This window comes from Phoxinus phoxinus (genome assembly GCF_949152265.1).
Source record: "Phoxinus phoxinus genome assembly, chromosome: 17".
In the NCBI taxonomy this organism is placed as follows: Eukaryota; Metazoa; Chordata; class Actinopteri; order Cypriniformes; family Leuciscidae; genus Phoxinus; species Phoxinus phoxinus.
Window position 1 is genome coordinate 19,693,748 of NC_136892.1, and position 60,948 is coordinate 19,754,695.

A 60,948-nucleotide genomic window follows, 5' to 3' on the forward strand; every position below is an offset into this window, starting at 1 on the left:
ATTCTAAATGCAATACAGAAGATAAATATGTATGGCGTGAATTGTGTGGATTGACAGTCTTCGTAAGTCATAAATAACATTTTCTTTAGGTATTCTCTCTCCTCATCCTGTTTGCATAGGAAAATTCATACTATACGTATGTATCGAGTATTTCACATTCACATAAAAGGAAAGAGGAAAATAGTGTGCCTGAATCTAAATATTCATGGAAATCTTTTATTTTATTTTTTCAAAAACCTAAAAAGATCACTATAGCTGGATTCCTGTTGAAAATCAGAAGCATAGACAAAAAACATCAACTGGTCAATTTAAAATATATATATATTAAATGCACATTCACTTGTATGTATTAGTGCTTTGACACAATTCTGTGAATAACTAGGTAAGGAATAACATTGCAGACTTTGTGTGTGTGTGTGTGTGTGTGTGTGTGTGTGTGTGTGTGTGTGTGTGTGTGTGTGTGTGTGTGTGTGTGTGTGTGAGAGAGAGCGACTGTATGAGAGAGTGTCTGGTCTGGCTGAATTGGACAGGGTTGGCAAAATTGACTACACTGAGTAAATGATGGATGGAACAGAGAGAGGAGAACCTATGAGCTAGACATATGGAGTTGGACAAACAGTGAAGGAAAAGCCAATAAAGAGAAGTATCTATTGGCCACGGCAGGAAATATTATTGACCTGGATGACCTCTTTATAAAGTTCCCTGCACTTTTGCAACAAGAACAGAGAGATTAGTACAGAGCAATGGTATGGTAAAATGCTTATGGTACAGAAATTTAGATTTGATTGATCTTTCACAATATCTTTGATTAACACAGCTCTAAAACTTAAGCTATCTCTTGATAATATAAATCTTAAATCTGCTGACCTTAAAGCAGTGCACATTTCTCTGAGAATATGAAATGAGAATATTGTTTACTTTCTCTATGCTGATGTGCAAGCATGCAGGGAGGAGTTTCGCTGTTCCACAGAATCATTTATTAGGGATTTAATGGAGCCTGTTCTGCTTCGGGGATTTGCGTGAATAGTTTGGACTCTTATTAGGTTTTATTTTTCATTTTCTGGAATAAGTTTTATGAGAAAAATATGAAAACAGCTAGGGCACGGTTTGTCTAATTTAATTTCCATTGTATTTCCCGTTTCGGTTGCTGTACAGTGTCCAACACTGGTCTGAAAGTGCTTGAGACTGTTAGTGGACCTCTATTTATCGCATTGACAAACTTTTTACATACATTTTGTGGTTAATAAAATATTTCTACATCTACACCTAGTATACCGAGACCCACTTTGTTCAAGTAATGAACTTAAATTTCACACTTTTTTGAAAATAGAATAGGCCTATTTTCATTCTGACTTGCTGTACCAGCTGTACCAGACCTTTTACCAGGTCTTTTTAATTTGGCTGGAGGTAATTATGATTGTACAGTTAAGAAGCCTGGGAACCCTCTTAATTAATAAGACAAAGTATTAAAGTGGGAAAGCTAAATGTGCATTGTTTAATATTTCATCGTCACTTAAATTGCACTCTACCCATAAGATATTCCCCTCTTGCAACTATAATGCAAGACTTTACACCCCTTGTATCACATAATTATTTTTTTGCCTTAAAATGGATAAAACCCCTAAGCCATGTCCTTAGAGAGAATAACAACAGAGAGAGAGAGAGAGAGAGAGAGAGAGAGAGAGAGAGAGAGAGAGAGAGAGAGAGAGATACCTCAGCTCTTTCCATTGAACAAACAGGGCCCAGATCTGCTGAGGTGTTACATCTAAAGGTGCTACATCTTCCTATAAATAGGAAGAAAAAATCAAAATAATATAAAACTGTTGAAACCTAGAATGCGACATTCTCTTTCCCTGCCTTTTCTTGTATACTTCTGAAAGGGCCTTCAATCAAAAAGATTGTGGTTTAAGTTTTTCCTCTGTTGCTTTGGAAGAGGAACATGCATAAATCCGCAATGCACTGGGATTAGAGCTTGGCAAGAGTATAGTCGAATAATTGTCTGTTTCTTAAGAACTGAACAAACATGCAGAAGTGCATCATTACTCAAAATCGATGTGCTATTAGAGCGGCGATAACATGATTTATTTTTCTGTTTTTGTCTCTGCTTTGTTGTTGTAATTGTTCTGGAGATCTGCTTTATAAAATTCTCTGGAGAAGGTGAAATGATGAGAGCGATGCCTCATTAAATGAACAAAACTCTTTTCTGTTGTCCCAAACAGCGGTCCCCAAAGACCTTATTGATCGTAATAAGATTATAAAAACACTGCAGTAGTTTCATAAGCTGTGATATCTCACAAGTTATAAAGGCAAATCTTGTTTGGTGGAGAATATAGTTTTAGGTCTTTTGATATCTTATTGCCAAACCTTGTTAATCAGCTAAGAACAAAAAAAAAGGTCAATCTGCCCAAGCTGTACCAGACCTTTCAATATGACTATCAAAAACATAAAAACATACAAAAAAAAATCTTCCTGATCTCACACCTTTGAATTGTAGTCTATTTCATGAAAAACATAAGAAAGGACTATTGTACTGTGATAAAAGACTGAGTTTCCATTAGCACACATTCTCATTGTGAGAAAATCACATTGCAGTGTGCTGCGTACTACATTCAAATACATAAACCAAAACACAATACATGGTTATGCTGTGTTTCATAATGAAACACATTTTTTAGTCACAGCGCAAAAGGATATGTCTGTGTCCTTTGTTGAACTCCTTCAGTTTCACAATGACCGTCTGAACACGTGCCATAAAAGGAACAAAGACTGTTTATTGGTTACATCACACAATCTAGGACATAACACATAAACTGCAGATCCTTCTTCTCTCAAAGCTAAAAAAGGATAAGCACTTTTCCAGTGACCACAACTAAAGTCAATAACAGTTGTGCCATACCCTGCTTGAGGATAAGGTGTTGGAGAATGGCAGTGTAATGAAGAACACAGCTTTCTTCAGGTGCAGTTACACTATCTTCTAACAGAATCAAAAGCCTCTAATAACCTAAAGGCTCTGAGACCTGTGCCTGTCCATTCTGAGGGCCGATTTCAGCTTATCAGGGGACTTCGGTGTCTTCGCTGTTGCCTTCTCTTCTGTTTATCCTCCAAGTTTTTGTACACTCCACCGAGAGGAGGAAAAGGATTTAGACAGAGACATGTTGACAGCTATGAACAGTGCAGTTCCTCAAAAAGACAGGCAGAGACAACATCACATTTAAGAGTGTGTTTGTAACACTATAAGAGCCCTCTCTTCTTTTCGCTTATACATCATCCAGGTCTATCATCCCCCGAGACAGTAACCATTTCAGCCATTCATTTTTACAGTTTAAGCCACAAGAACAGATTCTTCTCACGGATCTTAAGAGCCGCCGAGCTATTCTATTCTAAGCTTAAAAAGATTGATTGTCACTGCCTCTGGATATTTTGGCGTGATGCAAGGCTATACAAAGCTGTCGTAACATAAAGAAATGCCACGTGGTAGAAAAGGAAACACTGAAATTGACCTTATTTCAACATCTTTTATGAGCAAAGGATCAAACTCAAACAGTGAGTTTCTTGAATACTGAGACGCACGCACGCACGCACGCACACACACGCGGTGCATGAAAAACATGGTGTTAGAATATGTGACTAAGTTTTAATGGCAGTCAATGGAATACGTTCCTTTTTTATGCTGTCAGACTTTGTAGTTACAATATTTACAAGCTGGGGCTTTCAGAGCCATGTTTAACCAATCAAACCCTGGCCACTTAAAGGGATAGTTCACCCAGAAATTAAATTTTTCAAGTTTCTTTTTCACAATTATTTTTTTCTTTTATGTTCAACACAAAAGAAGATATTTTGAAGACTGTTGATAACCAAACATTCTTCAAAATATCTTCTTTCACAAGTTCACACTTACATAATAATTAGAAGGAGTAAAGCTTTATGCGTATTTGGCGAAAAGTGTGGTGTGAACGCTCCTTTAGTTCCCCAAAAAGAAAATTCTGTCATTATTTACTCATGTCATGTCATTCCAAACAAATCAAACTTTCAAACATCTTCAAAACACAAATGAAGTTAATGAAACCTGAGAGAATACTGTCCCTCCATTGAAAGTAATTGCAACCAAAACTCATAAAGACATAGTAAACCTAATCCATGCGAATCAAGCAGTTTAATTGATTCCTTCTAAAGAGACACGAACACTTTACATCATGACCAGATTTTATTCACATTGTTCAACGTACATAGAGCATGTGAATGAAAGCTCAACCATTCTTGCTGCGAGAACAAACCCAATTGGTTCTTGCCTAACTTAAACATGTTCACGCATCAAGCAAGTACATTTGAGCTTCCGTTTACCATATTTGCTCTCTGTTGAACAATGTTTATATGTAAATAAAAGCCTAAGAATTAAGTCTGTTCATTACACAGAATGATCGCCTTGGGTGATTGAGGACAGAATTTTCAGTTTTGGGTTAACAATCCCTTTAAGCTTAGAAGGCTACAAATACAGCACAGAAATCTGCTTTTTGATGTTTTTGGAGCTTGACACAAGTTTAAATGACTCATGAAGGTTTTCGTTTTTGAGCGCTTTATAAGTCCTTTATTTGAAAGGAGCTGTTAATTTTGTGTTTAACCATTGTAATCTGATTTAGACAGTTATTCTTGATGATCCTCAACCTCGTTTTGTCACACAAGAGTATGCTATCTTTTTAGATTCCTTTTATTAAAATTGTACATTCACACGATGACTCATAACACTAATCCTGCTCACTTGTCACATGCAGTAATTCCTTGCGAGTGCACTGGTTTTCAAGGGCATAAATCAATAGTCACTGCCAGGGCACTGTGCCGCTCTTTAAATAGAGCTGTGACTGCAGTTGGCCCTGGGTAACGGTAACACAGCCGAGAAAGCCTTTCAAACCAGACTCTAGTGAATCAGATAACAGAGGTGCTGACTTAATGCTAATGCAAACTTTCTATGTAGCCCTAATTTAATGTCTCTGGATTCAGGGCTCACATTTGATTAATCTAAGCATGACTAAAAGGTTATTTAACTTTCATCTTCTAATAAATCTCACTTTCAAATGCTTTATCCAGAACATAACTGTGAGATTACAAAGAGATTAATTTAAATCGTTTAATCAAAAATAGCTAAAACTGCAGTCTCGGTCATGCAGTATTGAATAGAGGCAAATTCATCTAAAAATAAGAAATGCACTTGTTTGAGTAGCTCTACCGAAAGCCGACTTCAATATGACGTAGGAGATTTATTATGCCCGTAAAAACGCTTTGTAAAACAACTGTATAAAGAGCTAAATGAAACAAAAATGAAGTTGTTTTCCTTTTCCGCATACCGAGCCTTCATTCATTCCCAGCATGATTGGAACAACAGCAAGCAGATGTTTCAGTTTGATGAGCAGACACACAGCTCTTGTGGAGGGGGTCCGAGCCCTGTGTTTGTGTAATCAGCAATGAACAAGCGACTGACTGCTGGTATGATGCTCTCCCAGGCTCACATCTCAGGAAAAAAAACCTGAGCTTGGAACAGATGGATGCTTCAGAGAGGCAACTCAGATAGGAAAGTAACGAAGATGCAAGATACTGTAGTCTACATTCTTTTCATCTGAAATTTCATCTTCTGCACTAAATGAAGAGAGTGACATCAGTTATCAAAGTGTCATGTTGCTTTCAAACATCACAATGCCTGTGGAGAAAATGTGACATTGACAGCAACGATCTTTTATGAATGACAGTGTAACAAAACTGACAGCATTTTATGACGGTGCAGCAACAGAGACCTTGGGAAAAACAGAGAAGGCAAAATCGATCTGTCACCTGCGGGTTCTTTCACTGTGCTCTAGTCAGGGAAGGTTGATATTACCTATACAACACACACACACACACACACACACACACACACACACACACACACACACACACACACACACACACACACACGATTTACTATTATATGTGTTTGAGTAAAATTAACATTTTGTTTATTCTATAAACTGCTGACAACATTTCTTCCAAATTTCAAATGAAAATATTGTCAATATGAACATTTATTAGCAGAAAATTACAACGGTTTTCAGACCTTGAATAACGCAAAGAAAGAAAATAAGTTTCTATTAATTTAACGACACAATACTAATGTTTTAACTTCAGAAGAGTTCAGAAATCAATATTTGGTGGAATAACCCTGATTTCCAATCACAGCTTTCATGTGTCTTGACATGCTCTCTATATCAATCAATCAATCAATCAATCAATCAATCAATCAATCAATCAATCAATCAATCAATCAATCAATCAATCAATCAATCAATCAATCAATCAATCAATCAATCAATCAATCAATCAATCAATCAATCAATCAACCAACCAACCAACCAATCAACAAATCAATCAATCAACCAATCAATCAATCAATCAATCAACATTTATTTGTTAAGTTTGTGAAATTTGATGGAGGATTGGTGATGATCTGGGGGTTCTGAACCATTTTCTGCAAACCGCTTTCTAAATGACAATTTTTGTTATTTGAAATTTGGAAGAAATGCTGTCAGTAGTTTTAGTTTATATAATTAAAACTAAAATGTTAATTTTACTCAAACACATATAAATAGTAAATCCAGATAAACTGCTAATTTTGCAGTGGTCTCTTTTCCCAGAGCTCGACTGCTTGTAATTAGATTATACTACATTTTAAAATACTCGTAATCAGACTACAGTTACTTTTTTTGATTACATGATAATATGTTATTCTCACATTGACAGTAAATTATTCATAGGTCATTGATTCTCCCAACTACTTTTTTATCTTTAAAACTTTCCTTTCTAAAAATGCTTAGATACACGCAGAACTGTTCACTGTATTTAATCAAACAAATGCAGCCTTTCTGAGCATAAGAGGATGGATGGATGGATGGATGGATGGATGGATGGATGTTTTCCATATCTATACGATTAGGAACACAGATTCAAGTGCATAGAAATAAACAGATTTAAAGTGGTTATTTTCTACTACAATCTCTAAATATAGGTAACTTTCAAAAACTGTGTGATTACAGTCCTAAACTGTCCCAAAACGTTCCCATTACTGTCAGTCAAATAGGCCCAGCTGAGTGCGGGGAAAAACTAACTTTGAGTCTCCTGCCAGGTGAGGCAATACCTCAAACACACCGAGCAGATGGACCGATTACACGCCGACAGTGCTCACAAAGGGGGAACCGACAGATCAGGTGAGCCATCACAACTTACAGCCCAGAATTAAATCTCTACAGGGAGGTGCGAACTGTCCCGGCGAAAGATCAGTAATAGTTAAAAATGTCTATCGCTCTCTGGAGGAGGCACCAGACTCACCGTGTAAGTCAGACCTTGATTATTCTGAGCTTAGTTGCACTTGCTGCTCTGCTCATGTTGTTGAGATAAAACAGCTGTGCCTCGGTGTCTCCCGAGACAACAAAACTGTTGGAAAGGTTTATACTGCCTCAAGGGGATGTACACTTCTGAGAAAACGACAATCCCAACCTCGTTAAAACCGTGGCAGTATGGGTAATGATTGAGTAACTGTAGCCTGGAGAAATCATCACTTCCACGGTCTGCAGATGCACGCAGGTTGAGCTGAACTCGCTGCACAGCTGTGGAGTTCATTAGAAAATATGAACAACAATTTTAAGCAAAGTTGCTCTCTATGTTAATGCATGGGTGAAGGAAAAAGTGAATATTTTCTTAGTAGTCCTCTGTAGTGCTTCAATGATGGTTCAAGCTAAATAAATGTTGGATATTTAAAAGCAATATATTTAGTATGAACGGCAAGATCAGGATGAAAACCCCAGCTGTGAGTCAGACCACAAAGCGTTTTGCCTTTATTTCTGAAGACATGGTTTCTTGATAGACACGTTTTTATCTGCAAGTACCATAATCAATAATGTATAGGCTATTCTATACTGTAAAACCGGCAAATCAATTATTTATTGAAACGAAGCCTGTGCCTGAACCTGAATACCTTATTCAAAAAGACATGAATAATCACATCAAGACGGATAATGAATACCAAAAAATAAATGTCTGACAAAGAATAGGAGCGATTTCTTTCTAAAACAATTTGAAGTCAACCGGAAAGAAAAAACATATACTATTATGCCATTAAGAAACTTTCTTTGTCAGATTTTGTTTTCCAGATTTGTCATATTTGATGCAAATTATAAATGGAACAGAGTTAGGCTCTTCATTCCGTTTCAACACACTTTCCATGTATGCTATCTGAATACAGAAACAAATAATTTTGTCATTGCAACCAACACAAAAACAGATCTTCCTAATTGAAACCATTCTTTTTCATAACAAAAGACAATCTATTTCAGACCAGAGACTATAGTGGAGTTGTCAAAAATCTGCACTCACAATACATTAATCATAGTCAAATGTGTATATTTTAGACATGTATTTCATGATTAAATGCAAGAAAATTAATTTAGCACATTTCATTTCTCTATCACTGGCTTGTTTTCTACAATGCTGGTTGTGATGGCGGTGGGGTTTGCTGTTGGCACCTCTGACTCAGCTCAAATGGATTGATTCTGGGTCTAACAGCCAGATGTTATAATGCCAAGTCAGATCCCTCAATAAGCCAGTGGCTGGAAGGATTAACTCATAATAAGAGAGCATGCAAATGATTTAGAGGGAGCATATTGTGTGATTTGTTTAAATCAGTTACATCAATTTCAATGCACATTATACCTCCTGGATTTAGTCAAACCACCTGGAAGGTTCCATTGTCACATAATAATGTAGTGGGAATTGTTTCTTTTATAAGTGTGACCAAAGCATCCAATAATCTCTGAGTCATACGACCAGTGAGATTCATGAGAAATGTGCTATGTAATCTTTTGAAATGTTTTAAATTGTGAAATTGCAGTGGCATTTCATTCTAGCCAGCAACACTAGCTGATTACTCACTGATTCGCTTGAAATTATTATCAGCTTTTTCGTGACCTTATCAGTTTCTTGCACCAGGTTCCAGCTGCTGTGGAACACTATGGCTGGCAGGGCACACTTACTCTGGCTGGATTAATGCTGCTTTTCTAAGCTTGTTCACCACCGCAGCTGAACTGATTTCATGGTAGCACACATTTTAAATTAAACATGGCTACTTCTAATTTGCTGTAGGCTTGCTTCTTTATCTGTTCCTTTTCTACCCAGTCTCTTAGTACATTCGTGGATTCACTTAAACATTCATCATGCCTAAACTGAGGGGATTCTGGCTGTCACTTAATTTGCATGAGATAAGATCCATTATTCTGGAGCTGATTTAATAATCATCTAAAGGTAAAGAGGGGAACCGGGATTCGAGGAAAACAGTCCTCCTTTGTAGCCTGGTAATCCTGGCAGGTTATAAACTGTATTCCTAAAACAGTGGTTTCCAACCCTGGCCATGAGTACCCTCAATAGTACACATTTTAACTTTTAATATTGAAGTAGCCTACACTAAATAGTACTTTTACTAAAATTGAATAGTAGTAAGCCCTATTTAATACTTTTACTGGAGTATTATTTTATTAGGGTATGCAGTAGAAGTACAGATCCTTTGTCCGATGCAGATGGAAATAGTCTGAGAGAGTGCTTTGAACTACTCAGTCAGTTGCACTTGCACTGCACATTTTTGGCACCTTCTACATGAACTTACAGTGTGTACAGTACTGGTTCTTTTTAGAGAATCAACAGCACTACCATAGTGGTCCGTTTCTTATTAAACAAACAACTTGGTTCTTTTTTGATTCTTTGATTCGTTTTAATGAAAATTCATAAGCGTTATGGAATACCTTGGGCATATACCATGATGGTAGTTGTTGAACAAACTCAGGGGTACAGGATTAGCTTCAAGTTGACAAAAAAAAAAAACCAAAAAATTAAATCAGGCTTTTTTGGTGTAGTGTAGCTAATGCTTTGAGTTCAATGAAGATGGGAGAAGATCAAGTTAAAGCTTCGTTTTAAAGTAAAGGCAGGTAATCCATATGAGAGAAACACACCGTGACACACCGTTTGTGCTAGCACAAACAATACCGGACAGAGACTGTGTTGAGGAGGAACATAAATAAACATGGTAATAAACTCATTACAGACAGATGTGATCGTTACTGAATGCCCATGGTGACAAATGACTGGCAGGAAACTAGAACAAAGGAAACGTGACTGAAGACAAACAAACAAACAAAAAAACAAAAACAAATTAAAAGTCCATGAAAATGAAACTAGCTGATCATAAATGTACCAATTGGTAGTACCATTTGCTGATCATCAACTTTCTCTGCAGCGCTCATGAAAGTGTGATATCAGTGGCGAACAGCCAATCACGTGCTGTTAGAGAGAGAAACATAGAGAGACCGCGATTCAATTCTCACGAGAGAATCAGCAAGATTTTAGGCTTGTTTGAGATGCGCCTTGCCTCGCCTGAAATGTAGTCGAGAGTAGGCGGCTGCAGTGAGGGTAGGAGTGAAAAAAAGTGAAGGCAAGACGGACAGATCCATAGATATACCAGATAATGTCTAATAAGGGGAGAACTGCCACTCTCAGTAAACTTCCGGCTTCTGACTGGTTGCAGTTCCACTCTGATTCCATATATTCCGCTCACAGGACGAGTGCAGAATGAATGGAGGTCTATGGAGCTATACCCCTCAAAATACACTCAGGAAATTTTTTCTTTATAATTTTTTGTCTAGTAATTTGAATGTTGTATTCGAAAGGAGATGCAAAGAAATTACACATTGCTGGGTGTTAGATTTTTTAGAGTCACTTATTTGCTTTATAAAAGTCTTTTAAAATGTCAATGACGTCATACACATCGTACGGCATACTGCTTTACGGCAATCCTTCAGTCACTTTGGTGCTTTCGCGCTCTGCACTTTCTTTTCTCTCAAGGCATCGACAACACAGCTGACACAGGTAAATACACGTGCTAGAAGAGTTATTGCTAGAAGACATTCTGGTCCCGCTTCAGATACCACGAGGCCATCAAGTGGTATCTCTGGTCTTAAAGTCCGTGTGAACCGGAAGTTGCAAACGACTTTTCTCAAGTGTTGTGACGCATTTCCGAGTGAAAGGGAATATTGAACAGAGGGCAGGGTTTTACTTCAGCGCTCCTCCTCTCCATCTCTCGCCCAAAGCAGAGTAACGGTTTGAGGGGAGTGGTTAAGCGATTAACCAACCCAAGTCTTCAAGCCTACGTCATCAGAAAAGAACGCCATTCCAGACCCGGAAGTAACTTTTCAGACTTTGATTAAAGATAACTTCGGCAAACATTTTTTTTCCGTGTATTAACTTGCACAGATTAATTGTTCACCACAAGACTAGTAATATCCGCTAACAAAGTAAATAGGGTCTATTTTGATTTCATGCCGACTTTAATCAGTCCTTCACTGACCAATCAGCATTCATTAGCAGAATGCTAGCGTGTTATGGGCAACAACAACTCAACCTGCAAGAAATCGAAAGGACATAAGTACTTGTTCATTCAACTTTCGACCTAACCCACGTTGAACTTGCAAAATACAATCAAATCTGAGATTTCTCAACGGCAATCGGGTGAAAGAGACAAATTTAGCCGTCTAGCTCCATAGACTCCCATTCATTTTGCACTCATGGGCGATCACCCCAGTGGAACTCTGGTGGAACTACGACCAAAATTCGGTACAATAGGACATAATAGGGAGTGTCCAGGCTCTCCGTAGACGGGCTCTGGATATACATAATAAAGGCTAGATCTCTTGTCCGCGCTGCTGGCCAATGGAGGTCGACGTCCGCACAAGGCGGCCATCTTGACACAGTCAGCTCGCTCACTCGTAACATTGTGTTTTAATGGTGCATGTACTTTATAAATAACCATAACTTGCTCAAATTTTCTACTGATTTTCAAACGGTTTGGTTTGTTATAAACGTCAGAGATGTAGTTATGACACTGCATACTTATGAATAATTATAACCATGGACTTCCATATGAAAATAACATTGAACAGAACAGATAGGTGCAATGAATACACACACACACACACACACACACACACACGGTATTTATGTTATTTATGTTAAATCAATATATAGGCTACTAAAACTCAGTGTACAGAATGGCAACATGATATATATATATTTTGATATATATACACTTTGTATATGAAAATAAAATATTCATATGAAATATTCATATTATTATTATAATAAAATAATTAGAATTATTACATGTTTATTTTAACTTCTTCAGGGTTGGGCAATTTTCTAGGCTTTTCCCCTCGACATTGCACTGTGCCTACTTCCGAGATCACTGTTCCCACCTATTTTTGCCTACCATCAAATGCCTGACCTCTTTAGAAATCTGAGACCCTGTAGTTTCTTAGGAAACAATCAGAATAATTGTAGTACTAGCACAGAGTTATAGAGGCTAGAATATTGTTTCTTCTTTCTGCCGGATAACAAGCATCTCTGAACTGCCCAAATTTCAGCCCTATAGGTCACTTGATATGACTTTAGAAACACAAGCACCAGGTCTTGTGAAGCTGTGTGCAAAAGCAGATCAATATAGAATGAAATATGAGTAGCCTACTTTAGACCATTATTACCCAGCTAATAACTACAACCACATCCACAAAGATTGTAATTTAGACAAAAGATTAGTTGTCATAAAATCGTTATTGGTGTCAGTAAAACCTATATAATTGAACAGCTCGATTGTGGTCTCAGCCTTGATAACTTGCGCAAGTAGCCGTGATACACACCTATGCTGCCCGATTAAGTCATTTTTCGAAAAGAAAAGCTGCAATTTCAACATGTTCAAGCATCCAGAATTATAGCCAAGTTAATAACGTTTGTAAGAAACCAAACCGTTTGTAAATCCTTCAAGATTTCAGTGAGATAAGAGTATTTGTGTTCGTACAGATCTTAAATCAGGTAGCCTACCATAGAGCCCGCCAGAAAGCTTGCCTGTAACACAGATGGCCGCCGGTGATGACGTTAGAGACTCCGCCGTAAGAAGGCATTAGGCTTGTTTGAGATGCGCCTTGCCTCGCCTGAAATTTATGCGATCAAAGGCGGATATCGCGGTAAACTGGATGTAATTAAAGTTCTACCAGAAAGACTCGGGAGAATAGATACTCGATAATTATACATTTATTAACAGCCCAGCAAGCCACATGCAATAAGTTCTTTGGCGTAGGCCCCGTCCGTAACTCGCAATCCGAGGGTACGGATTCAGCATTTCCCGCCTGAAGATGGCGGGGGCGCAACCGACCCCCAATGCGGTATTGGAAGGGACCACCTGGTGGTGGTGGGGAGGTTGAAGGGGAAATCCTATGGTGCTAGGAAGGATGGACGGAGGAACCCATCTCTTGCTGGAGGGAAGAAATCATCTTGGTGGTGGAGGGGTGGATGGAGGTGAGTGAAGCGTCAGCATCTGCGAACTCAGACAAGTGTAAGTACGGGTCTTTTATACTTCTAGTATTAAAACGTGATTGGATAGATGAGAAGATAATCAATGACGCAACAATTGAGTCTTCCCAGCAGAACTTACGCTAAAGCTTCCATTTATTTTGCTTTTATAAGAAAATAAATATAATGAACAAGATTTATTTCGTCAGAGATGTGTCACTTTGCTCACAGGTGATTGGTCCAACAGACACTTGTCAGGTTTCATAAAATATATCTAAATTGTGTTTTGAAGATTAACCAAAGCCTTATGGGTTTGGGATGACATGAGTAAATGATGATGACAGAATATACATTTTTGGGTGAAATACCCCTTTATAAATCAGTTTTGTTGCTGACTCGTTGTGGTTGTATATCTCGTGTAGTAGCCTGTTAAATTAAGTATTTTATAAAAAAACAAATTTTATTCTCTATTAAATATTTCCTTCTCAAATCAAATCTTTAATATATTACAGCTCAAACCTGGCTGCAAGACTGTGTAATAGTCTTCGAGGGCAAACACGATGCCCTCTCATTCCTTTCAGTTCTACCCTCCTTTCTCTGCTTTGTTTCTGTGCTCTCCTCTCATAATGATCCCCCACGAGGCAGAGTTTAAAAAAGAATCAGAACTTGAAGGAAAGAAGAATCAGTATGCAAAAGAGCCTGGTATTCTTGTCAGTTTGTGATTCAGCGAAGAGCTTGTCAACAAAAGCTGGTTTGCTCCAGTAGAGGGAAATCAGAAGCCTGTGAGGAGGTGCAAATGCGTGCCAAAACAGGGGTTCAACATGACCGACATTTCTGTTCCTGTTCAACCTGAACCCCTTAAAGAAAATATTTCATTAGTCGAGGATAATAAATTACACATTAGGATCTTGGCAGTGCACATCAAGTGAGAATTTAACTCATTGTTTTTCTTGCATCCTGATACTTCTTGCTGCTTTTATTATGTGATGCTATGTCCAAAGTGGGGCTAGGTTGTGTGACACTATACGCTGTGCGCTTGTAAAAAAAAAATAAAAAAATGAATCAAATCTGCTGTTTATACTGTGATATCCATGGGACGATTTTAAAAAACGCTAAGCAAACCTACAGTAACGTATTCTCCAAGATTTTGCAAAGTGCGCAGACTACTTTGTTGATTATAATGGAGCAATTCAGTTGAGCTGTGCCATGCGTGATGCTTCCAGAGGTTACATTTAAAAGCTGAAAATGTGTCATTTGCAAGCAGTATATGGAGGTAAGGTATCAAGGCCCATCAAATGTGGCTCAGACAATTATAATTGATTATTGTTTTGAGTCTTTTTTTTAGCTCTGGTGTTACTTAAAGGTGACATATTTTGCCCCTTTTCACAAGATGTAATATAACTGTCCCAGAAGGTGTCTGTGAAATTTCAGCTCAAAATATCCCCCAGATCATTTATTATAGCTTGTCAAATTTGCCCATTTTTGGGTGTGAGCAAAAACGTTTTTGTGTGTATCCCTTTAAATGCAAATGAGCTGCTGCTGCTCCCCTCCTCCATTCAGAAGATGTCAGATCCTTTACATGAGCTTCGGATACAAAACACACAAAGAATCTCACTCATCCAAAAGCTCAGAAATAACCAGTAGCGGAGTGCAGCCTTACAGAGAGACTAAGGAAGAGGTTGCAACTTTTAGACTGCACCTGGACCTTTCTGAATGGTTAGTGTTATTTATGTAGGCCTATAGTTGTTGTGGAGTTACGTTGATTCATCTCATCAACTTGCATGTACCATCATGTTTAACTTTTACACTGACCCAGTTCCCTGAGGTCTTTATAAGACAGCTGTGACATTTTTTTTTTTGTCAAATAGTGTTCTGTGCTCATCTGTGCAGCCAACGATAGAACAGTTGGCATGCTTTGCTTGAACTTTTGCCATTAAGTTAGAACTGGTTAGGCCTACACTGTTGTCGCATGCGAAAACCAAATAGCGACGCCATGGGTGGAAACGTTCAGATTAAGGGGCAGTAATATTATAATAAGATCCCCTTATACGTTAGAAGGGGAGCGAAATCTGAGCAGCTTATTTTTGGACATGCTTGCAGAGAAAGGCTTAGCCTACCAAAACAAAGTTAATGGGTTTTCACTTTTCTGGGTTGGTAGATGCACTGGGAACCAGATCATAAATTCAGATTTTCACGATATGTCCCCTTTAACATAGCATTTAATGATGCTAGACTCGTTATGAAATTTGTTATGAATAATATTAATATTCTGCACAAAATAACTTTATACACACATATGTGACCCTAGACCACAAAACTTAAATTGTAATAAAAAAATAATAATAATTAAATTGATTAGGATTAGACAATATTTGGTCAAGATACAACTATTTGAAAATCGGGAATTTGAGGGTGGAAAAAAATCGAAATATTGAGAAAATCGCCTTTCGCCTATTCACTCACAAAAATAAAATGTTGATATATTTATGGTAGGAAATTTACAAAATCAGGATCTTTACTTAATTATTTTTGGCATAAAAGCTCCCCTGGAGCTGAAATTTTATTTATCATTACGACCATGTCACCACGCAAAAGTTATATGGCCTATAAGCAACCTCACAGGGTTCATGTCATTCATTTAAATCATCCCCACTTTCCTAAAGGAGGTGTGGTGAAAAGATAGCCCATTGATATTCAAATGAGGGACAAAGAGGCTTCTGTTAGATTTGATGGGCCATCAAACAGCATCAGTGTCTTACAGAAATGTCATGTAAGGCTTTGAAGGAGCAGGCCTGAGCGACGGTTTCACAGCATGGCCGGTGGAAATGCACAGTGTGCCCTTTTGAAGACGCTGACACAGTCCCTGAGCAGTCCGGAGATGTTTCCACCAACCTGTCATGCTTCTTCTGGATGTTCTCCTGATTAAAGGAGGGGAGTAAGTATAAAAGACAGGGCGTCAGCACATACAGTCATAAGCTGTTTTCTACAGCAGCCTAGATGAATCCCATAAGTCTCACATTCAGCTCCTTATTAATTTAATCAATGTACAACGTTTAGGTCCGTTTCTCACCGCATGTATACAGCCTGTAAGTGGCACTATGTAACTGCAACATGCTTTCTCTCTAAGCGTTTCTCCTTTTTCTGTCTCTTAAAGGATTCATGACCGATTTTTCAGGTTACCGGTATTTTAACTCTTTCCTCGCCATTGACGGAAATTTCTGGTTTTCACTGTTCTAGGGAGTAGGGAGAAAAGAAAAGAAAACACTCTGCTTTAAAAAAAAAACACACAACAAAAACGTTTTATTCTAGCTTCATGTCTGTTCTTTCTTTTGATACATTGCATATTCAGATATTCATACAACAAAATATTCTGGGGCCATACAATATTTGTGAAAAGGATCAAAAACATATTTTTAAAATATGCTGGTGGATCATATGAGTTTCATATCCAATACAGTTGGCTGCTTAATTTTTCTACAAAAGTTTCTTTGCAAACTCTACATTACACTGTGCCTCGTTTACAAAACAAAATTTTCAGAAACATATAATCCTCCGACGCGATCCGGGACGCCATTAAAATAAATCATCCACTTGTTTCCAACGCTGGGATTCTTTGAAGTCTGTACAGAGATAAGCTGTTTAAACTGGACACATCAAAGCAAATGTTCTTTGCTTTCCTTTCGACAGACTCAAGTGCTTGGAACATGTCAGAAACTGAACGCGCATCTGTATACAGTATTCAGTGTAGACAACAATGTCAATGATTGATTATAATGGGTTCTATTTGCTTTTGACATGACGCACACATCCAGTGTAGGCCAGTGTCAATTCAATTCAAGTTTATTTGTATAGCGCTTTTCACAATACATATTGTTTCAAAGCAGCTTTACAGAAAATGCATTTAAAAAATATACATACAAAAATACAGTTAGTTAATCATAAAATTTAGGGCATAACATATCATGTTATGTCAAAACATATGATAAGTGTCAGCCGTTAAGCAACAGTGGGCGGGGCCTATGGTACGATGATGTATAACTATTTGACGATGTCTTGCTCTGGAGGCAGTCATATGCAAATAAATTTGCTTGTGTGTCGTCATAGATCATGCAATATCAAAACTAGCTGTTTTTGTAGCTTGATTAAATAAATGCTTTGTTTATAATGAGGAGGATATTTTAAGCTATGCAACTTGCAGGATGCTTTAATGGTTCAAAGACCTCTTATGTTAAAAGACCCCTTTAAGTTTGTTGCTTGTCAGAAAATATCCATGATTGCAGATGAAAAATGCAAACTCTTTTACAATCCCTGAAGCAGTCTTTTGAATATTACAATATTAAATACTGGAGTGTAGGCTTTATTACTGAATATTATCAAACAACAATAATGTAGGTTTTACTTTGTCATGCAATGTTGCACCGCATGGTTAAACCCTTGGAGTCTTCATTTTCAAAGAAAACTGAAGAAGACTTTGCACAGCCAAAAGTGCAGACTTACCTCTCCGTTCGTCGAGAGTTTAACATCATCCCTCCACCACCCCATCTCCTCACTTCTAGTCATAACTACTCCTACAACAACCAGAGGGAGTACTCCGGACAGCACGTCAAATACGCATAAACTTTACTCCACTTATGTGAACTTGTCTTATTTTGTTGTTTCACATCTGTAGATTACGCTTGAATGAAGATGTTTTTGCTACCTTCTCATTTACACAGCTTTAACCAGCAGATGTCCTCAGTGGGCAAAGTTTCGAATGCTTCAAAAATGATTCAATTTGTGAATGACTTGCATGAAGAAAAATATGCAAATTAATGTAATGACCATGTGTAAAGGTAAATATGTGCCCCTTTGCAAACAAATAAGTGAAACGTCATAAAACAACATCATCCTTTAAGGAAGTTTCAATCACTTCGAAAATTAATCATTTTGCGAATCACTTGATTCAAATGACTTGCATGAAGACAAAATGCAAATGAACAGGCAACAATGAGTGAATATGTATGTTCTCCCTTGCAAATAAATAAATCCAAAGTCTGTCATAAAATTCTAGATGTCACAAGCTGATGATTCCTTAGTATGCCTTTTTACGAAGTCTTGATTTTGTTTTTGGGGTGTAGCCTATATAAGAATATGCTATCATGCTTGATTGTTCAAAAAACACATTATTTTCACATATTTTACATTATTACAGCATCTCTCTCCCCAGTATGTCCTGAACGTGACGTTTATTTCCCGTTTCAATGAATCTCCTCCTTCTGAGCCTTCTGTTAGCAGGTGTTCGGGAAATGTCACACCTCTTACCGCCCGTAACCACAAGCTCTACTCAGATGTAAATATTGAGGACGGTGTCAATTTCAAAACAATTCAAGCCTGATTCAGACTTAAGAATGTTAACAAACAAGAGGATCGTGCAGAAATGATTTCATGCATAGATTTCACAGGACGTTTCAGAGTGATATGTTTTTTTGGTCATTTTTCTTATACATTTTAGACAAAAAGTTATACCTAATTAATCGTGATAACTATGGAAAAATATGGTAACACAATGCAAACAGTAATCGATCACATAACCAAGGTTAATTTTCCTAATGGCCGGTGAACAGCCTTACAAAAATGAGAGCTTAAGCTACATGCTGGCGATTTGACTTCGCCCTTCAGCTCAGGCTGGAAACAGTGTTGCCAGATTGGGACGGTGATTTCCAGCCCAAAAGCTCACCAAAACCCGCCCACTACAAGTAAAAACCGCCCAAAATTTTACTACCAAAATAATGTGATATAATTGTATGGCCATGTCATTGAGAAGCACAATTAGTATATCCTTAAAACAAAATAACGATGATAAAAAAAAATAAATAAAAAAAAATTCCCAGGAAAACGGATAAAAAAAATAAAATAAAAAAAAATTCCCAGGAAAACGGATCAAAACGGATTTGACACTGTCAAAACGGCAATCAAGAAATTAACCGATGACTTTAACCCTCGGAAGTACACAGAACAAAACGCAGAATTTAGCAGTCAAAACTGATTAATCGTTGATTCAAACCTTTTTCAGCCGCTGTCAGGGACAAGTAGAGAGTGCATGCAGTCTGGACGGTGTAGAAGTTGCAGATGTCTGGTTAGGCTAGTGTGCAATGTGCATATGACCATGGAAAGGAGTCGTCCCATATTCAATTTCAATTCAAGTCATTCAACTGTGCTCTCATCTTTATATTCACCATCGAGTCATCAACATGTGTACGTTTTTAGAGTTGCTCACTATCTCACTCTTTACTGTAGATGCAACTTACTGTATGTCACTTTAGCATTAGCGATCACTTGAATACAGTCAGCTACAAGTTATCGCGCTAAATCACGTCTTCCTGCTGATCGCTCGTTGATTGGCTAAAAGTGCGTGCTCGTCGGTGACGTCAACACCAACGCCAGCTGACTCTGCACTGCATGGGCGTGTGTGTTGTAATGTCATGGTGACTGATTTTATGGACTACATGCACACTTTAGTTTAGTTTTTTAACCAATTAGATTTTAAAATGTAGATGTTTGAAAACCGCCGAACTGACCCCAAACCAGCCCAAATTTTGTCCACCCGCCCAAAGCCTTTTTTACCCGCACAATCAAATTCAAAACCGCCCAATTGGGCGGGAACCCGCCCAATCTGGCAACACTGGCTGGAAAGCTGTACATTTATCTATCCTGCTTCCTTTGCAAATTTGCGGGAACCAATCAAAAACTGGCTTATTCACCTGGCGCGCTATTGGCGGGTTCAACACGATGACGATAGAGAAGCAACGAATCCAATTCCTTTTAACCTCTCGACGATGCTCATATGGCTTCTTTAGTTTAGCAAACAAATCGCTCGAGTGGGTGTAAATATCACTCAACCTGCAAAAATCGCTCGATGCCATTGCTGCTTCTGCAAACCGCTGATCAATGCTTCAAACCAACACGTTTGTTTTGTACAAACTGGAGTTTTTGCATCTGATTGGTTGAAGGACTACCCAATTACGTACAGAGTCATTTGAACCATGCCGTACAGAGTCATTTGAACATCAGTGCAGTAAAAAGAGCAGTGCAGAGCAGACTCCCCAAACTAATGTTCAATCTTAAAAGATTGAGCTTGCCAGACTAGACCAGACCACCTCCTAATGTGGTTTGAGCGATAGGATTTAAATCCGTCTCAAATGCGTTTCGGAGGGCATTTACACCTGGTCTATTCACGATCGGATAGCTATCCGATCACAGAAAATGCATGAAGTGGCCAGGTGTAAACAGCCCTTTAGTGTGTTGTGTAAGTATTGGCAATAGCAAGTCCCGTACTTGCTCTGCAAGCGGCAATAATCAACAGCAGCAGCTCTACTCCACCAAGAACAAACATTGTCATATCCATGCCAAACACACTGAGAGTTGTCATGACAGAAATGCTGTCAATAAAACTGCATCATCCTTAAGCCTTCGAAAATGAATCATTTTGCGAATCAATTGGTTCATTTATTTCAAATGACTTGCATGAAAAATATGAAAAATATGCAAATTAACAGGTAACAACTAGTGAATATGCATGTGCGTGCTTGCAAATAAATAAACGCTATGTCAATAAAACTGCAGCACCTTTTAACCACAATCTGCCGCCTTTATTTTGCTGAGACTTCCAGGGGACACATGAGGATTTAGCACCTTACTGAAAGACTGGGATCCTGCTGAGAGCTCACCATTACAGCACATCAGTAAAAACTCATGTGCAACTGAACCGCTCTGATTACTGAATGGGGATTGCCCAGTGTGACTGGCAGCTCACATGGTGGTTTGTTAAATAGGCGAGAATTACTTGAATAAAAAAGCATAGTGGGGGGTGTGGGGAATGTGTGGTTTCAAAGAGTCAAAAGTAACACATGTGAGAGATAGAGATAGAGAGAGAGGAGAGGGAAGGAGCAAGGACAGTAATAACCATGCAGGAAGCATGCAGGACCCAAAGGATACAATTAGCAATCAGGACATAGTGCTGGAGACCTGATTACAAATGCAAACCATGTCTTCCTACAAATCCGGGGGTTATCAAACACCAGGCAGCCTTTGGTGAAGCCAGAGATGAGCTGTGCCCTCTGCATTGGACATGCTACTAACCACATTCCATTTTACAAACACAGCTCTTTATAGGGCCAGGGAGACAATGCACATTCTCATTGGTTTGTTGTTTAGAGCGGATTCACTTCAAAACAACAGTCAAAGATGCATTTTGTTAAATGGAATGATGCTCGCATTTTTATTTATGAAGGTTAAGAAGCAAGCATATGGGAGTAGTGTGAACATAATGCTTTATATACTGCAGATGTTTTATGTCGAAATAAACGCTGTCAATTGAATGTGTTATTCTTGTGATTAATTAAATAATTAATAATAAAAAGGATAAAATGTAATTTATTATGCCCCTGACGTAATCTTTAAAATCTGTATGAAATGGAAATTCACCTAATCTATTTACTAAATGCATCTTAATGATCTTATTGTGAACAAGTCATCCTTGCATTTGTTTAATTTAAAAACAAAAAATAGACTTTTCCAATCACAAAATTCCAATTCGAATTTCACTTTGACATGTCACAATATGGAATAAATCATCTGTTGCTACTTCAATTACATGTCACCTTTAAAATGTAAAATTAATAATGTTTAAAATTTCACCTATTGAAACTTTATAGTATACATTTATATATTATTTTTAGACCAATAACATTTAGTTTCCCAGAATGCATTACGTGTGTGCAATTTAATTCAATTTCCTGTAGCGTGTGGCCAATTCAATTCAAATTCACACTCATTAGGTTTCTCTGATTTTGAATTTTTTACAGGGTCCCCTTCATATTTTTATTTAAAGGGAACTTATTATGGCCCTGTTACGTTCCACGTGCGTTCCGCTGGCGTGGGAATGTTGTTGTTGTTTTGCTCGCTGATGCACTACACGTGTGTTGTGCGTTCATTGAGTTTTCTTTCTGTTTTCACAAGATGTAAAATAAGTCTCTGATATCCTCGAAGTGTGTATGTGAAGTCTTAGCTCAAAATACCCAACATAATTTTTTACAGCATGTTAAAGGTGAACTATGCAGGTTTTTTACCTTAACCGAACAGCTTCGGAGTCATTGGAATGGTTATATTACTTTTTTCGGGTTGTATGGTGGTCGTCTCGCACCCATCTATCGTCTGTGAGCGGAAAAAACACCCTTGCAACTTTGAGTCGTCGGGCCGCCGGCCACAGCGTCAGGAAGTATCGTGTGATATCAGGTCTCGCGATGTAACGAATTGCTTTACAGCAAAAAAATCTGCTAAAATTCTGTCAATATTGTGCTCGAAACCGAATGAAGGAGACGTTGTAAAAAATGTCCCATCTGCTTTGATGTCGTTGATCTACTAGCCTCTGGTATCTGAGAGTCGCCAACAAGTTTTTCGACAGTGTTGTCAAATATCTATTCCGAAGCTGTAAGGGGAGCCCTATAGAGAAACCTGCGAGCAAAAAGCGAGAATACAGCGAAGAAATTCCCGAAACCGCATAGCCCTGCTTTAAAATTGTCACTTTTTGGGGCTCAGAAAAACATAGCTGTTTTAGTGTGTATCCCTTTAAATGCAAATGAGCTGCTGCTGCCGGCCCAGGGGGCAGAGCCTCATGAGCTCACGCTCAGAATAACGGACCCGTCAGAATGATGGCCAAAAATATACTAATAAGTTCAATGAAGTTTATTGTACATCACACAAACGATGAAGCATTAGTTTTACTCCAGAAAATCACTGTAAGAGCTGAATAAACGCCGTATAAGAAGGGCGCATTAAAGTCTTATCCATAAACTCTCTCTCTCTCCCTTTCATCAACATCGAAATACACAAAACACTCGTTTCAACTAACAGTTAACAAATATGTACACACCTTTCAGAGGGGGCTTAATAAACTGGTAAACTTTATATCCGTAAAACGACTCGATGAGCTGTCATAAAGTGCAAGCTCTCACTTTCATTTCTGCCGTGATCACTGATCGATCAGTAATGTTAGGCCTATCGCTCCGGACACTTGATCAAGAACAGTACAGATCCATCCTTTAAAAAAAAAAAGCACTGGGTGGATTTTTATCATCAATTCTGTATTATTATTTGGCATTATGACAAACCATAATTTGACTTATACAGTAAAATCAAATCCTTAAATGACTCCAGTAGCCTACTCTGTTCTGACTTGCAATCTTTTTTCTTTTTTGCCTATGGCAGATTCTCATAAATACCTCTGAGCATATCTCTATTGGCCGAGTTTCTGAACCCAAGCACAGTTTAATTCAGTATCTCCCTCCCGAAGAGCCAGTATTCTGACTAATGTCCCTTGACACCTTGAACTCCATATTGTGTTTTACAAACTCCCTCTTTAATTTGTGAGAGGAAAAAGAACGACAGCTCACTAAGAAACATCAAAGCTCTCTTCTGCCCTCTGAGAACCCGAAACTAATTTCTCCATACTTAAATTGCTTAAAGCGTAAAATGGACTGAACGTTTATTTCAAATTAGCCATAAATTGAAGTTTGCTGAAAATGACTCAACTGCACTGACCTAGGCAGAGTAGTAGATTAGAAAGGTGAAAGTGATTTAATTTGTACTGGGTGTCATTTGTAGCTGACCTGCCACCAGGGTAGGGTAGAGTGGGGGAAAACGCCCCCCTTAAGGGCCGTGTAATATTTTCTGTGAAACAAAAGTTAAATGTGCCTAGAAGTCACGCTAGTTTTCAGTGACAATGACATAAATTATAAACTGCGTGTGGAAAATTTTTTTCCTACAACATGTTTCCTACAACATGTTTCATGTTATTCGATTTTCAACAAAAATTTTAAGAATAACTCTTGCCAAAATTTAACCTATAGGCTATTTTTGTTAATCTACCCGAGTCAAATAGTTGTGTAAAAACATAATTAGAATGGAAATTCCACCTTTAAGTTTGACCGTATTTTCGTTTTCGGTCAAAATACTTTTTCAATGTGAGTGACTGGGGCACTACTAGGGTCGCCACCTTTGATTTGTGAAAATCCGGGACACTCAGATTAATTTTGTATTAAATTTTTTTTTCATCCTGGATGTGTGTGGATGTGTGCGACCGACCGACAGCACAGGCAGTTGCTAGGCGATAGACGATAAGTTAAGCTTCCAATCAAATAAAAGTAAATGCCTGGCAACGTTTTTACCCGTTTACGGACACAGAATTGGATGTACACAACCATGAAGAAAACACAGTAACAGTAGAAGGAAACGGATTAATTTGAAACCAAGAAATTCTACTTTAGAAGTACATTTTCACAAAAAAAAAAAACGGGAATTTTAATTTATATGTAAAATATAAATTTTTCGGGACTGTCCCGGAAAAAAGAGAACAATCCCTGGAAAACCGGGACGGGTGGCAACGCTAGGCACTACAATGAGAGCATCAAAATCACTATTTTTAAAACACTCAGGAGGCTCGAAACAACATGAAACTGTGCATGAAGTATCACCAGGGGCTCTACACATGAACTCGAGCATTGACAACATTGTTTGTGTACACAAAGTTTGCTAAAAAGAAAGGTTTTGTACAACTCACTTGATCAGTTAGTGTTTCCGGTGGCTGGAATTTCAAAAGTAGTCGATCTCCGAATGCAACGTAACATGAGGGGAGTAAAGATGGAAAGCTCCTAGAGCTTGTTTCCATGAGATATTGCCATGAGCTAAGTGTCTAAGTTATCGTGCTTTTCATTGGAATTACAAGTTCATATGGAGTCAGTTCATTACGTTGCATTCGGAGATCGACTACTTTTGACTAACAAAATGCCCGGTGGACGGAAACACAGTGAGTTGTGCAAAACCTTTCTTTTTAGTAAACTCTGTGTACACAAACAATTTTCTCAATGCTCGAGTTCATGTGTAGAGCCCCTGGTGATACTTCAAGCACGGTTTCATGTTGTGTCGAGCCTCCTGAGTGTTTTAAAAAGAGCGATTTTGATGCACTCATTGTAGTGCCCCTAGCACTCCCATTCAAAAGGCATTTTGACCGAAAATGAAAATACGGTCAAACTTAAAAGTGGAGTTTCCATTGTAATTATGCTTTTACACGAATGTTTGACTTGGGTAGATTAACAAAAATAGCCTAGGTTAAATTTTGGCGAGAGTTATCCTTTAATTTGTACCAAGGGGGCGTTATTGCCCCACAGGTGGGGTAAAATGCCACCTTTCTAAAAAACAACAACAATAATTTGCTTAATACTTTTACAGCAAATTCATTGTTTGCATTTCCCCCTACTCTACCTTATATTGCTAATACAGTTTTTCAGTCGCTTGACCAGTGTGCACTTCTCAAAACAGCACTACACAATAGATTTCCTGCAAAGCCTGTAACTTGCTCAACATCTCTCAAAGGTATTTATGTCAATGAACATATCAGTGCCATCAGAATGAATGAAGTCCTTGTGTCATTGTTCACAAACAAGATAGTCAAAATGCTTATGTTGTCAATATAACAGTACTAGTTGTGTAACAGTTTCAGTTGTAAACTACTGATGACAATGATCGAAAATGCACAAGACTGCAATTTATCTGTTTATTTAGGCTATATATATATATATATATATATATATATATATATATATATATATATATATATATATATATATATATATATAAATTTACTCATTACACAATATTGGTCTGAAGGGACTGGGCAGGATTCACAGTTGCACTTTTACTGTTGGTCTGTCGACAAATTACAGTAAAATGTCATTGCGAAATAAAGAAAAAGACAAGACAAATATATATATATAGCACACTCTCTCACACACACACGCTGTATATGTACGTGTGTGTTTGTGTGTTACATTGATTTTGTCTCTATTACAGTTTTTCTCAGTCGCTTTGGTGCATTTTTCACATCATCCCTAACATGTGCAAAATAATAAGTGCATTTCTCAGAACAATTTGTACAAACTGCAATATACAATAGATATGTTTCTAAAGCTAGTCAGTCACTAAAAATCTTTAGTACATCTCTCAAAAGTAAATATTCATGCCAATGATCATGTCAGTGTCATCAGAATGATAAGTCATTGAGTCATTGTTCACGAACAAGGTCTTCAAAATGTTTAGGCATGTTGTCAATGTAACTGTGTACTTTGACAGTATTACCTGATGTAAACTTGGTCTACAGTTTGGATGACAGTTACTGTATTGAAAATGCACAAGGCTGCACTTCTATGGCATATCAATTTCAACAGTACTATTTACATATTGCTGTATGTGGGTTATTGACTGAAAGAGACTGGACAGGATTTTGTTTTTCACAGCTTTTACTAGTGCTACTTTATGAAAGAAAAAAACAAAATAATTTACAGTAAGAAAAAGACAAGGGGCACAAAAAAAAAAAAAATAGAAAGAAACACAGGAAACACCCCCTTTGCCCGCATCACTGTTCTAGTGCTGTATCTACACATCCAGACGTTCCTGTCTGTCGGCCCACATGTTCTCATCCACATCACACCGGATATTCCCTTCCAATGCAACGTAGAAAAGAACCTCCATGCTGAAAAGAACTCCTCAATTGGGTTAAGGAATGGTGAATAAGGTGGGATGAATTCTATGAGCATCCTCAGGTGGGTCACACATCATTGCCTTATGATGTTTGATCGATGGAAACTAACATTATCACAAATGACCACATGGCAAATCCTCTCTAAACAGACCCCTCTCATCATCAGGGATGACAGCCCTGTAGAGAGTCTCTAAAAAGTTGAGGAGATGCTGGGTGTTGTATGGCCCTATAAGGGGGATATGGGTTAGGACACCATGCTCCGAAATAGCAGCACACATGGTGATTTCCAACTCCATTATACGCTATATCCCAGAACACACAGTTGAATTTGTTTTGTGTAAATGTGTAATATGCTTGACACTTTATGACAAATAGTTCAACAATTTTGCATGTAATGGCTTATGCAAGGAAATAATGCCTAGATGTTTTGAGGGGTAAGACTATTCAACAGAGAACCATCTACTATATTTTGATCAACATGACATGAGCAATTGAAAATGTGGAAAAAAGGTGACACTTGTACATTATCAATTGCAATATATACAAAAGCAATAGCAATTTGTTCAAAGGAATAAGAAATTGCTTTAATGATGTGCACAAGTGACTAGATGATTTGGAATTTGTACAAGTAGTATCAAGAATTGCACTTTTGACCTAAGAAATGCACCAAAGCGACTGATAAAAACTGTAAGTATTTGCTGTATAATGTAAAATGAAAGAAATATAGCATTACAGTAAGTACAGTCACAGTATCACAGTATAGTGAACATTGTCTGACAACATACAGTACCTGTTCTGTATACACTTGAGTGATTTAGTGATTTCATTAGTGAAATTCAAAATTCATCTCTGCAATTCATAAATCAGAACATAAAATAAAAAAATCAATTTAACAGAAATAGAAATGTGTAGAAAATATGCTTGACAGTTTATGACAACTAGTTCAACCATTTTGCAATGACTTATGCAAGGAACTAATGCCTAGATGTTTTAAGGGGTAAGACTATTCAACGGGGATCAGCATGACATAAGCAATTGATAATGTAGGAAACAGCAGACACTTGTACATAGTCAATTGCATGAATGCACCAAAGCATTTACAATTTGTTCAAAGGAATGAGAAATTGCATGCTTTACAAAAACTGTAAAGACAGTGGGTCTCATTCACTAATAATTGCGTGGATTTTTTTGTATTTGTACGCACAGGAGAACTTTTCACGAAAAATTTCTGCCTAATTCACAACACGTTTGAACGCACATTGATTTGTTCTTAAAATCGTAAGTACGCACATTTCATTGATAGATAGATAGATAGATAGATAGATAAATAGATAGATAGATAGATAGATAGATAGATAGATAGATAGATAGATAGATAGATAGATAGATAGATAGATAGATAGATAGATAGATAGATAGATAGATAGATAATGTGATCCTGAATACAATATGAAAGTGTCAAATACAAATATTTAGTAGGAGATTTAGAACCGAAAAAATGATCACTGATGTAGTGAACAGTAGTGATGATGATGATGATGATGATATCTTGGTAAGAAATTAGAACACTTTCCTGTTAATAGACATCTCTATGATGGGATGCAGTTGTCAGATTATGTAAATCATGCACAAAAGCTCTTGGCTCCCTTGAACACTTCAAAGTAGCAGGGTTAGAGAGGGAATTAGTTTGCTGGCTAATCTCAGCTGAAGGAATGGAAGTTTCACTTTGTTAATATACCCGCATTTAATGAGAGAGAGAGAGAGAGAGAGAGAGAGAGAGAGAGAGAGAGAGAGAGAGAGAGAGAGAGAGAGAGAGAGAGAGAGAGAGAGAGAGAGAGAGAGAGAGAGAGAGAGAGAGAGAGAGAGAGAGAGAGAGATAGAGAGAGAGAGAGAGGGAGAGGGAGAGAGAGAGAGAGAGAGAGAGAGAGAGAGAGAGAGAGAAGAGAGAGAGAGAGAAGAGAGAGAGACATCAAAGTGGAGCAATAATATTTTTTTTGAGACCTTCCCTTTGATTTGTGAATGAGTTTGCACACGAGCAGCACTTCTTATTCTATAACATTTATGCTGTTACTGTTAAATATTATTTTATATACCAAATTTAATGAAGGATTTTAGTCACAGCTAATCTAATTGTTAATCTTACAAATTACTTGTGAAAAGGTCTGGAGCGAGAGCCAAACTGATTTTTCCACTGTGTTCTAAATATTCATGCTGCAAATGTAACCAGTGTTTCCCAAAGTATGTGTGTCCTAGAGGGCCATTTCATTTTCTTCTGTGCAATTTATAAAGAGCCCCTAACTGAAATTATATGAAGACCCTAACTGAAATTATATGAAGACCCTAACTGAAATTTAGCGAATCATAATTGCGGGAAGAATACAAACAGACCTTTTAGAAGTCGTTTCAATGTTCCTGAGCGTAGTTTTAAGTCTCCAGTAGTGTGATTGACACTTGACATTTTATTCTATGAAGAACATTTTCTGTACAGGTTTGAGGCAGTCCATTAGAATCATGTGACCAGTTTTAATAAGTTTGACCCTTGAGTTCTAGTTCTGTAAATGAGTTCTATGGCAAGGACAGAATATGGCACCTCAATGTGTCATTTCACAATTATGAAAGTCCAATCTGACTGTGCTTCGAAAATTAATATTGAAATTACATTGTAAAATGACATAACATAACAAGGATGGATGCAACCCCATGCAAAATCCAAATGTAGAAATTTCAGCATTAGGCTACACGTTAGATGACCCAATTGAAAGAATAAGTTCTGTCCTGTTGAGTGATATTGATTTTTAAGATGATATTGGAGTTCTGACACAATTAAAGTGAACATGTAATATTTTTTAATCATTTTATTTCCCCCCTGAGGTCAACATGCTAGTCAAGGGTTGTTTTCTGCATCAAAAATATTAAATTTAGCTTTACATGACGACTTTAAGACCTCTTTTCCCTTTAGAATTGAAATCAAGACACTGCAGGCAACACCGTTGTTTATTGTTTTTCATGCACTGGCAAATTGAGATTTAGGGGTGTTTTGCTTCCATAACATGTTTTTCTTTCAGACTAGTGGAAAAACATCCCAAAATTCACATTTAAGCCTTTATTTTATTGCACTTTATCTATCTGCATCTGTAGATTTCAGTTTCAATTCAGATCTTTAAAAGGTTAGTTTGCCCAAAAATGAAAGAAATAATAATAAACTGATTTCATTAGACTTTCATTAATCCACAAATATAAATGAAGATATTTGAATGAAATCTGAGAGATTTCTTTCCCTCCATTGACAGTCTAAGTAACTACCACTTTGTTGCTACAAATAGTTCAAGAGATTGTAAAACTAATGAATTGAGCGGCTGCGGTTTAGTCCAAATCTTCTGATGAGACGCAATCGCTTTTTATCTTTAGGTCAAATATGGACAAACTCAGCCATTGGGTTACATTTTATAATTACATTTTTAACCCAACATTTGGGTTTGACCATGTTTGACCCAAAAATGGGTTAAAACAACCCAGCATTTTTTGAGTGTATGCCCTCGTAATCTTTAATAAATGAACTGATGACGTGTTTACTGGTGCAATGGCAGGACAACCTGTCACTCACATGACATCACAGCAATAGCAAACCTGGGGTGCGTTTCCCAAAAACATTGTTAGCCAACTGTGGAAGCAAGTTCCGTTGAATTGTATTGGTAACGACAGAACTTGCGACAGTAGATAGCTTTGGGAAACGCACCCCACAACAATCCAACCAATTCCTGATTGACAAAACCAAGTCTGGCCCTAAATTTTTTTCTTGTTCGAGAAGCCATTTCCGTTTCACTTGGATATATGTCACAATAGGAAAGAAAATAATTCCATTTCATGCTGACTTTATCGTATGAGTCGTTCTTTTCTTTCGTTGTTATAGTCAAAGATCAATGAATATTTGATTATTTATGACATGAACCCAAATATGAAGAGACGTGGGAAGACTGAAAATTAGCAATAGAGACAGTCATCATGAGAGGACACGTCAGAACAACTTTGTTATTGTTTGTTGCATAAAAGTATGATTTCTGAGAACTTTGAACTGTAACCCATTCATCATTGTTTTGACATTTAACAAGTGCTGCAGGAAAAAAGCTCTGGAGTCAAAACTATACGACAAACCATTCTGTTACATCATTTCATGGTCATAATTACAGCATGACTGACAGGAGGGATGTCTCTCTTCGTGTGTGTGTGTGTCTGTGTGTGTGTGTGTGTGTGTAGTGAACGAACAAAAAGACACCCCATGAGTTCATCATCCAACATCATGTCAAAGCACACAGTGGCGATGATGCATTTCAAATCCATCCTGGTGTTTAAAAAAAAAATCACATTTGTGACATTTGCAGAAAATCTTTCTGTCTTTATTTAGGTTTTTATGAATTGTTATTTAAATGTCCTCATTTGCATCAGACTGTCCTTAGCATCAGATTTGAAGGGGACGTGCGAGTTTGAAAGCAAGGTCAGTTGTGCTCTCATTGTCACGACTCGAGGCACTTCAACCTTCACCACGGTATATCAGGAAGCCGTTGGCTCCATTTTTTCCCTTCTTTTATGTCGGGCAGTATGTGGGAGATCCAGTCGCCATGGTTTCCCCCATCTGAAATAAAGGTAGACTAAAAACACCGGGAAATGTGACCATTAGCAGACACAGAAAGCTTAAAAGCCTGTCACATAGCATAATTGTCTATTATGTATCATTTTCCTCAGCAGTAAGGCAAAGTCAGAAACAAAGTGTCTGTAACCACATGCATGTGCACCTTAGAGAAGTTTTGAACCAGTATACTGTATATATTTTTCCCAACATGAATCTGTTTGAGTCCTCAGACCCAAAAACAACTACAGTGAGATTAATTTCAAATCTCTGTAATGTTCCCTTCTGTCTCCAGGGGGAATGTTTTTGTAGTCGGTCCCTCCATAATGGCCGTGTGATGCACTAGATGACGCACATTAGAAAAAGGCTAATAATGCCGTGACCCATTTTCACTCTTTTTAGCAACTTAACTTGCTTTAACTCATACAGTACAATTCCCCATAAGCTTGGCTCTGTCTTCTAAAGGATGTGGTTTTACCCTCATTTCACTGAACAATGTGAGAACCATGAATAATCTGCTGTAATAACAGATAAGACTGTTTGATTGCTATCATGAACACATCAAGGAAGCTAGCTAAAATTCCTGCAGAAAAAAGAAATGGGAGGTGTGCTAAAGATTTTATTTAAATAAAACAATGTGCTTTATTAAGGAACATAATTGTACTCATATCATTTAAATTCCCATAAATTAACGGTTTTATGAAACATACTGAGATATAAAGTGAATTTAGAAAAGTTTTTTTTAGCCATAATCAATTTAGTGACGTTCATATTTGCTCATTGACTTTTAATGCTGCAGTGACATCTGCTGGTTCATTCAGAAAACACATTTTTTCAGGCTAAACTGAGATTAGGCCTATACAAGAAAGGCTGACACGATATTAATTTCAGTAATTTATTTATCCTTAAAATCAAATAATATAAACTATGAATAATACACTATTAGCCTGTAGGCTATACGGGGGGCTTAAGATCCATCATAAAATAAGTTTACTGGCAGCATGAATATGGTCTTATCATTTAGAATAGAAAATAGCTTTGCCATTCCTTGTCAGAATTATACATATGTGCAATAGATCTCAGTGGCAGACTAAATTGACTCGGGTACAAATTCAGGCCAGCAGTTTTCCACGACAAAATCTATTCTCCTAATTTTAAGACACCCTTTCTAGAACGTGTAAAGCTCTAAAGATCCTCCCCTTTGCCTCAATGTTGTATAAATGAAACATTGGCACTGCCATCAACACAGCCGAACTGAGACTGTTACAACTATGAAGAAACTTGCCATGATCCTGTTCTGTTTGCAGGAAATGGTAGTAGCCTATTTCGTTTTTTGTTTTAGTTTTTTTTTACTGGCGTGTTTGTGGGTAGGGTGTTTGCATGTGTAGCCTATGTTTGAAGAATCAAAGTGAATGATTAGAAATATAAATTTAGAATACAGAGAAGATTGATTTTATACATTTATTATTAGAATATTTCTTGATGAGTTTGTAAAAGTCTTGCTTAGCCTATTTGACACGTATTTCTTCTGGATAACTTCCAATTTTTAGTCATAACATTTGTTTGTTTTAACCAATAGCATTAAAACTTGTGAGAGAATTAGTTTATGAAAGAAATAATTAATGATGATAATTTTTTACTTTTTGTTGCTTAAAAATACTGAAACGAAATGCGCGACATGAACCTCGTGCCGCCAGATGGCGACAACGCAATATGGACTTTAAAAAACACATCAGGAATAGGCTACAGAAGAACATGTCCCGGAAATATTAACCTTTTTTTATCTCCCGATGAATAAACTTAACGGAGGACTGAGATATATTAATTTTTTTCTATTATAATTATTATTACTTTGTTTTGGAAGTGAACAATCATTCAGCATGGACATTTCCTCTGATGAAGCTGATGACTGGTTTATGGAGTCTCTAAACACGTGAGTCAGACAGCAGTAGACTTGCATTTGATTGTCTGTATAGTGGTTGTGTCTCAACTCATATTTCCAACACTCATTTCCTACATAGACATCATGTTTGGGCATCGCGTTTCATCATCCGTTAAATTCTGCGTCTTATTTATTTCAGATACAAAGACCTGCATGTATTTCAACTGGAGCATCCGACAAAAGTAATAGAATGGACTGGTGACAAAAGTAAAGCATCTCTGAATCCCTGAAACATGTAGACCGTTAAAATATCAAATCTGTTAAAGGCAGTTTTCTCTTTTATATTCCAGGCATTTGTGTTGCAGGATACACTGGAGCAAAAAGTGAAATCTTAGAATTACTTCTGCCTCTTAAGTTATATGCAGGCGACAATCAGGTGAATTATAAAGAATTGCAATTCTGGTATGTATTTTAAATGTGCAATTCATTTAACTGCCTATTGGTCACAACTTTAGGGTCTTTGTGCAGAAAGAGACTTCAAAGTACAGCGTGGTGGCTTTTCAGAGGAACCTGTTGAGTGTTTGATACATATCCCTGGAACGAGGTAAGAATTAGATATGTTCAGAACAGAAGTGGACATGAATGTCATCTGCTAATGGGATAGTTGATAATACATTTATCAAATCTTATCTATTGTAACTATCCAGTTCAAAGTATTTATTGAGGCAAAATATCGCAGTTTGATTTGACTGTCTACAACAGCAAGATATTGTGAAATGTTAGCCTAAATTCTTCTCAGTTTTAAAAATGTATAGGCCTATTTATTTAGCTATGTATGTGCATGATTATATGATTATTTCAATTTTCAATAGGGGTTCAATCTTTAGCTGGCTGGCAGGAGCTCACGTGACCTGTCAGTGGCTGGCTGGCAGCTTCCAGTCTGATTCTGGCATGTCATGTGACCTGTCAGTAGCTGGCTAGTTGTCTGGCAGTCTGCCTTTGGCAAGTTTCAGAAACCATTGATTTTTGGCAGTTTTTGTGTTTCTCCCTCTCTTGCTCGTTTATTATGCATCTGATATGATTATGTTCTTTTGCATGATTGGCGTTTTAGAGAATTTTATCCCAATTAAAGCAGGCAAATGGTGATCGGACTGGCAGCTTACTGACGCTTTGCTGGACGCTCAATCCAGTCAGCCGCGGCTGAACTGTGAGTATAACGCGTTGCCTGACACTCTCGCTGCAAGGAAATAAATTATTTTCTTATGACGAATATAATCTCATGCATCTATTCTTTAGTATGATTGATGTTTTGGGGACGTTTATCCCAAATTAAACCAGTCAAATGGCCGTGATCAGACTGGTCGTGGCTGAACTGCGCGTACAAAGCCCAATTTATACTTCTGTGTCGAACTCCCGCCGTGGCTACGTCTTAGGATGTGTGTAGTGCGCGTACCCTTCGCCGTACCCTGACGTGCACCTCTCCAAAAATGTAACAACGCGTCAATTCTACGCGGACGCAAGCGCTGTGATTGGTCTGCTGGAACTGCTCAATCCAGTCAGCCGCAGCTGAACTGCGAGTATAACACGTTGCCTGACACTCTCGCTGTAAGGAAAAATATTGTTTTCTTATTACGAATATATTCTCATGCATCTATTCTTTAGTATGATTGATGTTTTGGGGATGTTTATCCCAAATAAACCAGTCAAATGGCCGTGATCACGATTGGCAGCTGCCAGCCAGCCAGGCCAGCTGAAGATTGAACCCCCACTCTACATTTTTCTATTTGGGAACCATTGGTCGAGACTTTTCTTTTTCTTTCGTAATATTAGCTGTTCTTTACAGGTGTGTGGTGACTAGTGGAAGTTCTAGTTCGACGTTGCAGATTTGGGATATTGGAGGCGATGATAGTGGTAGGATATATGTCTGTGTAGTTAATTACAAATGGGATTAACAATAAGAAGATAATTATGTATATTTTGAGTCCTGTGTAATTGTCTTCAAAATACAAAATTATTATTATTTAAAAATTATTATTATAAAATATTTTTGGATTCATGGAACATGTTACATAGTATCGTACCATTTTTCAATACAGATGTTATAAAAAGGACTGGAGTCATAAACCTCAAGAGCACATCAGGAAAAGGCATTAAAATAGCACCTGGATTGACAGATGATCCAACAGTTCTTCATGGTTCTTGTATAAGTGATGTTCAGCTGACAGAAATAGCAACAGGACGGGCTCTGTATACAGTAGGTAATATCAAAACCTATTAACTTGAACCTTTTTTACTGTTGTTTTAATTGAAATATAAGATATTTATGTATTTATTAAATACTAAAACACAGTTTTTACATTAGTTAACGAGTTTTAATTGAAATATTAGTACGTGTGTGTATATATACATATATATTAGTGCTGTCAATCGATTAAAAAATGTATTTGATTAATCCCTAAAAACATTTGTTTATAAACAAGGTTTATATATTTTTATAATGCAATAATTTCACAGTTAATTTCCAAATTAATGTAGAGACAAAAAAAAGACAGTATATTTTAAATACTAGTTTAATGCCATCTTTTTATGAATGAAGGTAAGTATCACTGATACTAACACAGCTATGATGTCTGGATAAAAATTATCCCCCCCCCCCCATTTTAAATATTAATTATAGCCATTCAACATTACAGTGTAATTGAAAGCTATTACATTTTTGTTTAACATTTATTATATTTATTATAAAATGTACAACATACAAAAATGTAATAAAGTTATCAAACAGTCCGCAGGGGATAAATTATAGGTTAAATATAGACTAATCCTTATTAAAGCTACAAAATTTATTTAGTCAAGAGCACGGAGTAATTTTCTGTGTTCTCTTTGTTCTTTGATTAACTTTACTGACAGACAGCATTATTGGCTGCTGTATCTTTTAAAACCAGCCGCTGCTGCACTTGATGTGAATCTCACACGTGCCTCATTCTCTCACTCTTCACGTTCATTTAAGACTTCATTTAACTCATTTAAGACTGCTCTTATGTTATCAGGATACTTGACATAACGGACATTTTGTGTTAATGTTCGTTCAAGCGCGAAGGAGAATAGTATTCTACAACACTGGCGCTCGTTTTTCTGTGCGTCGCGAGTGTGTGTTTCACATAGACCGGACATTCACAGGAAGCGCGTTCTCTTTTGTCTTGTTGCGCTTGAATGGTTTAAAAGCATTTGCATGAATAAGAGCAGGATCATATAATGTAAAGCTAGCAAAAGGATGACAAAAATAAATGGCATCTCGAAAACACCACTCTGATATTGAGCCTCATTTTAGTTCTCCTTTTTTGTTCCTAAGTCTGCTTACCATGGTCTATAATGTTTGAACGAAATAAGAACAGCGTGCTGCTAAACGTTATGCACTACGCAGTTGTCCACGTCTGTCGCCATGGTTACGTCATGGCTATGGCAGTACGAGCGGAAACCGAGGATAGCGCGGATATTTCGTCATTAACAGGCAACATTTTTTTCCGGGACGGCCATTATTTAAAATTGGAATTTCTCTGAAATAAAAAACATTTGGAGACTTTTGGGATATTGTAAGTACACAACTGCAGGAAATATATCACACTGTGCAAGTGATTTTTGGATATTTTATTACCAAATTCTTACATATTGTACCTTTAAACGGGACAAAAATGAATTGCACAAGTTAACGTTGACAGCCCTAATATATATATATATATATATATATATATATATATGTATATATTTGTCATTGCATATGATTTTTTTTTTTTAACAGGAAATGAGTCCTTAGATTCAGTGAGTGGCTTAAAGTTTGTGAATGCTCACGTGTTTCTCATTTGTGCGAGCAATGGCACTCTGCTCATGGGTGACACAAGAGATCCCTTAACTGCTCTTTATCCTCTGGAAGAGAGTAAGAGTGGTTTGCACTGGTCATTTGGGTTGAGGAGTGACGGCTTCCAGTCTGAATCTTCTATTGTAGCAAGACTCTCATCCTCCGCTCACATTCTGCTGTCAGACCTAAGAGATTTACTGAGTCCAATTTGTCAAACCCAACTAAATGTCCAACACAGTCCACCAAACAATGATTTTCTGAAAGTTTCTTGGGCTCCTGTTCTCAACAGTTGTCTGTCTGTGTCTGGTAAGTAGAGCTTTTTCCTTTCTGAAATGAGCTTATATTTAATCTTGTAAGGTTGAATTGATACAAATGGTTGTATTCGTATTTCATAATGTGGACCTGTGTTAAGACCATTGATTACCTGCCAATGACGTGACAGTTTTCTTTTTTGAAGGGTTTGATGGAACAGTACACGTTTATAACACAACAGATTGGAGCACAGAGGCCCAGAGCCCTCAGCCAATTTTTTCACACAGAGGTCATGAAATGTCACATGATGCAAAATACAGTGGTTCCCCAGCTGTTGTCACCACCCATTCTTGGCATCAGTCACGACCAAACACTCTTCTCTCAGCAGCTACGGATGGATCTCTACATGTATGGGACTGGGTGGACATAATCCCTGACAGATGATGTTGCTGATCATTAGACAAAACTGTTCTGTGATGATGGCATCAACCATATTCATGTTCTAAACAGATTTGCATTCTATATTTCTGTATGAGTATGGAGTAATATCAAACAATTAAAAATAATGTCTTTGACTGTTAAGGGGACCTATTATGCAAAATTCTTTTTTACAAGGTGTCTGATGTGTCTACAGTGTGTGTAAACAAGCCTATAATTATAAAAATCCACCAACATTTTTTATTATGATATCCATAAATAATTAACAATCTCTCCAACCGTGTGGTTTCAGATTTCCCCCTACTCTTACATAAGAGTTCGGAAGCCCCATCCATTAGTGGTGACGAGCGTAGATCCCGTCCTGTGTGAGCCACAGTGACGGCAGTCGCCATTTCTGTTTATTCGCGGTGGTAGCTGGGGATATACAATGTCTGTGTCAAAAAAACGTATGTTCTGTTGTTGGATGTACCAACGAACATAAAGAGTCTCCAAATAGACTCCCGGCCTCTGAGTCCCTGAGGACACGTTGGTTGAAGTTGTTATTTGAGGATGGATCAGTATCAACTGTTCGTGATCCAGCTTACAGTCTCCGGAGTGATACTGGTCACGGCAGTAATGAAAGGGAGAGTGCACACTTAATTACAGTTCATCTGAGATGTTTTACGGATATAAAGTTGACCAGCTTATTAAGCACCCCCTGAAAAGGCATATGGTCTAAATATATGTGTTTACTGTTAGTTGTAATAAGTGGTTTTGTGAAATTCGCTGTGTATGTTGATTATAATGCAAGAGAGAGATAGTTTATGTTTAAGACTTTAATGTGCACATCTTGTACTGATTTATTCAGCTCTTAAGGTGATTTTTTAAAGTGAAAATGGACGCTTCATGTTTTTTGTGATGTACAATAAACTTCATAAAACTAATCTGTAAAGTTTTGGCCATCATTCGGACGGGGTCTGCGACAACAGGCTTGTACTAATAGTGGATAAAAGCAAAATGACAGCATAAGTTATAACTGCAATTAAACTAAACTATACTGTTCTCTCTCCAGCTCTTGAAGCTCCGCCCTCTTCTTGAAAGTGGGCCGGGAGCAGAAGCAGCTCATTTGCGTTTAAAGGGACACACACAAAAAAAGTTTTGTTTTTGCTCAATTTAAACATAAAGTATGATCTTTGGGGTATCTTTAGCTAAAAATGAACATGCACACTCCAGGGACATTAGAGACTTATTTTACATCTCTTGAAAAGGGGCATAATACGTCAATAAACTATATCATTGCATGGCTCATAAAAACACAGCTGGCATCATCTTGCGTCTCAGTTATCGATTGAAGTTAAAGTGACCTCAGAAGACTTCAGTGTTCATATCGTTGTTGTGGATGTTTTGTTGTTGTATTGGCAATTAACTTCATTGTCAAATATGCAAAACAGAATCCATTATGTTTGATATTTATAGTAAAAAAAATAGGAAACGCCATGTTGATGTTACACATTTGAATGTTTATTTTAGTATCTCTGCCACAGTTTGTTGCACTTAGAAGTCAGTTGCATGTCACATTAATCAGAGATGAAACATGAAATAAATGCTTTAAATTGTCCATTATATGAGTTCAGTGTGTAATAGATCAGTTCAAGAATTATGCACAATACATATCATCTACTGTAAGTTGCTGACAGTGACTATTATGTTGAATCTCTGGTTCCAAATAGATCCCAGTTTCCAGATCAACAGAAGCAGTCTGCAGCAACAAACCAAGAGAGAAAAACAAAATTATGTAAAAGATTTCTGTTTTTTTTAAGGAAATTATGAATTATAGGGAAAAAAAAATCTTGACGTTTTTCTGCTTACATAATATTATGAATTAACAAATTAGGAGATACAAGCATTAAAGGAATTAACATTAATACGTATTTTGTAATAGCTCTTTAATAATGCTCTATATAATGCTATAAATGAAAAAAAAAGTTGCATTAGATCCGTAATTCATTTGAAGGGACTTGACTCTTTACAGAGTGTTCAATTAATACTAAATGTACACGTTCACAGTTTTTACTCAGGTAGTTTGAATTGCAAAAAGGCTATTTCTTCATACTCATGTTCCTTTCCACACTCAAAGAGACAAGCAAAGTGTCCAGGCTCAAACTCTACCAGATCTGAATATGCACTGGGACCAGCATCATGTAATTTATGTAAAGGTTTATCCCGCCACCCAGAGGAATCCCATGGGGATTTATTCAAGTAGAGTCCAAGATCCATTCTAGTGTCTGGATTGGATGGATGAGAGTAGAGCAGCCATGTCTTTGGAGGACTACTCTGATCAAGAAAACTCAACACACTGCCTTGGCAACCTGTTTTAGTCTCTATTAGTTTATTTGAGGTTAAAACGTTGTCAAAATCCTCTCCAGAGTTGTAGCTTAGTGCCTCCGTTCTGTAGACAAGGCGGGTTCTGGCATTGCAGTACAGAGTACTGGTACCTTTGTCATCTATGATCTCAGCCATCTGACACTCACCTGACTCAACAGACATTTGTTTTCCAGCTTTCCATGTGGTTCCTTCATCATCGCTGTAGAATGCTAAAGCATAAGGTGTGGAATTAGATTGGTCAGTGTTTTTATATGCATAGGCCGGGATAATCAGTCTCCCGCTCTTCATTTGAACACCATGTCCTGGTCCAACAGCAAAGGTGCCCCAGTCCTTCACCTGCTCACCAATTACATCTGCTGTCAAGTCTGTAGTCTGGCTCCAGGTCTTGCCAGCATCCTTACTGGTTATGTAACAAAGTTGTGCCTGATTTTTTTTTTCAGATATTTGCTGGCCTTCAGAGACCCCAACAGGAACAGTGATGAAAAACAGAAAGAGGGTCTTGGAATCTCTCTCATAGACCGGACATGGATTCATGCTGCGGCGGTTTGGTTGACAAGCTAAAGTGAGCAACTCATGACCACTATTCCACTGAAAAAATAAATAAATAATAATAATAATAATAAACATTATGATAGTATTCATGTCTTTTTAAAATTCTTGTTAAAAGGCAAAGTGAATGTTTATATGCCACTCCCCAAATAAAAAAGTGGACATGAAATATAGATTCAAGTTCAAATGTTTTTATAATTTTACCTGTATATTACCCCTGATATTACCTTAAAACATCAACTAAGACAAACATTTACATTCAAATGTACAAAACATTTGGCATATAACACTGCAAGAATATTAGGCTACAGGCCTAAGTTCGAGAGAACTGTGTAATGATGAAGACTGACTAAATATTAATGTAAAGTCTCACCTCAACTTTTTCATCTTTCCATATTCCTTTTCTCATCACAAGGGCATCTGCATCTGTGTCTTCAGCAGTTTTTCTCTTTTCAGCAAAAGCAAGGAAGGTTTGATTGTCACTGATATAGATGAGAGCTGGAATTCTGTACGTCACTTGTTTTATAAAAGACCTACACCAACACCAACACCAACACGAAAACCACCAGCAACACCAACTTTGAGGCGGTTCCTGTTTGTATATTGTTGTTTTTATGTTTTTAAGACGATCTGAATTGCTTCTTGATGGTGTCTTGATATCCATTGTTAAATTTGAGCTCTAGAAAAAGAATAAACAGCTTCAGTATCAGTAACAAAACAGTAGTCAGAAAAGGGTTTAAATACTTTTTTATGTTTTATCATTTAATCACATCTTATCTTAGAAATCATATAGTGTGTTGTGTTTATTATTAATATCATTTGAAATGTACTTTGTTACATGTTTAATGTTCTTTTCATCTATTATCCTTGATGTCTCTGACTTGGTTGAACTTTTGTTATTTTCTGTAGGCTAGACGTGTGCAGAAGTCTAACAGCCAGACCACAGTTGGAACAAATGTTTATTTTAAATATCATGTTTGTATCATGTTTGCAGAAGAAAACATCTAGCAAGTAGAGGAAATGTGCACAGCTGCAGTTTATGTAGATACTAATGTGTAGTGTGTATTGAGACTAATTTCTGTATTCCTGTCGCATATGGTCCAGAACGATATGACAAACTGTACTTTCACCCAAGGGGCATCTAAAGCACAAAAGCCAGATCTTGCAGCTGTATCTGGTGAGGCTACCTTGTTTCAGTAGGCAGTTAAGAGGAACTTGGCTTTGCTCATCCAAATTAACTGTATAAAAAGGGGGAGGTCAGTCCTTGTCTTATGGAAGAGAGATCTCTCAACAACTTTGCTTTTCTATGCAAGAATATTATACTCAGAGTGCGACATATTTTATTTAGAAATATTAGAAGTGATTTTTAACTGTTCATGTTGTTTCTTTATTAAACTTACTCATTATTATAGGTGAAATATTATTTCTCATTTATTATTTGATCATCTGCTGCTAAGAAATAAAAATAGATTTTATCAATATTTGATGTCACGATTCTGTTTTTTGTTTTGTCACTATATTGTCATATAGTTCACATGAATTGCTTGTCAGTACATTGAGCAGTGCACTTTAACTATATTTTAAAGACACTAGAAGCAATTACGAAATTACATAGTTGTATTAAAGTCCCACTTAATTTTTCAAAAAAAAAAATCACTCTTAATTTCAACTAATTGCATTTAATTTGAAATTAATCTGTGATACATTTTGTCAGGGTTTGGCAGCTTTGTCTTTGTTTCATGCTTCTATGTTTGTGTTGTGCTTAAACATGGGGTTTTGTCTTTGTTTGTGCCATGTGCTCCTCTGTTCCTGCCTCCTTGTTTCCCTGTACCACACCCCCTTGTCTAGTTGAGTCCTCGTTTGTCTGAGTATTGTCACCTGTTCCTCATGTTCTCTGCTCCCTTGTTTGGATTCTCGTTTACCTGAGTGTGTTCACCTGTCCCTTATCTGAGTGTGCTCTCCTGTTCCTCTTGTTCTCTGCTCCCTTTATGTGTCTTGTGTTTCTGTCTTGTGCTGCGTCTTACTCAGCTAGTGTCTCTTTAGTTGCATGGTCATGTCTTGTACTGTGTAAGCTCATGGCTAGCAATTGGTTATTGTTGGTCATGTGCTTGTGTGTGATTTTCATGTTTGATGAGAGCACATGGCTTGTCTCGTTATGCTGCCATGTGCTCTATTATCTAATGTCTGACCCCGCCCATCTTGTTATTGGTTCAGTTTCCCCACCTGTCCTCCCTTGTTTGCTGTCCCATTTATTCCCTTTGTGTTTGCTGTCCTTTGCCAGATCGTTATCGCACATTGTCGCATGCTGTTTTTACCCTGCCTGTCTGATGAGTCCTGTCGTACAGTATGTGTGTCCTACCAAGTCTAGTCTATAGTGTTTTCCCCCACGGGGTAGTTTCTGTTTTGTTTTACCGTTTAAAGCTCATATTCCTCTGCATCTTTGAGTCCTCACTTTAACCCTACCTCAACCCGTGACACATTTGAAATCAATTACATATAATATGCAATAAGTTTGTCAAAAACATTTCACTTAATTCACACTTCAGTGTATTGTTAACTGACATTACAATATATTTTAGTTCACATTAATTGCTTGTTAGTACATTGAGCAGTGCACTTTAACTATTTTAAAGACACTATAAGCAATGAAAATACATATAAAGTTGTATTAAAGTCCCACTTAAGTTGTTCCAAAAAAAAAAAAACCTCTTAATGTCAATTATTGGATTTTATTTGAACTTAATCTGTGATACATTTGAAATCAATTACATATAATATGCATTTAGTGCACAGACAACATTACATTTAATTCACACTTAAGTGTATTCCTTTAAAGTATATTATTTGTCTAATAAGCAGCCTACACTTTATAAAAGTACACTAAAGTGCACTTTTTTCAGGGTAAACTCATAAGTAAACTCATAAACTTTAAATTCATAAACTCAAACTAAACAAAATCTATCCATCTTTTTAAACTACAAGCTAAAACTTAAACTTTCAAACTGAAAACCTTCAAAAACTAAAACTACTTTAAACTTTCTGGCTAGGCTTTCAAACTTAAAGGTTGTCAACAAACTTTTTATATTGTTATTATTACAGTTATTATTATCTAATTTATTCTTAAATTCAGTAAAAAAAATTTTTTTAGTTTACTATAACCTATATGGGGTACTTCCATGGTTTATGTCCTTGTTGATAATTCTCCATTAGACTATATAAGAAGCAATACTCACAGAAATGATGTTTCCTGCAGCAGCAAATGATTCTTACAGTCACCACAAATAGGATATGTCTCTTATCAGGTCTAAACAAAACTTGCTGAGCATCCTGTATTTATCATAATATATCAACCAGGGGCGTCACTTGGACTCGAGCCCCGAATTATTTAAACCTATCCCCGAATGTTTGGCCTGGAAAGGGTCTCTGAGTGTATAGGAAATATGATAAGAATAAAGTACCTTTTTTTTTTTTTTAAATCTCAGTTCAGAGCTGTCATTGTTCAAATATTTCTCTCCCTCCCTCCCTCCCTATCAGTAACTGAACCTGTTTCTTTTATTTAGTTATTTTTCTTTATTTATCTAAATCTAACACTTATATGTTACTTACCCTATTAACCCTATAGACCTCTTTAAAAGGGAAATGTAACATAATTGGGGGCTCGTCGTTTGTTACGGTTTATTAAATAAATAATTGTGTGTTGTTTTGAGCATGGCAGAGATTCAGTGTGGATGGCAGAGAACTTGTAGAGTATATATTTCCTTTTTGTGAGGCATGTTAGTGTGAGTTGTGAACACTAAGCGTGCTCATGGCGTTTAATTTGCAGAGTTTCCTTGACTATCCTTCATTAGAGGCTATTGAATCCTATGAGTGTAGGAAAGATGAGTTGTTGACAATAGGTACCCACTTCCAGATTCCTATTTCAAAGCAGTCGCTAAAAAAAATTAATTTAAGCCAAAGTGATAGATCGGCTGTTTGAATTAGAAATTAAGCCTGACGTAGAAAAAGAGACCGATCCTTTTGGAGAAGTGCAGGATGTTACTGAAGAAGGTAAAGAGGTTGTAGAGAAGGCCGTGACCGAGGCAGAGACTGATGTCAGGGCAGTTTTGCCACCTTTTGAACCCTTTTCACCAGGTACTCCCAGTTCGAGAGGGGAAATACAAACGAAAGTGCGAATTGCACGGCTCCATATGGAGGTGGAAGAACTAGCACAAGCCTGCCAAGCAGAGCTTGGATCTGCGTCTGGAAGTCCGCAGGCTCGAAATTCAAGCTGAGAAAGAGGTGAACCTTCGTAAGTTGGAGATTGAAGCAGCTAATATTACTCCGGTCTCCTCTGTGCAGCAGAACTTCTCTTTGGTGAGTAATAATTCGTCTAATTCAGGTTCAACCATGCACACTTGATGTGGGAAAACATATTGTTATTGCAGAATTTTAGAGAATCAGAAGTGGAAAGTTATTTTAATGCTGTTGAGAGGATAGCGACGTCCTTAGGTTGGCCGAAGGAGGTTTGGTCGTTGTTGTTACAATGCAAATTGGTCGGCAAAGCTTTAGTTTACAGTTGATTACCGTTAAATTACACTTCACTCTGTTTTTTTTTTATTGACACATTTAACCCTTTAAACCCCACTGCAAAATCTTCAGTTTTAAATGAACACTTGTATGTCCACACTACAGAGTGTTGGAGTAACACTGAAGCAGTGTTGAAGTTAATTATATAATTCAGTGATTAATTAACTGATGATTGAGCATTAGTGATGAACACCTGACAAGGACAGAGGAACAACAAGAAGATACAAAAGCGAAACACAAGAACTTTTAGCTTTAGAAGTGTACTCTACCTTGTCTTTGGAAGATGGTCTTAAGTATGATGTAGTTAAGTCGCCCATACTTAGGTCATATGAATTAGTACCAGAGGCTTACAGGCAACATTTTCGAAATTGTAAGAAAAACGCTACTCAAACCTTTGTAGAATTTTCACGAGCAAAAGGAATGCTCTTCGACAAATGGTGCTTTTCTAGTGAGGTTCTAGTAAGGTTGATGATTTTATTTCACTTAGGGAACTTCTGTTACTCGAGGACTTTAAGCAGTGTCTCCCTGAGAAGGTGGTGCTGTATTTAAATGAGCAGAATGTGGCGACACTTTCACAAGCTGCAGTATTAGCGGACGAATTTGTGCTTGTGCATAAAAATGTATAGCAGGTGCTGAGAAGAGTTTCTCATCGAGGGCTTCAATGAATGTTCAGATGCCTTAACAGGGTAGTGAGAAGTCTAAAGAGACTTGTGACTGTTTTTACTGTCATAAGAAAGGACATGTGATAGCCAACTGTTTTTCTTTGAAGCGCAAACAGGAAAGAAATTGCATTTGTGAACTTTGTGAATTCATGTTTGCTTTCTGAAAAGAGAGCTGAAATGCATCGCAAACATCGCATCCATCTCCAGTCTGACTTGGTGACCGATTTTGTGGAGGTAGGAGTACGTCCAGTATTACCAGTGAAAGGTGTGTCTTTCATTTTAGGTAATGATTTAGTCGGGGGGCAGGTAATACCTTCGCTAGAAGTGGTAGATACTCCACTGACTCATCTTAAGACAGATGAGTTGTTTCAGAAATACCCGAGTGCATTTCCGGCGTGCGTTGTTACACAGGCCCAATCTAAGAAAGGGAATGACATATCTTTATCTGACTCTTTCTTGTGTACAGATGGGACGACTGAGGAGGTTGTGGGGACTAGGTTTTGTGACAATGACCAGGTGAGAAAGGTTGTAGTGAGTGATTTTTGTCATTAACCGTAACTCGTGAAAAACTCATCGAAGCTCAAAAAAATGATCCATCGTTAGCAAAGTGTTTTAAGTTGGATGAAGAATGATGAATTGGACAATGTTTAATTCTTGGTTCAGGATGGTTTACTTATGCGAAAATGGCACAAAGGTAATACTAAGGAGAATGAGTGGAATACAGTTTATCAAGTGGCAGTTCTGACGTTTTTTCGTCAGCAGGTTTTGTCAATGGCCCATGATCATTTTGTTGGCAGGACATTTAGGGATAACGAAGACCTATAACCGTGTCCTTCAAAAAAAAATTTGGTATGGTCTTAAGCGCGATGTGATTTAGTATTGTAAGACGTGTCATGTTTGTCAATACGCAGGAAAACCTAACCAGGTAATTCCACCGGCTCCTTTGATTCCAATCCCTGTGTTGGGTGAACATTTTGAACACGTGATAGTGGACTGTGTGGGGCCATTACCAAATTCAAAATCCGGTAACCAGTTCCTACTTATGATCATGTGTACCACTACCAGGTACCCAGAGGCCATTCCACTTCGTAAAAATTATAGCCAAAGTGGTTGTTAAAGCTTTAACAAAGATTTGTTCGACTTTCGGTTTACCAAAGGTTGTTCAAACTGATCAGGGCACCAATTTTTTATCTAAACTGTGCTCCCAAGTTTTCCAGTCGCTAAATATTTCACATCGTATATCTATCATCCCCAGAGTCAGGGAATGTTAGAGAGGTTCCACCAGCCACTAAAATCAATGTTGAAGAAATATTGCATTGCGACGTGAAATGAGTGGGATGAAGGGGTCTCATTGCTTTTATTTTCCATTCGAGAAACCGTGAAGGAATCTCTTAAATTGAGTCCATCAGAGTTGGTCTTTGGGCATACGGTGAGAGGTCCTCTGAAAGCCCTGAAAGAGATGATGTTAGGTATTGAGAATGGAAGCCCTGAAAGAGAGAATGTTAGGAATTGAGAATGGTGAGAAAACAAATGTGCTAGACTACACTGTAAAAAATTGCGCTGTAAAATAACAGTAATTTACTGGCAGCTGGGGTGCCAGCAAAGTACTGTTAATTTACAGCCCTTTACCGTTATTATACAGCTCTCCTTTTTTACAGTATGTTACTGTAAAAATACAATGGAAGGTAACTCGTAACATTTGGGAAACCGATTGCTTCAAACAGTTCAAGTTTAAAAACGAGTATTTATACTGATAGTACTGTGAACTTACTTAGAGTCCACTGAAAATGAATATCTCTTAATATAATACTGCAAACATCTAATGTGTAATCGTGAATGAATTACAAACATGACATTAACTAGAATCTTTGCAATTCGCATTTAGCGAACAGTAGCACACATGTATGTGCTAAAGTATTTAGCAACGAGATTGTCACTGCATCAGCAACTGTAGTTACTGCGTTTAAATAAAGCAACGGGCAGCATAACATCAGTGTTACTCTGCTCATCTTTGACTGAATATTTGAATATTGAATATTTGAATATTTACTCTCTTTATCAGTTATTGACTTCCCATAACTTTTTTCTATGAACTTTTACTAATATTTCAGTGAAATTAACTTCTTTTGTATAGTAAATCTGACTGTTAAATGTTACAGAATATTGCTGTTTTTCCTTGATTTTACGGTAATCTACTGGCAGCTGGGGTGCCAGTAAAATGCTGTTTTTCTACAGTTTTATGCCGTAAATTAATTTACAGTTGATTACCGTTAAATTGTTTTGTTTTTTTATTGACACATTTAACCCTTTAAACCCCACTGCAAAATCTTCAGTTTTAAATGAACACTTGTATGTCCACACTACAGGGTGTTGGAGTAACACTGAAGCAGTGTTGAAGTTAATTATATAATTCAGTGATTAATTAACTGATGATTGAGCATTAGTGATAAACACCTGACAAGGACAGAGGAACAACAAGAAGATACAAAAGCGAAACACAAGAACTACAACTTACTTCAGCCACAGAAGACATGAAATCTCTGAAGATCTCAGCAGAGAAGGATTAAACAACTCTAAAAAATAGCATTACCAGCTTCACTTATTATTAACCAGATTGACTTAATTCATTTTTTCATCCGTCTACTGAAATTCCTATTGAGAATTAACAGAGGTTTAGATGTTGTTTTGTTTCATTTGACATTACCATTATGGGGATCAGTGTATGCTTTAGTTGGGCTCCTGACCCTTGACTTTAACATTAGTTTTTATTTGGCTGCTTTAACTGTGTATGTATAAGACACATTTGTTGTGGCAGAAGCAAAGCCAACAAAAACGATATCAAGTGTTGCTGGTTATATTTTGAAAATTATGTCATCACATAATGTTTGTCTCACTGATCTCAATTAGTTTCTAATCACTTATCAAAAATGTCTTTATCAATACAACTTAATTTAGTATTACTACACTGTGAAACTACAGCAAAAGACCAAGCACTGCTACGCAATCGGTTGTGAAGGATTTTTAAACTCATCATTCAATAAAAAATGTTGAACTATGGTTTCAGTTAGACACACACAGACATCAAGAATCCGCCAATGAATCTCAACAATGGTGACAATCAACAAAAAAGAAAAACATAAAATCTGAACATCATACGCTTCTAAAAGTCAACACAAAATCAACAGCAAAAATAAAAGCAAAAAGTACAAATTTAAGAAAATAACCAGACAATTCAGATGGATAATTTATTCATGCTGCAATGCATGCTGGGAGTCATGGCTGATTTTTTTTTTGTACTATGCTGGTACCCAACATGCATTGCAGCATAAAACTTATGATTGTCACCATTGTTGAGATTCATACTCCGATTATTGATGTCTGTGTGTGTGTCTGGCTGATCTGGAAATTCAAAATGTTCTTGGTATAAAGTCTTTTAAAATCAGTCATATTTTCTAAATGGCTAATATCTGAAAAATTTAATTCTGTAAAATTACAGTATCACCAAAATTAAAAATATAAACCATTAATAATAACATTAGACAACAAATGAGATCAGTGAATTGGGCCACTATGTGATGTTTGACACCGTTATCTAACAGCCATAATCATCTGATCCTGTATTCTTTCAGCTGTTTTGCCATAGCAAATGTATTTTAAAGACACAGCTACCGCAGTCAAAGAAAAACTAATGTTCAAAGGTCAATGGTCAAGAGTCCAACTAAAGCAAACACTGATCACCATCATGGTAACATCAAATGAAAATAAAATGACATCTAAACCTCTGCCACCTTTCAATAAGTCCTTCTGTAGACGTACATAAAGTCAGGTTAGTAATAAGTGAATCTGGTAATGCTTTTTGTGGAGTTGTTTAATCCTCCTCTGCTAAGATCTTTTGCTAAGATTTCATTTATTTTATCTTGATTTCATCTTTTTTCTGTTCCTCTTGTTCCTCTTTCCTTCAGTGATTCTGATTGTTAACAGCAGGTGTTCCTCAGTATCTCAATTAACTTCGAAAATTAACTGAATTAACTATGAAATTATTCACTCAGTCAAGTGGACTGTATTAGTGAACTAGGCAATAGTGAATGAGGGTATAGGGTGGTGATTTGGAACACAGCCTCTGAGTGTCGACTTTGAGCGCTGTTAATTCACAGTATATTCCTGTAGGCTAGTTTCTCGAAAACGACAAATATCACCCAGAATGCATTTTTAACGGTATATTACTGTTTTAATGAAAAACAGTATGTTACTGTAAAATTTGGCCGTTTTTTCACAGATTTTTTTTACAGTGTATGTAAGTAAGCTCCGTGAACGAATACAGAAAGCTTGTACACTAGCCCGAGAATCTCTAAAGTTCAGGGGAAAATAAAAGCGCGTTATGACAAATGTGCAGTGGATAGATCTTTTGCCATTGGTGATCAAGTTTTGGTCTTACTTCCCATTCCTGGATCTGCATTATCTGCATGATTTTCTGGACCATATGTGATAGAGAAAAAGAGTGAGACCAATTATGTGGTGCGAACTCCTCTCAGGAACCTGATGACCAGGTTGTGCTTTCCCACGGACTTACCTTCGACTGTGTCGTGATGTGCGGCGATAGCGGGTGGATGGAGACAGCCTTCACTCCAACCCATCTTGCAGGAAGGAAAGCACGACACTGATTGGGCATTTTATGGGGTCTTCTCTGTGAGAAGAGCACCAGAAGACGAAGAGGTTCCACTTCAATGCGTAGGCATGTTTAGTGGACGACGCTCTAGCGGAAGTTATGGTAGCCACCACCGCTGGTAGTAGGGTACTCAAACCTACCTCGTCCTGTCCAGGAGCCACACGTGGAGGTTCCAAAGATCGGGACGAGGGTGCCATAGGGTGCCTCGTCCCTGAGAAAGGAGGTCCTTTCTCAGAGGAATTGGCCAGGGAGAACCAGTTCCGGGTGGGCCAATGAGGCGCAACCAAGATGACCTGCTCCTCGTCCTCCCTGATCTTGCACAGGGTCTGTGCAAGAAGGCTCACTGGGGGAAACGATACAAAAAATGTACTTTACTCTTCTAGTTTTTCCATGTTTGTGGTTGACTCTGAATTTTATTTGACAATTTTTTTTATTTTGTACATTCTTTTCTTTTTGCTTAAACTTTTAAATTCCACTCAGTATTGTCAAATACATTTCTGATCTTTCAGTGCTGAGAAAGGTAAGAAGTACTTTGAAACTCAGGACAGATGTTTAGGGTGTTGCAAATACACTCAACACATGACTTTTTCTCTCTCTCCCTCTCTCTGAAGGGTGTGGTGTTTTTGCTTTTTGACATCTAGACATTAGTCTTTTGAGAAATACTTTGTTGGAATGTGATGTAAAACATGCTTGATTTCTGGAAATGGTAGAGAAAAGACTGGGGGGGTTGTATTATATAACTGTTATTTATTACATTTAATCATCTTGCACGTCACATGGCTATTTTCCAGCAAAAATATGGTGATTTCCAAGTTACCGCCCATCCATGGTGATTTGAACTCTCATATGGATCCATCATTTACTGGATTGGGTGGGCAAATAATCAGAATTCAAAGGAAACATATCACACTTCCTTTAAACTTGGTTTATCAGAAAAGCAAGGGGAAGTTCCTCCTTGTTATCCTGACCTCTTGGGCCACAGCTGCAAAATTAGATACCAGAGTGTGGTGGTTTCAACACTGTGATGATTTTTTAAATGAATCATAACTAACATTTATTTTTCTGGCAGGAACAACATTAATATGCTTTTGAAATCTTAAATGTTTCCAAACCCTTTGGTCGAGTATAAAAATAACAAATATGGGAACTTAAACTAGACAGATGTCTAGGTTTTAAACCTTGTGATTATGAAGTAATCAAGAAAACAGAGTTTGCTCCTAACAGAAGGGTTTGCATATGAAGAACCAATCAAATTGTAGGGAAATTATGTAATGTTTCATGTCATTTTTGCCATGCTCCTAGTCTATAAAAACTGTTGTATTCCTTTTGCTGGTGGGATTCTATGAGGAATGCTCGAGATCCTCCGGCCGTGATTAAAGCACATTCGAAGGCATTGTCTAAAGTCGGTCGTTAATTATTGCTGCGCAGCAAGTTCCCTTTCCGTCGCTCACGTTCGACATAGTCGTACGTTACGACTGATTGGGATCACCCCAGGTAGCCAGTCATCTTCGAGTACTATTGAAAACGAGCCAATGGAATAGGCGTGCGTGACATTAATCACACACTCCGCCCCCGTGGCACGGGTATAAATACGGAAGTGGATGCACGCACTAGTTGCCTTTCGCTTCGGAGCCGATCGTGCACATCGTTGATGTGTTGGTGTTCTTCTGGAAAGACTCTTCTGGTGCTGGTGCTTTCTACGGTGCGAGTGCAGTGGTGATCGCGAGCTTTGAGCTCTCAACTACTGTTGCACGTTGTGTGTTTGTGTGTGTTGATGGTGGGTTGAGGGCGGAAAAGTGAGTGCTGCACTATTTCAGTTCGCTGAATGTAGTGTTGCCGCGGTCATTCCCTGTGTGCTCCGGCACTGGTGAAGGGTCCCATTTCTAAAAGAGCAACTCTGGTGCGTTTGTGTCTTTTTCAAGATGCCATTCCATCCGTGCGTTTCTGGGTGCTGACGGTCATGAGTTGTGTCACATGTTTGGGCTTACAGCACGCTGAAGCAGCTCTTGTGGATGAGTCATGTTTCCATTGCGGCAATATGACTGCCTCTGTGTTAAGGCCAAGACTCGCCTTCGTTCGTGAGGGTGGAGTCCCCATCCCCAGGCCCCGCTCTAGTGTTTCTTATGGGCTACCTTCCCAGAAGAGGGCTGGAGTGCCGTCTGGGCTGAGTGACCTCACTCCTCTTTCACACCGCAGCCAGTGGAGCTCCCCGATGGGCGTTACGGAGATCAACAGAAGGGAAGGCTGTTTCCAAGCGGAGGTTGGCCCGCTACATGTGGTTGCCTTCATCTTGGTGAGAAAATTTCCCAAGATGCACGTGCCAACCTGGGTGTTGAGCTCTTAAGTGAGAGTATTGCCCCTCCTAGGCGTTGACACAGAGTGCTTCGCTGAACAGATGTTAAATAGAGTTGGGGGCTGGGCAACACCTATCGCTAGACAACTATAGCCTATGTGTCGAACCGCTGCTTCCCGTGGGCTCCCTTCACATGAAGCCAGTTTCACTGTAAGCCCGGTTCAAAGTGTTGCGTAAAAAGTGGGCTCCCCCAAAGGACACGGTATAGTTCGAACACTGCTAGTGCTTATTCATTAGTTACTAGTACTTATTCATTAGATTCTAGTGCCTATTAAATTGGTACTAGTACGCATTCATTATACACTAGTACTTATTCATTAGTTACTACTTATTATAAGATACTACTACTTAATTATTAGATACTAGTACCTATTAAATAGATATTGTTACTAGTAACAAATCCATTTTTTTGGCATGGTTTTATTTCAGTTAGCCTAATAGCTGTTTTGCATTGAGAGATGATCTTATGAAAAGTATCCCATGCCAATCTCTAGGTATGGTGAAGGGTATGTGATGATGTGGGACTATTTTAATTCCAAAGGACAAGGGAACTTTATCAGGATGGCCTTTAAAAATAAAAATCTGCCTGCCTCTATGGGAATTTAACATAGGGGTGTCCTGACTTATGCCCCCTGTATTTTAAGGAAGAACATTTCTTTATTTACGATACATTATTCATTCACAAAGAAAATTGGTTTCCTTAATTTTTTTTTAAATTAAGCCATTAGATAAATTTCCAAAAGATGATTTCTTTATTCCTCTTTTTAGTCAAGTTTAGCATGGGTGTCTTCACTTATGCTACTGTAAGCAGTGTATATATATATATATATAGAGTTGATAAATAGCGTGGATCATGACATGATAGCAATAGACGGTGGGCCGAGGGTCCGTATCTGCTTTACTTTTCGAAATGGATGATCCCCATGGAGGGAGAACCTGAATTTTTAAAGTTGGGACGGTTGTTTTATTCTCAACGATATGAAAAGTGTTGCCACTCCCATTTATTGCACATTTTCCCCCGAAATGATAAAATGTCCCCGTAAATATGCAGGCAAACGCGGTTGCCTACTATATCAGTCAAACCAATAGCGCGGCAAGATACTGACATATGATTTTTATTAACCAATCACGTGTAGTTTATTTAGAACAGCTGTTACACGGATTCAGCTGTCAGACACGAACTGCGGCGGCAGCACATTGACCATCGCCAAGGACATTCTGTGTGATTGTAAGTACATTTAATTAGAATATAATATCTATATAAAATGTTTGTTGTGTACACTGTTTTGTTCAAACGTATGTAAGCGTCTCGTTAGTGTCGTTTTAAGTAGGGTAACGTAGACTAACCATGTTCCGTACAACAACGATGTTCCGTACAGATGAACTTTTACCGCCGATCGCTGAATAAATAACATTTATGCTTTTCTTAGTATTACAGTCTTTATTAAATGAATATAATGTTATCACAAATTGTTAAATATATTACCTTTTTGTTTATTCAATGCTTTGAAATGGGGAATTTAAACGATTGCGCGGGCGATGACTGCATGTTTGTCGCCACTCTCAGGTGACTGTCAGCACAGGCGCTGTTTGCCTATATCATCCTGCGTGCAGTGATGGTGTTTATATTCTTAAAGGGTCAATTAAATTAATGTTAACGTAACTTGTTACATTAATTGAATATTTTAACTATCTAACAAACTAAACATTAACTCAATTGACAGTGTTATTTCGTTGCCAACTTTTCATAAAAAGTAGCTTATGTTATTATTAACTTTAATGGTAAATGGACTGCATTTATATAGCGCTTTCACAGACCCAATGGCCACCAAAGCGCTTCACATTGCCTCACATTCACCCATTCACTCACTCATTCATACACCGACGGCGGTGTCAGCCATGCAAGGCGCCATCCAGCTCGTTGGGAGCAGCTGGGGTTAGGTGTCTTGCTCATGGACACCTCGACACTTGGTCAGGTGGAACCGGGGATTGAACCACCAATCTTTCGGTTTGTAGACAACCTACATGAACCACTGCCGCCCCAGTTTAAACATTAAATTAACTTTCAGCAACGGAGGAGTGGTCGCTGGCGTGCAGTGAAAGGCGGAAAGTGTACGGAACATGGTTAGCCCACTTTATTTTTAACTGGCTAACTAGTAACCAGTGTTGGGGAAAGTTACTTTTAAAAGTAATGCATTACAATATTGCGTTACTCCCTTAAAAAGTAATTAATTGCATTTCTTAGTTACTTTTTTAGAAAAGTAATGCGTTACGTTACTTTTGCGTTACTTTTTCAATAAATTGAGATGAAATGCATAAAAATTTATATTTTATTTAAAATATTTAGTTATTGGAGGTTTGCATAGTATTCTGATTCTGCATTTCACTGATTTTATTTGAGGAATATTGAATAATTTTTTGTGCAAGATGAGTAAATGCTCATATTTAGTCTAGAACTACAATAAACATCATGTTCACACACACACACACACACACGCCTCTGCACTTTGATTTGTCTCAACATGAGGACAGGAGAGCTGTCAGCCAATAAATGGGAAAACAAAGTATCTTGCGTTACTTATTTGAAAAAGTAACTCAGATATTTTGTCGTAAATTTTAAAAGTAATGCGTTACTTTACTTGTTACTTGAAAAAGTAATCTGATTACGTAACTCAAGTTACTTGTAATGCATTTCCCCCAACACTGCTAGTAACAGTAGCTAGCATCATGCAATTACATATTTGATTTGGTGTAAAGACAGTCAATATTCTAACCGGAGAGCTAAGAGCTCAAGTTAGAGCTGCGTGCAATAGAAATAAGATTAAGTATAACTGTTAAAGAAAATGGGCTATCAAACAGAGCAGAGTCATGCAGATGTACTTCTGCAGGAGTAGCCAACACACAAACACGCACACACCACTCTCCACATACATGCATGCACACATGTGCCCTAGTCATCTTCAAGTGACTTATTGTCAAAATTTACACACTGACAGAGGTTTGTACATGGCAGCTCATGCAGTTTACATGTGCATCTACCCTTAACACAATTTGTTTTTTTTTTACACGAGCAGTGCACAAGTTCCAGTATGGCCTCTGGAGCTGGCGGAAGTGTCATCCAGTCCACTCCGTAGAAATCTCCTACCATCTTCCAGCCATGATTTACAGGAGGAGGAATGTCTGGATCACTGTATATATCTATATTATTTGTGTTACTCTTATACTTTTACTACACTGCACGTGTGTGTGTGTGTATATATATATATACACACACACACACACACACACACACACACACACACACACACACACACACACACACACACACACACACACACACACACACACACACACACACACACACACACACACACACACATACATACACACACGCACACCGGGTATGTGTCACATTTCTGTGTATACAAATCTTAAATGTATATCTTATAAGGCTACTGCTAAAACATTGCATATTTATATTACTGTAAACCATACTACTGTCTATACTGCACTGTGTGTCTATACAATATAATACCAACCTTTCTTTGCAGTTTCTTCAACTAAAACTGCCTCTCTTCTCTTTTGTGCGTGTTTTATCTTCGTGATATTTGTGAAATGGCTGTAGCACTCCCTGTGGTAGCCAGTGTTAGCTGGTTTGACTAACTGGTTTGTAGGTTCCTGGCTTTGCAATTTGTATGCCTGTACTGCCTCTTTGCCGATTTAATGAATTTCTCCCAACTTATGTCTGTGAAGGGAATGGTGGGTCTATTATCCTCAAATACATGCATGCAGCACTTCATGTTTTGACATTTCTTTCCAATAAACATGAAAAAGCGGGAAAAGGGAGAATTGTCTGGCTCATTTTTATGACGTGTTTTCCAAGCAATACCATATATCAAATGTGTGAAATCAGAACGGTGTATTTATTAAAGATTACAAAGAACTGACAGGACATATTGCCACCTTGGAATTATAAGGTTCTATCTGCATTCTGATTGGTTTTGCGATTTTGAGCTTTAAAGTTTTTGCATTCCATTCGACTGTGTAGAAAGAACCTTTTTTTTTTTCTAAATAAAAAGTTCAAAATGTACACAACTTAAAAAAAACATCACATAATGTAAAGAAGTGGTCACAGAATAAGAATATGTGAATAACTTAATTTTTACAAAAATGTCAGACAGAACCTTATAATTCCAAGGGGACGATTTTATGACAAAAGATGGTTACATAAAATAAAAACGGTAAGAATAGACAACGTTCCCCCTACATTCACATTTTGTGTCAAACTGGATATGTAGCATAAGTATAGTTAGTTAACAAGTTAAATTTTTCCTGGGCGCGAAACGCGCTAGTTTGTTGACAACCGCGTCATCAACACCGACAGTTTTCCACGCACGCTATTGGATGAAGGCAACAAATACGTCATGAAGGTCGGACCCCACACGTAGCTGCTTGCTCTATTCGCCGGGAAAATAATTTGGAGAAAGTTACCGATATTATAGTTATGTGCAAAGTATGTGAGTGGCAACAATTTTTATTTGCTTTGTTGAAAAGCGTAGCGGTTACTTATAAAAAACTGGGTTATCCATCACCACAGATCGTCCGAAAACACGAAATCTCCCCTCGGCCCACCGTCTACAAAGGGCCCCCCAAGATTCTGTGCTATGCCCCTTATTCCCCATAAGCTGCGCTTCTAAAGGATGTGGTTTTACCCTACAATGAACCATGAATAATCTGCTGTAATAACAGATAAGACTGTTTGATTGCTATCATGAACACATTAAGGAAGCTAGCTAAAATTCCTGCTGAAAAATAAATGGGAGGTATGCTATGCAATTTTTTATTTATTTAAATAAAACAATACAGCTTTATTAAGGAACATATTTGTACTCACATATTTTGTATTCCTATAAAAGAATGCTTTTATGAAACATACTGAGACATAAAGTGAATTTAGGGAAATATAATTCATTTAGCCATATCCAATTTAGTGACGTTCATATTTGCTCCTTGACTTTGAATGCTGCAGTGACATCTGCTGGTTCATTTATAAAACACATTTTTTCAGGCTCAGAGATCATACAAGAAAGGGTTGACAGATATTTATTTTAGTAACTGACTTATCCTTAAAATCAAGCAATATATACAATAAATGATACATTATAAGTCTGTGTGTTTAGGTAGGCTATACGAGGGACTTAAGATCCATATATTAGAACAAGTTCTGGCACTGGCAGCATGCATATTTTTGTGGAAAACGTGATACATTTTTTTCTCAAGATTCTCTAAAGAATAAAAGTTCAAAAGAACAGCATTTATTTGAAATAAAAATATTTAGTTTACTGACACTTTTGATCAGTTTAATGTATCCTTGCTAAATATAAGTAATAATTTCTTAATTTCCAAAAAACAAACAAAACATATTTACCTCAAACTTTTGAACAGTATTGTATACACACTAAAAAACGTTGGGTTATTTGTTTAACCCAACCGTTGGGTTACACATATTGGGTCAATATGTTGGGTTATTTTTCAAAAATATTGGGTTATTTTTAAAATCGTTGGGTAATTTCTAGAAATAACCCGACTGTTGGGTTAAATAGCCATAGCGACGGTTCAAATTTTAACGGTCAAGTGTCAGACAGTCAACACAGAAGCTGCTGCTGCATCCTGATAATGAACGGTAAGTCATATCGTTTTTATTTATATATAACATTAAGTATTGTGTACTGAGATACTTGAATATAATTATTCTAAAACTAAATTTTATATTTTTAAAAAACGAAGTTCCCTTTAGGCCGTTTTAATGATCCCAGGAAAGTGAGATCGGTTGGAAATAAACTTAGCTATCTCCGTTAGCTCGCTAGCTGTAATAAAGTAATTAATTAAAACATTATACTAGCGAAAACGTTAGTGATGTAACGTTACTACCAGTAAGTTACCTAATATAAACTAAGTAACGTTAGGCTTAAGTTAGTCTGAAATCACTAGCTAGCATTACGCCTGTTTTACTGATAGCAAAGGTCTTATTACTCTTATTAAAGGGACTTTAGTGATGGTCTGTCACAGCTGAAGCAGTGCTCCAGACTGGTAGCGTCCTTTTTTGTACAGGTGTGACTACAATTGTCACTAAATGCGGAACGAAAGAGCTCTATACTCATTAGAACCGTAGTGCGCGGACCATCTATCACCTCGGCCCAGCGGCGCGAGCTCAGGCATCGGTCACACGACACCACAACAGCGCTGTGAGAAGCGTTTGAATTCGCTCAAATCTCCGAGATGAGAGGAAGATGAAAAAGTGCAGATATTCCCAACAACATTGAAGCTGAAATAATGAGAAACATTGTGCAACAAATAAACGATTAGTGCATGATTAGTTAAAAAAAGTTTATGTTTTCCAATACACAGATTATTACCTTGATTTACAACACAAACTGCAACTATGGTATTTTGGCAGAAAAATATTCATAATGCATGTTAATATGCATGCATGTGCATGTAACAGTATTAATACTGGATAGCTGAAGCATCCAATTATAGTATTATAAGTGTTTTTTTTCTTATGAAGTTTTGCCTTTTATTTAAATGTGTTTTACTAAATGTGTTATACTTTTGTTTTAGACAAATGGGCTAATTTGTGAAGCAGACTACAACAGTTGATCTTCTGCCATTTAATTGAAACCTTTCAAGGTGAGTAAGCAATTAAAATAAGTGATATATTAAAGGTTTTTTATTAACTTATTTTTAAAGACTAGTTTACTTATCTGAACATATTTATTTTTTTCTGCTACATTCTAACACAGGAAGGAGTAAATGGAAGTTTTACGCTGCTGGATGACAATGGTTCTCAACTCTGGTCCTGGACAGTGTACAGTAGTGCACATTTTGGATGTCTTCCTTATCTGGCACCGGTCTTGGTGTCCCTCTAGTCTAATATAACAAGCTGGTAAGTTGAATAATGATTAGAGAGACCAAATGTGCAGTGCTGGGGCTACTACATATACAGGTACAGTTAATTACTTATGTTTGCTTGTTTTTTCAACTGTCTTCCCTCATTTTAATACAATATGTTTTAATTTCTGTAGAGTCTGAGCTGGCTGATGACTGACAATGATTAAGTGGCAAAAGAAAGCAAGAAGTCCTCACAGCCAAGTCGAGGAGTTCGTGAGACACACACCACCTCAACAAACTGCAGTGCGTGGAATTGATCCTCTGGAACAAAAACTATCGAAGAAATCATTCGAGAACATCCCAGACTTCACCGTTTTCTTGGAATGGTAAGTTTAATGATATATTAAGTATAGCGGGTTTGCGCGTGACGTCACCATCGAGTGACTGCGGTTATACCCACTGAGTGGCAGAATGACTGCCGCAAAAACATCAATAAAATGGGAAAGAGCTTTTCAATTTGTTTGTACAACTAGATAAATCTGAGGTATATTTTTACAGACTGCCGAAAGCTAGTGGGAAGTTCTGATCATTTTACTATGTCTATAATCTATTTAAAATGTTACATGTCAATAGCCAAATTCACCAAACACATTCAATGTTGATCACATTAAGAATAAGAAAAAAATCGCAATGCTAGGAAGAGGCCAAATTATGAGAAACAGAAATGATTGATTCATTTATCTACATCTTCAGCCAATGCAGTCTGTTAGTTTACCTCACCTCCCAATTTGAGTCGTTCATTCATCCCATGACATCCTCATAAACTGAGCTTTGCAGTCTGTAGTACCGGATATAGAATTGAATAGTT

The 60,948-nt window shown here is 37.4% G+C and overlaps 2 protein-coding genes and 1 long non-coding RNA gene across 3 annotated transcripts; 2 read left to right on the forward strand and 1 right to left on the reverse strand.

Moving 5' to 3' along the window:
- Window positions 1-33,296: 33,296 nt before the first annotated feature.
- Window positions 33,297-38,952, forward strand: wdr73 (WD repeat domain 73). Its single transcript, XM_079585705.1, has 8 exons — window positions 33,297-33,534; window positions 33,683-33,750; window positions 33,834-33,919; window positions 33,999-34,087; window positions 35,327-35,394; window positions 35,580-35,741; window positions 37,283-37,645; window positions 37,797-38,952. Exons 1-8 carry the CDS (start codon window positions 33,482-33,484, stop codon window positions 38,033-38,035), a joined length of 1,128 nt encoding a protein of 375 aa, XP_079441831.1. The 5' UTR covers window positions 33,297-33,481; the 3' UTR covers window positions 38,036-38,952.
- A 921-nt stretch (window positions 38,953-39,873) lies between these two features.
- On the reverse strand, window positions 39,874-41,606 carry LOC306984395 (sialidase-3-like; the record flags this gene model as incomplete). The annotated part of the gene is made up of 2 exons (XM_079585706.1): window positions 39,874-40,981; window positions 41,316-41,606. 2 exons carry the CDS (start codon window positions 41,604-41,606, stop codon window positions 40,079-40,081), a joined length of 1,194 nt encoding a protein of 397 aa, XP_079441832.1. The 3' UTR covers window positions 39,874-40,078.
- Window positions 41,607-58,747: 17,141 nt separating this feature from the next.
- Window positions 58,748-60,117, forward strand: LOC306985076. Its single transcript, XR_013794741.1, has 3 exons — window positions 58,748-58,872; window positions 59,811-59,879; window positions 59,993-60,117. It is a non-coding gene; the product is annotated as an uncharacterized lncRNA (long non-coding RNA).
- The last annotated feature ends 831 nt before the right edge of the window (window positions 60,118-60,948 follow it).

What these genes read in the sequence shown, in the direction of transcription:
- wdr73 (XM_079585705.1), top strand. Translation starts at nt 33,482, where the DNA reads ATGGACATTTCCTCTGATGAAGCTGATGACTGGTTTATGGAGTCTCTA. An exon ending in TTTATGGAGTCTCTAAACAC is followed by an intron (nt 33,535 to 33,682) that starts GTGAGTCAGACA and finishes TATTTATTTCAG; the next exon opens with ATACAAAGACCTGCATGTAT. An exon ending in CAGTTGTCTGTCTGTGTCTG is followed by an intron (nt 37,646 to 37,796) that starts GTAAGTAGAGCT and finishes TCTTTTTTGAAG; the next exon opens with GGTTTGATGGAACAGTACAC.